Raw genomic sequence first — 72,089 nt, forward strand, 5'->3', positions numbered from 1 at the left:
TAACCATTTCCTAACATGGTCTTTGAATATTGTCTTCAAAAGGAAGCTCAAATTTGTGTTCAGCAAATGGATGATGATAGGTTAGGGCTCCTTTTTAGGGGTGGTGAAGGTCATTGTGCCCCTTAAGCCAACAGAAGTTCCATACCCTAAATCTAGAATATTGATAGCACTATCTTTTCTTTATTAGTTTTGGAAAAGAACCACAATTTTTCCCATCCTTTCTGACAGGTTAGAAAAATTACGGACACATGTAGTAAAAAACCATTATCCTTGTTGTTGTTGTTGTTGTTGTTGTTATTGTTGTTGTTGTTGTTGTTGTTGTTGTTGTTGTTATTATTATTATTATTATTATTATTATTATTATTATTATTATTATTATTATTATTATTATTATTATTATTATTATTATTTTGGTTTGATAAATGGGAACTGACTCTCAATCACCCAAAATGCAATTACATGACTTCATGGGAGAGTTAGAGGAAGTTAGAAATCTCTAACTTCAAGAGTAGGCTATAAGTTGCTTTTTTGAAAAGTCCATTGTAACGTTGATTGGTTCTTAAACAACCGGTCATAAGTGGAGGGTTTCCTGTACAGACTTATGCATTTATTTTATTTTATTTTATTTTATTAAATTTCTATACCGCCCTTCTCCCGAAGGACTCAGGGTGGTGAACAGCCACGAGATAAATCACATAAATACAAAAAATTTAAAATGAATTAAAAATGAATTAAATAATTTGGCTGAATTTAAAATACCCCATAATTTAAAACAAATTAAAATTTACATTTAAAAAGGGGAGAAGATTTAGACCAGGCCAGCTTGATTGAATAGGAAAGTCTTAAGCGTGCGACGGAAGGTGCGCAGATCCGGGATCCTCCGTATCACCGGGGGGAGCTCGTTCCAGATCGTAGGTGCCCCCACAGAGAAGGCTCTCCCCCTAGGGGCCACCAGTTGACATTGTTTGGCCGACGGCACCCAGAGGAGCCTCTCTCTATGGGAGCGTACTGGCTGGTGGGAGGCTATTGGTGGTAGCAGGTGGTCCCGTAGATAACCAGGTCCTAAGCCAAATTAGAAATAAACAGATTAAAAATAGAGCAATAATTCATTAGCCAAAGTGTTTATGAGCTTATACTTTTGAAACCCTAAATTGCATCATTGCATCTGCCTGACTTTATTTCACCTTAACGATGGGAGCCAAGAGAAAGAGAAGGAAACAATTCTTTTGTTGTAATAACTTAAAAACTATCCTAAGACTCAAGCATATTAAAAGTAAACTGTATCAATTAGTGCTTACACACCCTAATCCATAATGTCAGACATTTATATGCACTGTAGTAAAGATGCTGATAATTGTTGATGACTATATAGGCACATAATCAGTTAAGTCTGATCAATAAACGTATCAGACTGCTTAGGAATGCTTAAAACGGAGATTAGCATGAAGTGTCTAATCAATAATTTAGCCTTTACTAATACGAAAACCAGACACAACACTTCATGTAGTGTTATTCAGTAAAAGTCATCTCTAAAGAATTATTTTCATTTTCTTTCTATTCTCCTTGAATGGAATTGTTACCCAAATTAACGAGCTGGCTTCTTATTAGCTTACCAAAGAGATATTCTTCAATGTCATCTGTTTCCTTAAAGAAACACTTCTTCGTTGTAAAGAGACCTACAGAAACTCATTGTGTAAGAAGGGAAACCCTCATTTGAAGGCTGATGCACAAAGCAGAACAATTTGGTTAAAAATAAACTTGAAAACGAGTCAGGTGATGTTTAATAAATTCACCAAAGAAAGATGTATGTGTGTGTATAGTGTTTTTCTATCGAAGCACCTGGTCTACCCCAAAATGGGAAAGAGCATACTGCTTCCCTTTCGCCTTTGAGCCACAAGTTCTCCTCCCTTCATCAGCTTGAGCCAGAGGAGAGAGTAAGTGTTTTTCTATCGAGACACCTGATCTGCCCCAGGATGTGGGAGGGAGCGTACTGTATCCCTTTCGCCTTTCAGCTCCAATCCAGGAGCCCTCAAGCAGTCGCATTCACAACAAACCATTTTATACCAAATTTATATTTCGCTGATAGAGAAATAAAGGGAGACTTGTATAGATCTATTTCAAGCTATTTAGCTCTCATCAGCTAGCCATACCCTTACTTGGATTTGAACTTGGGCTGCCTGTATGTTAGGCAGTTGTATTAACCTCTGAGCCACAAGTTCTTCTCCCTTTATCATCTTGAGCCAGGGGAGAGATTAAGGTTAAGTTAAACACTTCATCTCTCCCCTGGCTCAAGCTGATAAAGGGAGGAGAACTTGTGGCTCAGAGGTTAATACAACTGCCTAATATGCAGGCATCCCAAGCTCGAATCCAAGTAAGGGTATGGATAGTTAGGTAATAAAACATCTGAAAGCAAACAACCAAACTCAAGAGAGCACCAAGACACTCCACAGCTTAATCCTGAGCTACAGATATTTTCTGTAGAGAATAACAAGTCCTTTCACGTGGTGGCACAGTGGTTAGAATGCAGTATTGCAGGCTAACTCTGCCCACTGCCCACAGTTCGATTCCTTCCATCCTGACCGGCTCAAAGTTGACTCAGCCTTCCATCCTTCCGAGATCGGTAAAATGAGGAGCCAGATTGTTTTGGGGGCAAGATGCTGACTCTGTAAACCGCTTAGAGAGGGCTTTAAAAGCACTGTGAAGTGGTATATAAGTCTAAGCGCTAATGCTGTTTATGTGAATATGGAAATGTCCTCCGAATTGTTGATTCTCCCGCATAATTGTTTCAAATGGCGCATTGTCTTTCCTTCACTGACTTGACTTTAGATACTTTTAGAGTCTAATAATACTTCCGGAATATTTTGGAGAGGCCTACATTCAGATGCATGGAAACTCATACCAAATTGAACAAGGAGATAGAAAAAGACTAATGGAGGTGATCAGAATAAAGGTTTGGAAATAGAAATAACAAGGGGAAAACATGAAAAGAAGGTCTATAGTTCACCCCCGACTAGACCAATGCCTCCTACAACATAATGGCTATAACTGTGGGTTTTTTTTCTTCTTTAACCTAAATAAAAAAATCTTTTCAACTAAAGAATCTCAGTGTCCAATGACCAGCAATAACAAATGAAACTCTATTCAAGATCTCTTATTAAAGGGAACCAAGAAAGCAAATATGATCTTCGTTTGAAATATGACATGTCATACTCACCGCCTCTCCCAAGCAAGCCGGCCGGTCCTTTGTTCCTCATTATATGTTTTATTATTTATAATGAAGTTTGTAATAAATTGGAGGCTGCCGCTGGTTGAAAGGTGAAATGAACTCCTAGAGATGTGCTTCTGTTAGGGGGGGGAAAACTATTGTCCTCTGCTCTTTTTTTTCTCCCTTTTCTTTTGTTATTAAATTTGAAATAAATGCAATGCTATTGAAAGGCTGGTCTGAGCACTCTGAAAAAGAAAAAAAAATCCTTCAAACTCTTTCTCTAATGGACCTTACAAATAGATCTTCAGCTTCAATTATCTACAGCATCTATCAAGCCTCTCTCCCCCGCTTCCTCTCATCTATCTATCTATCTATCTATCTATCTATCTATCTATCTATCATCTATCTATCTATCTATCTATCTATCTATCTATCTATCTATCTATCTATCATCTATCTATCTATCTATCTATCTATCTATCATCTATCTATCTATCTATCTATCATCTATCTATCTATCTATCTATCTATCTATCTATCTATCTATCTATCTAACATATGCCACCCATCTTGTAGTCCAACAACTCTAAATTTGCACACCTGTCAAGGAAGCTACATAAAAGATGGCGGAAGGAGCCCATTGAATATGGCTGAAGAGTCTGACCTTCCTTATACAACTTGGAGGCCCTAAATGTAAAAATATGCTCAGGTGGAGGCTATTAGTGAATAATAAGAGGCTGTGTGAATGTGGAGAGACACAGAGCCTGGCCCATCTGCTGGTATGTCGGCTACTACCAAAAACATGTACCAACAGTGTGTTATTTTTGGCCAAGAAGATAGCTTCATTCTGGTAGTTTACAGTTTGATCTAGATATAGGAGAAGGAGAAGGAGGAGGAGGAGGAGGAGGAGGAGGAGGAGGAGGAGGAGGAGGAGGAGGAGGAGGAGGAGGAGGAGGAGGAGGAGGAGGAGGAGGATGGGAAGGAGTCTACTTCCTTCTTGCTTATTTGTTTCTGGATCCAATTCAAGATGCCGTCTGTCACCTTTAAAGGCCTACGTGGCTTGCGATGAGGTTATTTAAAGGACCATCTTTTCCCAGTTACATTTACCCAACACACAAGTTCTGGGAAGTAGGGTATGGTACAGGTCCCTTCTATCGAGGAAGCCCACCTAGTGTGATCAAGAAGAAGGGGCTTCTCTATTGGCATCTCCCTTTCTGCAGAGATAAGATTTTCCCCCATCTTGATACTCGTTTGGAAAACTCTGAAGATGTGGTCTTGTCAGTTTGGAATTTGGAGTCCCCAGGTTGTTATGGATCCATCAAGCAGATTGTTTGATTGTTGTTGCCAGGGGAGTGAAGGTTTACTGGGTTTCGTATTTGTGGTTTTGCTTCTGTAAGTCACCCAGAGTCACCATGAATTGGGTAGCTATTTGGATTTTCTTAACAAATAACCAAAATAAACAAATAAGCAGCTAAGAACAAGAATAGTGACACTAACAAAACATCACATTGATGAAACCAAAAAGCCCCTATGAATGATTTATAAAATCGTACATACCTCCTGACATTTGTAAGGTGATTTTGTATTTTCACATCACAGGATACAAAGAAAGACAAAAAGCCTGAACAGATTTTATTGCAATAGAAAAAGAATGGAGATTTTCATCTCATATGCAGAAGCCCATCTGCAGTAGAATTTGGACCCATTTAATGAGAAATAGACTATCAGTCAGAGGCGGGCTAGTGCAGGTTTGGACCGGTTCACTCGTACCGGTTGTTCTGACCACCGGCTGGGCCTGCTATTAGTAGTCAATACGAAGCCACACTACACATTCATGTAGTCCTAAGAAGAAACCTGAAATGGAACACAAAGGAAATTTTGGTTTTGAGACTTTAAAAACTGACAGTACGTTGATCAGCAGAAGTTCAGAAAATCAAAGCACATGTTGCAACAAATAAGGAGTGGGAGGTGGCGGGGGAAGGCTTATATGAGTGATGGGCTGTCCTTTATTAGCTACAACATTTTGCTTTTATTAGCAACTTTTTGTCCTTTATTAGCTACATCAGAGGACATAATCTGCTCTTTTTTGCTACCCTCCCCATTAACTAAATCCCATCCATCACAGTTTAGTATCTGTAGGAGATAAGCAAGCTCATCCTGAGGGAAGGGTCAAATGCGTCATCAGTTTAGAATCTCTACATCTCTGTCAAAGATCTAAGGGCAGCCCTCTTGAAGTCTGTTGATCCTTACCTGGCACCAATTTGCTTTGGCCATTAGTAGTTCACATTCTTGTGCATAGGAAGCATGAAATTAATTCATCGTATTTTTGAATTCGACCCTGGCTCCTGACATCTCGCACCTCACATTAAGAGCCGCGGTGGTACAGTGGTTAGAATGCAGTCTACTTCTGCTGACTGCCGGCTGCCTGCAGTTTGGCAGTTCGAATCTCACCAGGCTCAAGGTTTACTCAGACTTCCATCCTTCCAAGGTCAATAAAATGAGGACCCAGCTTGTTGCGGGCAACAGGCTGACATTGTTGTGGTTCGCCAGCAGCCTGCGGAGCTGGCAGCGGAGTCGGACAGTGAGGAGGCTGAGGAAGAACATGGGCCAGTCCTGGAGGCTGGGGAAGGCCCAGATGAGGGCTCTGCATTGGAGCAGAGATGGGGCCAGGGCCATCTGGGAGTGATGTGCAGACTCCGGAGCCTCCAGAGGCTGACAGTAGAGAGGCAGAGGAAAAGGAGGAGCCTGTTCCTAGTGCATGCATGAGAAGAGCTTCCAGAAGGCAAGCTCTTCTGGCAGCCAGCTAAAGCAAAGAGGACGACTCGGGAGTAGGGCCAAGAGATGATTGGCCCCTCCCATAAGGCTTAAAAGACCAACAACAGCTCTTGGCCTCTTTGCTGGAAAACAACCGTTGAGAGATTTGCTTCATGTTTGGATGTATTTCTTTCTTGCCAGCATCTTCTGTTCCTGAACTGTTGCCAAGAAAGGCCTTTGGCAGTTTGCCTAATTATCCCAAGGTCAGAGATCAACTAAAGACTGGTGTTTTGAGGACTTTGCTTTCATTTAATTTAGAATACGCTGAGAATGAGTTAATTCTCAGCTGTTTTAATAAAATCTGTTTGTTTTTTGGAACTGTTTTGCATTTAATATTAACTACGTGGGCCTGGGTCACAACAGACTCTGTAGACCAATTAGAGAGGGCTGTAAAGCAATGTGAAGTGATATATAAGTCTAAGTGCTATTGTTGTTGTGGCCCGCCAGTAGCCTGCGCGGATCGTGGCTGATCCCAATGAGGAGGAGGCTGGTGTGAGTTGCGCCAGCAGCCGGCGCTCGCGTTGCACAGCAAGGAGGCTGAAGAGGATGTGGTGCCAGAGGCAGAGACTCAGTCAGGGCCTTCAGAACCTCCAGAGGCTCCTTCAAGTGGAGAGAGCGAAGTGGAGGAGCCTCTCCTCAATGCTCAAGCACGCAGGGCTGCCAAAAGGCAGGAGTGGCTACTCAGGAGGAGGAGGTCTACTCGAGAGTAGGGCTAGAGGATAATTGGCCACTCCCTTAGCCTATTTAAGTCACACACAGCTGGTGCGTTCTTGCTGGAAACAACTTGTATTATTATCAGAGTATTTTGGTTTATCATATCTTGTTTTCTGGGCTGGTTGCCAACCTTTGCCGATCTTGTTTATTCTTGCTACTTAATAAATTTGATAAGGACCGTTGGTGTATGTCAATATCCTCGGAAATCCTGAGCTGGGGCAGAACAATTGCTATTGCTATTATCCTTAACTGGAATCCTGCATTCCCAGTGAATGGTTAACTTAAACTTAACTTCTCCTTAAAATACTAGATACTTAATGCTAGGCTAAGCTGCATCCCACATACATTTCCTTCTAGCCCTTCCAAAGCAAATAGGCAGATAGTTTGTCAGACTGATAGACACATTGATAGATTGGATGTATAGATGCTACTGAGAAGGTAAAGCAGATTAAGAGAGAATAGCATACTGTTCTGTCAGCTATCCGGTGTATAATTTTTCCATAACAAACGGTGCCATCACTCATTTAATCATTATAGAGAAATGTAAATTTCAATTTAAAAAGGTCAAACTAAATTATTTCCTCCCGGTGCATATTTGTAGGGTTGGCACTAACATCTTAGCTCAGCCAAAGGCGATTACTTTTCATTTGCTTTCTTACTTGCTTTATGGAAAGGTAATTTTCTGTAAACCTGTCTGATATGAAACCCTCGTCTGTTGTAGAAAGTTTTTGTAAAGTTCTCTGTGCACCAGCAAAAACTGTTTATACAGCCCTCAACCAGGGGTGAAATGTAAAATTTGTTACTACCTGTGGGCGTGGCTTGGTGGTTCTGTGGGCGTGGCTTGGTGGTGGTGGTGGGTAATGTGACTGGGTGGGCATGGCCAACTTTTTTTTTTTTTTTTTTTTTACTTTTCAAAGCATTTTTTCTAATGCTTTGAAAAGCCTCTGCCAATCAGGCAACTCAGCTGGGATCGTCAGACACTTTTCAAAGCATTTTTTTTTACCACCTCTTCGGCCAAGAGGTTGCAGACAAAAATGCTTTGAAAAGCCTCTGACGATCCCAGCTGAGCCACGGAATCATCAGAGGCTTTTTTTTTTTTTTTTACTTTTAAAAGCAGTTTTTCGTCGGAAGAGGTTGTAGAAAAAATGCTTTTAAAAGTAAAAAAAAAAAAAAGCCTCTGATGATCGTGCGGCTCAGCTGGGCATGGGGGGAGGGCAGGGATTTTTGCTACCGGTTCTCCGAACCACCCGCCTCCATCGCTACTGGATCACGCGATCTGGTCTGAACCGGGAGCATTTCACGCCTGCCCTCAACTTACAATTGTTCTTTTAAAGATAGTCCAGATTATCATATATCATTAATTCCTAAAGGGACATATCAAGACTGTCTCTTTAGGAATTGGTGATATATGATAATTCTCACTTGTTTCTCTTTGCATCATTTACAAATGTGGTAGTTAAAATAGTCTGTAGAGATTCTCAGTCATCCAGGTCATGATTGTCCCAAAGGTGCTTTTTCAGGAGGCAACTGGACTTCCTTGTTTTTTTTTCTTTTGAAGATGTTTTGATTGTCATCCAAGAAGCTTCTTCAGCTCTAGTGCAGAATGGAAGGATTTATATTCCTTGCAGACAGCTGGTCGTTTGCATCCTTTTAGAGGGTCACTGAAGCACTTGGAGGTTTATCTGTCACCTGATTAGTACTCCTGGTTCCTGAAGTCTGCAATTTTTCCTCTGGAAATCCATTCCTACTCCCACACCATTCCAAGGGGGTTCATCCCAAATTATATAGCTAAACGTTTGTAGAGATTCTCTGTCATCCACATCATGGTTGTCCCAAAAGTTTTCAAGAGGCAACTGGACTTTCTTGATTTCTTTCTTTTGAAGACCTTTCGCTTCTCGTCCAAGAAGCTTCTTCAGCTCAGTAGTTAAAATATGCAGAATTTGAAGTATGTCAGCTCAGTAGTTAAAATATACAGAATTTTGAAGTTTGCCCAACCTTGTTTTCCCCGTGGAAGTTCTGTGAAGGAAAATATTATTTATTAGCCACTTAGCCAATTATTAGCCAATAATATTAGCCAATTATTATTTAGCTGGTGCTTTCCTGTATTCCTTAGGTGTTAATTACGGTGCTCCACTATTGGAGTTTTCAAGAAGAAACTAGACAACCATTTGTCGGGAATGATATAGTGTTTCCTGCTTGAGCAGGGGGTTGGACTAGAAAACCTCCAAGGTCCCCTCCAACCCTTTTATTCTATGTTCTAGGCTTCTCCTCGGCCCGTAAAACACTTCTGGTTATTGCAAAACCTGGCGCGCACACTTTTCTGTGGTCACAATCTGGATGCTTGGCAACTTGTTGGCACTTATGATGTTATGTGCCATCACATGGTCATCATTTGCAATTATCTTTGCTGGCTTGCCCAGAAAGTCAATGGGGAAGCCGACAGAGAAGGTGGCAAGCTCTGCCACCTGCTGAGAGGACTCCCTCATATCTCTGGGGCTGGCTGAAAGAGATGCCTGCCAAGGGTATCTGGACTCCTTTGATGGGGTGCAGAAATGCAGCTTAAAGATTTCAGCTTTGTTCCTGAACCCCGTGCACATAAGGGAGATGAGTCCTTTGCCAAGAGGAAGAGAAGAGAAGAGAAGAGAGGAGAGGAGAGGAGAGGAGAGGAGAGGAGAGGAGAGGAGAGGAGAGGAGAGGAGAGGAGAGAAGAGAAGAGAAGAGAAGAGAAGAGAAGAGAAGAGAAGAGAAGAGAAGAGAAGAGAAGAGAAGAGAAGAGAAGAGAAGAGAAGAGAGATGAGGTCACACTATTAGTATAATGCCTAAGGCAGAACTACAACTCATTATTTCCTAGTTTCTACTCTGGTGTCTTAACCACTACACCGGGGGTCAGAAACCCGTGGCTCTGGAGCCACATGTGGCTCTTTCATCCCTCTGCTGTGCCTCCTTGTCACTGGTCAGCTCCACAATTGATAGAGCTTTCAGTTAGGACAGGTAGAGGAAAAAAGATGCCATGCTAGGAGGAGACTCTATGGTGGGGGAACCAGACTTCCGGTCAGCAGAAGAAAAAGGACGCCATGTTAGGAGGACACTCTAAGGTGGGAGAACCAGACTTCTGGTTGGCAGAGAAAAAAGGAAGCTGCACTAGGAGGAGACTCTATGGTGGGGGAACCAGACTTCCGGTCAGCTCCAGAATTGAACGGAAGGCTTCCAGTTAGGACCTTTGGCTCTTTGTGTGTTTAAGGTGAAATTGTCAACTCAAAATCATCAATTGGGACCGAGATCTTTTCCCAAACTTTGTAGAGTATCACGACCACCGAAGGTCTTCTCTCGTGTTGTTGTTTTCAATCATGCATTTTGGCCTTTAAAAAAAGATAGCTTTTGGCATTAGAATGTCTTGCTTAATCTTTCCCTACCAGTCCCTCCATAAGGAAAATATTACAAACTTTTCCAATAAGCGAGGTGGAAGGTTGGTTCTCATATTCTCACTACGAAATCTATTACTGCCATAAATTACATCTTTCTATTCCCCGACTAATAGCTCAAGTTGGCTAATACTTCCAAGAATTGAAACCAAATCAAAATGTGCCAGTTAAGATTGCATCCTCCCTGATTCATATGAATATTAAGAGCTTCACTTTTTTTTTTTAGTATAGCAAGAAATTTAAACCAAGGCATTCTCTCTTCCTTCCTATTATAAATATTCCTGACAAATTTCTTTGACAATAATGAAATATACGAGTACATCAAAACTGCAGATATATGGGGCAGCAGGAGAAAGTGTACATATCAAATTATGGTGAGAAGCATGCTGTTCTTTGACTTAGACTAATAAACCTGCCAAAAATATATAGTTTTATCTTCAGTACTACCCCAGAAATATTTCACTCATGGCAGACTCTACTCTGCTTTCCAAGGTTGTCTTTTTAGAATAATAATAATAAAAAAAAGGAGGACATTCACGGCAACATCTTACGCATCAATAAACTAAAAAAGATTCATTGCTACAAATAAAGAAGTGTAAGTGGCTATTCGTTTATTTTTCTGAACTCTTAAGACAACTGCAGAAATGCAGATCTTCACTTTGAGTGTAAGACAGGGACCATCAAAAATGTCACGTTAGGAAAGAATGCCATTATTTTGGAATAGCAAAAGTACTTAAGACTTCTTTACCGCACTCTCTGAGTAGTTTACAAATGTCAACGTATTGCTCCCAACAATCTGGGTCCTCATTTTACTAACCTCGGAAGGATGGAAGGCTGAGTCAACTTTGAACCCTCAGGATTGAACTCCTGACTGTGAGCAAAGTTAGACTGCAATACTGCATTCTAACCACTGTGCCAACAGGTTCTTGATGGTTTTATCTATCAAGCATTTTATGCAGCATGGTGAAAAAAAGTAAGGTTCTACATCAGTGGTGGGTTTCAAAATTTTTTACTATGGGTTCTGTGGGTGTGGCTTGGTGGATGTGGCATGGCTTGGTGGGTGTGGCTTGATGGATGTGGCAGGGGAAGGATACTGTAAAATCTCCCTCCCCAATCCAGGGGAAGGTTACTGCAAAATCCCCATTTCCTCCTGATCAGCTATGACTCGGGAGGCACAGAATAGATGGGGACGGGGCCAGTCAAAATTTTTACTATCAGTTCTCCGAACTACTCAAAATTTCCACTACCGGTTCTCCAGAACTGATCAGAACCTGCTGAAACCTTCCTCTGTTCTACATTTAGGCAAGAAAAATCAAATGCAAAATATAGAATGGGCGGTACCTGGCTCAATATTAGTAACTGTGAGATGGATCTTGTAGTCCTAGTGGAGTATCACTTGAATATGAGCCAGCAGTGTTGTGCAGCTGCCAAAAAAGCCAACACAGACTTAGGCTGCATTAATAGAGGGATAGAATCATGATTGCATGAAGTGTTAGTACCACTTTGTAGTGGTTTATAATGCCTTGGTAGTTGCTGCTGTTGTTGTCACCATTATTTTATCCTCCTCTCTCCTCACTGGCAATTCTGTGATTGATACTTTCTTTGGTCCAAAGGAGAACAGAATGGAATGGAATGGAACGGAACAGAACAGAATAGAACAGAACAGAACAGAACAGAGTTGGAAGGGACCTTGGAAGTCTTCTAGTCCAATCCCCTGCTTAGGTAGGAGACCCTATACCATTTCAGACCAATGGTTATCCAATCTCTTCTTAAAAACCTCCAGTGATGGAGCCTCCACAACTTCTGAAGGCAAGCTATTCCATTGGTTGATTGTTCTCACTGTGAGGAAGTTTCTCCTTAATTCCAGGTTGCTTCTCTCCTTGATTAGTTTCCACCCATTGCTCCTTGTCCTGCCCTCAGGTGCTTTGGAGAATAGCTTGACTCCTTCTTCTTTGTGGCAACCCCTGAGATATTGGAACACTGCTATCATGTCACCCCAAGTCCTTCTTTTCATTAAACTAGACATACCCAAGGAGAAAAGCACTTGTTTTGTTTGTTTTATTAGATTTATATACCGCCTTACTCCTGAAGGATTCAGGGCGGTGAACAGGCACAGAATAAAATACATAGATACAAAAGTTAAAAGACATAATTAAAACCAGATTAAATAATTTAGCCAGAGACAATTAAAAAATCCCAATAATTTAAAACAGATTAAAATTTCGATAAAACTTCTATGAGGGCTAATAGCCATTTCTTTCTAAATGGCTTTACGAGGAGAAGATGGTTGATAGAATGAAGAATAGAATGAAGAATGAAGAAACAAAGCTTATTATGGATTGTTTTCTCCTCAAATTTTCAGATTCCTTACCCTGCTCACCAACATTCTGAAATTTCAGTGAGAAAAATTTTCCCAAATTTTTCCTCCCACAGATTAGTAGTTCTATTCTGAAGCACATTAAGAGGAACAGCTCACCTAACATGGAGCAAGATGTTCTTAAGAACCTGCCATCAATCAAGAGAGACACTATTAGGTGAGGCAGTCTTAACAGTTGCATAAATTGAGAAATATATCAATATAAGGAAAATGTATCGATATGTGAAGATAACCTCCTCTAACCCAAGGATGCCTAATTGGTTGGTGACTATTTACCCACAGACTCCATCATGGGCAAAGTCAAGAAGACAATTGAACCTGTTCCATTTCTTCTGTCACCTTGTAAGGCAAACATTGGTAAAGCTGTTATGGCAAGCTAACTGCACTTCCTGACTGTAAACATCTGTTCAGGCTAGTTAAACTCATCAAAAGAAGTTTGATGCAATTAATATATGCGGGTTTTAATGAAAGATACAAAACAGTAATTGAGCCTATAATTATCGTATAATTAAGTTCCAATCATACAATTATAGTGGGCTGCATAAAACTCTGGCTTTGAAACAATCCAGTGTTCCCTCTACTTTGGCATTAATAGCCTTTATCTCTTTTGATATTATCATTTCGTTTATTGAGACATGTGTAAAACCCATTGTTCCCTGTCAGATAATGATAGCTTTTATGAGGTTCACATGTTAAGACGCATCGATAGAACATGTTTATATAGTTTATTGTATAACAAGATTCACGGATCGTTGCAATTATTCTATCAATGCTAACATGCTGCTAGGCTGTATTTCAATACAGACTTGAGTTGGGTCAAAATCTTTCAAGCAATCCTAAATGACATCCATTTGTTATTTCCAAAGAAAATGTCCATAATGCTTTCTTCAACTTCCTAGGCTAACCTACATTTCTGAGGATTCTAGGACCTTAGCTATTGAAGTACTAACCAGGTCTGAATCAGTGCAGCCAAGATGACCTTGGTGCTGCCAGTTTACAGATTAACAGAGTTGGAAGGGACCTTGTAGGTCATCTAGTCCAAGCTCCCACCCCAGCAGGAGAACCCTACACCATTTCTGACAAGTGGCAGTCCAATCTCTTCTTGAAAGCCTCCACAATGTGATGAAGCTCCCACAATGTCCTAAGGCAAGCTGTTCCATTAGTTGATTGTTCTCACTATCAGAAAAGTTCTCCTTATTTCTAGGTTGAGTCTCTCCTTGATCAGTTTCCATCCATTATTCCTTGTCTGGCCTTCAGGTGCTTTGGAAAATAGCTTGACCCCCTTCTCTCTGTTGTAGCCTGTCAAATATTGGAAGACGGCTATCCTGTCTCTCCTGGTCCTTCTCTTCACTAGACTAGCCATGTCCAGTTCCTACAACTGTTCTTCATATGTTTTAGCCTCCAGTCCCCTAATCCTCTTGGTTGCTCTTCTCTGCACTCTTTCTAGAGTCTCAAAATCTTTTTTTTATAGTATGGTGACCAAAACTGGATGCAGTACTCTAGGTGTGGTCTTTAGTTTCTACATTTAGTTGATCGTTTCTATATTTTTTTACATAGAAAATAAAACTCTAAATTGTTGTCATGTTATTGTTAATATTATTCCCCATAGCACCAATTTCCCAAAATAGTAACACTCCAGATATCCCTTTATTATGAGAGACAATAAAAGCTGCAATAAAATAGGAAACAACAATATGCTGTACTTAAATGTGTAGTTTTATCTAGTCTCATTAAGTGTCTGATTAGATTTTCATTGCACATAATTTCTATCCAAATCAATTTCCTTTAAACTCAAAGAAAATTAATAAACAGAATGAGTATCAGGTTTGATGCTATTGTTTTGAAAATTTTGTAATGTTTGGCCACATGAGGCATAGAATTCATTTTCAGCAGTAACAGAATGATATTCATTATTACATTAAAGAATTGCTACTCACAAAGTAAATATAAATGAGAATGATCTAAAATAAGGGTTTATCATTTATGTTTCATCTTGATGTATATGAAAGGTAGCTTTGGGAATAACATTGAATCTAGGAAATATTAGGCTATGGCTGTTATAGTTAGTTCAGAGAATTATTATGACCTCAAGAAATCTTCAGATAATATACTTAAATTGGTCATTTTGAGTGTTGCAGCAAAGAAAAATGGCTCATCTTGTGCACAAAGAAACATCTCATACAAAGCATATTCATCTCCAACCTATGTTACCAGTGTCAAACATGGATGTTTACAACAAAACACAAGCAAAAGTTAATCACTACAAAAATGAGATGTTTGAGGAAAGCTGCTGGAGTAACCAGAAGAGATAAAATCAGAAATGAAAGAATTGGCATAGAATTAACCTTAAACCACTTACAAAACCAGCAAATAAAGTAGTTTGCTCACCTGCAGAGGATGTTGTGGGATTCCATACCATAAAAGGCATACACAAAAAGGGGAGAACATCAAAGAATTCAGGAGGAGGAGGAGGAGGAGGAAAAGGAGAAGAAGGAGGAGGAGGAGAAGGAGAAGGAGAAAGGAGAAGGAGAAGGAGAAGGAGAAGGAGAAGGAGGAGGACGAGGAGGAGGAGGAGGAGGAGAAGGAGAAGAAAGATTCAGCTTCCAAATTTACACTTGGCTGAATCACAAAGTGTCATGCCAATAGTTTTGCTGCCATTGACAACGTTAAACAAGAATTTGTGTATTCATGTTCAGCCTAGCCTTATTTGAAACATTTGAAATCAAGGTATTTATGCCTACTAGGCAACCATTGGCAATCAATTGTCAAAAAATGGAATCTATTTCATGTAATTCCAATGTAACAATGCTTTTATCAATATGTTTGTATCCATCTGGATTTGTCAGCATGATTGCATCAACATAAGCAGAGAAGCATCTCTATGTACACAAAACAGGCATAGCTAAGAATTCACAAAAAGTGTACAAGGCACATACTGCTACTTTATCTCAGTTTCACATGCACTAAGAAGTTAAGAGTTCCCACATTAGAGTGATTAGTAACAAAGTGGAAAGGAAGGAAGGAAGGAAGAAGAAAGAGAGAGAAAGAAGGAAAGAAAGAAAGAAGAAGGAAGGAAGGTAACAAAGAAAGGGAAAGGAAGGATAGAAAGAGGAAAGAAAGAATAAAGAAAGAAAGAGAAAGAAAGAAAGGAAGTAAGGATAGATAGAAAGAAAGGGAGGGAGGGAGGAGTCAAAGAGAAAGAAAGACAGAAAGAAAGAGAAAGGAAGGAAGAAAGGAAAGAGGAAGGAAGGATAGAAAGAAAGAGAGAGAAAGAGAGAGGAAGGAAGGAAGGAAGGAAGGAAGGAAGGAAGGAAGGAAGGAAGGAAGGAAGGAAGGAAGGAAAAAGAAATAAGTTATTTTTACATGCAGCTCTCATTACAATAATAATTTTGTATGAATTTTTCTCCTAACATAATTATATTGGTACGTGTCTTTCTCTAGCAGATTAATGCCATTACAAAATTCAGGAAAAGATATGATATGAATAACAACCATTTTCTTATCTAGATTATATTGTTTCACTGAAAAATGTAGAGGAAACAAAATTCTCCCCTATTCTTAGTCCTGCCTGAGAATGCTAATAAATATAGAATGGATCGGAGAGGAGAAGAATCTGTCGATACGTATCATTATCAATCATACAGAATCCATCTGAACAGTACAGCATGTCGATACCCTGGTTTGTTTTTGAAACCCCACATTCTGTTGCTTACTTTTCTAAATAGGACAGAGAAAATATACTCCAACTTGTAAGTAACCAGATCTGCATTTTCTAGACTATTGAAAATTAGTTCCCCACTGATACTTGCATTTGAATCTTTTAACAAAAAGTTCTGGATTGAATACATTAAGAATCAAAGTACATTCAAAAATAAGAATCTGAAATAAAAATGTACATATTAGACACATGCATTGGAGGAATCTAGAATTTCACCTTCATCTGCAGTATGTTGTTAATTCTTTTGTGCATGCAGTTTGTTGTTCTTTTAAAAAGTCATCTCTGTACCTCGGTCAGAGGTCAATGTGACAAAATAATCCTCCTTCACCTTATAGAAATATTGAGGAAGTGATCTGCATCTGATTTATCAACCTGTTCTAAATTCTGAAAGAAAAGATTCAGAAGTTTGGGAGTTTTTTTAACAAAAAATATTTTAGCTATTTTGTAAAGGTGAACTTTGATTTTAGCTTGCATGTGATATGCAAAGATAACAAAAGGTAGTCTAGTCTACGTAAATTGATTTTATTTCAGGCATTATGCACATCCTGTTAAATGTGTCAGATAAGTAGGATGAGAAAAAAGCAGTTGTGAACTTCTGGGATATTCCTGACAGAACATAGAGACAGCATCAGTTTCCATCAGTGACTTCAATTCTTGCAGTGGAGTTATGACTGGCAGTTGTACAGCACACATCTCCACACATATATGCCAGCACAACTGCATGGTAGCATTTAGCAACATGAGCCATCTCTTAGGTATCACAACATCCACTTTAATTTCTGTGCCTGAGCAGCTGTATAAATGGCTTATTTATAGAACTCCTTATTTGCCAGTTGGGTAGAAAGATAAAGAGAGATCAAGTTAAGAGGAAAATAGAGAATGTTTTTATTCAACCTTGATATTTGATTTTTCATGATGATAGTGTTCGTCTGATCACTAGCGATAGATAGATAGATAGATAGATAGATAGATAGATAGATAGATAGATAGATAGATATAGATAGATGATAGATAGATAGATAGATAGATAGATAGATGATAGATAGATAGATAGATAGATAGATAGATAGATAGATAGATAGATAGATAGATGGGTGGATGGATGGATAATGGAGAGAGAGAGAAAAAATAAATACATGGATGGATGGATGGATGGATGGATGGATGGATGGATGGATGGATGGATGGTTGGGTGGATGGTTGGATGATGAATAGAGAGAAAGAGAATAAATTCATGGATGGATAGATAGTGATAGATAGATAGATAGATAGATAGATAGATAGATAGATAGATAGATAGATAGATAGATAGATAGATAGATGGATGGATGATTGGATGGATGGTTGATGATGGATAGAGAGAGAGAGAATAAATTCATGGATAGGTAGATAATGATAGATGATAGAGATAGATAGATAGATATAATAAATACATGCAGAGAAAGAGAGAGAGAATTATATTCAAACTATATCACATTCAAGAAGTATCAGTTTTTTCATAAAACTTTATTAAGTTTCAACAAAAGTTAAAATGTAAGAAAAGAAGAAAAAAGACAGAAGTTACTCTTTTTCTACTTTTCTTTTCCATTCCTAATTTTTCTCTTTTTCTGCTCCCCCCTTTTTTTTAAGAAGCATCAAATAATGAGTAAATCCCTAATATTAATAAGCTATCAATATTAAGTTTCTTAATTGCAAGGGAGAATCTTACACCATAAGAAGATTCTTTAACCTCTTCAAGTCAGAGAAGATTTTTATGTAACCATTTCACACAGGCTTCATCTGCAAGACTGCCTTATTTCATTTGTAATTTAATTAGCACTAAAAATAAATAAAAGGGAAAACGCTACCCACGGGTATATGAACTTAAGTAGAATGGATGTGCTCAATACCAGAATAAAGGCCACCTCTGAATTTCAAGCTGATTAGATATTTTGGAAAATCCCAGGTGAGATCATAGCAAAATATCTCGATAATCTTGTCAACTTCGTAGTCACCAACAATTGACTTTGATCCATGAAAAACTTTACTTTTATCTTTATATACATCCTCCTTCTCATTTTCTGCACTTCTTTCTCACTCATTCTGTACATTTTGAAGTTGATAGACAATTGTCTGAGTTGCAAATTTTTTTTAATAATGAACATCTAGTCAATTTTAGAATTGTCAAAAAATCATTTCTTTGAGGCTTGTCACTTCAAATAAATCAAGTACTGAGACATTACATTTGTACATGCAAGTTCTTATGAGACCCTATGAGGTTTAAGAACGGTTTCTGGAATTGGGTCTGTCAAGTTTGTTGAAAAGAAGGACTAGGGGTGACATAATAGCACTGTTCTGATATCTCAGAGGTTGCCACAAAGAAGAGGGAGTCAAGCTACTCTCCAAAGCACCTGAGGGCAGGACAAGAAGCAATGGATGGAAATTAATCAAAGAGAGAAGCAACTTAGAACTACGGAGAAATTTTCTGACAGTTAGAACAATTAATCAGTGGAACAACTTACCTTCAGAAATTGTGAATTCCAACATTTGGAAGTTTTTAAGAAGAGATTAGATAACGGTTTGTCTGAAATTTCCTGTCTAAGCAGGGGTTTGGACTAGAAGATCTCCAAGGTCCCTTCCAACTTCTATTCTATTCTATTCTATTCTATTCTATTCTATTCTATTCTATTCTATTCTATTCTATTCTATTCTATTCCATTCCATTCCATTCCATTCCATCCTATTCTTCTATTCTTCTGACTCATCAGATAATTTAAGAATAGAAGGTGGTTGTTTTTATTTTTTTATTTTTAGGAGATTCCCATGATGCTTGATGATAATTCATGGGCTACACACATCGCGTACATATAAAACAGAAGCACACACTTATGCCCATGTGTACATGCAAATACACAAAGCTCCTCCCACCGCATTAAATTCAAACCACCCTATATCTCTTGAAGTCTTTTCCTACTTCAAGTTGATGAATTGATTTCTCAGCATACTAAACTCCCTAGTTTCTCTTGTGAGTGGGCTCTATAATTATCATTACATTATTAATCAAGATCCAGAGTTCCGGGAAAAATCTTGTTCTTTGTAAAAGGGGCAATTGGGTTATTGTATGGGAAGGCTATGATAGTAACCAGAAGCAAAGTTATTCAGGAAATAAATAGTGGCAGCAGGACCACCTACTATGGGAAGTGGTGATAAAAGATGTTTCTGTGTCTTCACATGCATGATAGCCATTGGTGGTATTCAGCCAGTTCAGACTGGTTCGGGCGAACTGGTAGCGGCGACTGTGGGTGCACCCACAGCCCCGGTGTAATACCATCATATTTAGCCACATTTTCGAGGCCAGGTGCATGCTTGAAAGGCATGCGCACATGAAGTGATGATAGCACATCATGTAAGTATGTATGGAGTATTACTGGAAATCTCTTCTCATTGATGTCAGTGGAGATTCTCAGTCAACCAGCTCATAGTTGTCTCATAGGTGCTTTTCTCAAAACTGGACTATGTTTTTTCCTTGAGGAAGAAGATGTTTCTCATCCATCCCTTCCCCCACCATCTAATCAGAACCAATGAAACTTCTGGGATGAGAAGCGAAACATCTTCTTCCTCTCAGTGACCGTTCCCTGCGACCGAGGAAAATATATGCACAAAGACAATTTATTTATCTGAAAAGTCCTCCAACATTAGTGCTTTTCAATGCAAATTTGTAACTAACACAGCTGTTGCCACCAGATGCAAAAATGGCTATTAGATTACCTGGCTTTGAAGAGAACTAGCTGGTTGGAAATTTGCCAGTTGTACTTGAACAGTCCGGAAGAAATTTAAATTTAAAGTGATTTATATGGTAGCTCGTCTTACAAATATGACTCTAGGGAACTGAGAAGGATTGAAGAATACAATATCTATCATCTCTCTCTCTCCCTCCCTCCGTCCCTCTCTCCCATTCTCTCTCTCTCTCTCCCTCTCTCTCATTTATCTATCATCTATCTATCTATAGATCGATTGATAGAGATAGAGATAGAGATAGAGATAGATAGAGATAGAGATAGAGATAGATAGAGATAGAGATAGAGATAGAGAGATGGATGGATGGATGGATCTATCCATCCATCTATCCATCTATCCATCTATCTCTATCTCTATCTCTATCTATCTCTATTCTATCTCTAATCTATCCCTATCAATGGATCGATAGATCGATAGATAGATTGATAGATATAGATAGATAGATAGATAGATAGATAGATAGATAGATAGATAGATAGAGATGTGTGTGTGTGTGTGTGTGTGTGTGTGTGTTTGTATGAATTTCAGTTTATTTGTAGAAGGAGCACATCATTATTTAAGGATTTCAGTGTTTGTAAATTTTCCCACCCTGATCTCTTTTGGAGTAAAATGCTATTTGCAATATAACAAATTGTCATATTTCCGATATGCCAATGCAATTCTCAACAATTCAGACATTAAAATATGCACTTAAACATTCATTTCTGATGGAGAAATGTGTGTGTAATTTGAGAGAAAATATGCATTTTAATACATTTTGAAGGTGAAATCTACAGTTAACTTCAGAGTTTACCCTCAACAGATATAGTTTAATGCAGAAAGAGATTGCAGGAAAACTACTGTATGTTTGCTCTTTCATGGGGATGGCAAGAGTGATAAGCAACAGAAAAATGCAACATTTTTATCTCTAATGAAAAGAATGCGAGCATAGGAGCTGAGCAAATGCAGTTCAAGTTTAGGTAAGAAAAATAAAGAAAACAATTTTATTATGTAGTAGCTCTTGAATTGAAAAAAAAAATGAGATAGATCCATTTCTCAGTTTTTCAGCGGTCATAAATGGGGGATTTGCTTTGTTTTTTTCAGGGCATTCTTTTATTTGCTCTTCCAAGTCAACTAAAGTTCTGAAAAACAATATTCAGGAGAAATCTTGTTCCTGATGCAGGGGACTTTATAGAAAGGAGAACTCTGTGTAAAACCTCTCAGATGAAATCTCCCTTTTCAAAACCATAAAGAGAAATTGTATTTCTCACCTCTGCTTCACCCCACAGTGTTTTCCAGAAGACCTGGGCCATCATGGACAACAAAGTTGTAGCATTCACACTTCGCTTTGTCACGCTCATGTTCTATTTCTCTGTTTTTCCCCCCATTAGGGACTTTATTTCACAGAAGGTCTTTCTTTGCTATCTCCCTGCTGTTTTTTTTTCTTTTTTCTTTATTGGATTCAAACTTGGGCTGCCTGCATATTAGGCAGTTGTATTAACCTCTGAGCCACAATTTCTCCTCCCTTTATCAGCTGAGCCAGGGGCTCAGGAGCCACATATGGCTCTTTCATTTATCTATTGCAGCTCCTTGTCACCAGTTGGCTCCACAATTGATAGGGCTTTCAGTTAGGACAGGTAGAGGAAAAAGGATGCCGCCCTAGGAGGAGACTCTATGGTGGGGGAACTGGGCTTCCAGTCAGCGTAGGAAAAAGGATGCCGCCCTAGGAGGAGACTCTATGGTGGGGGAACCAGACTTCCGGTCGACTCCAGAATTGAATGGGGGGCTTCTGGTTAGGACCTTTGTGGCTCTTTGAGTGTTTAAGGTTGCCGACCCCTGCCTTAGTGTATAATCTGGCTTTTCTCACCTGCTATTTATTAAATACTCTTCCAAAGAGATGTTTTTTTCTCCTTAGAGCTAAAATGTCACCTACCTCTCTTATGTAATTCTTTTTTGCATTAATCCTTCCTTCTCTTCCTCCTCCTCTTCTATTGAAGAATCTGAACAGCACGGAGATGGATCATATTTTGTATTTTCATTTTTTCCACAGGATTTAGAAGTATTTTCAGAATTGCCTTGAAACTCTGTAGAAAATCGATGCATTTTAAAAAGCAGGAGAAAAAAAAAAGAAGAGCTTAGGTCACCACTTGTAAGGCTAAATCCAAGAACAATGTGGAACACTTCATCCAGAGTTCAGTTCTTTATTTGCTTACACATAGCAGACAGAATCTTGCCAGACTAAACCCTTACTTCTCCCAGACTACAGGTAGATCCTGGGAAATTGTAGGGAGCTCACCAGGCTCAAGGTTACCAGGCTCAAGTTTGACTCAGCCTTCCATCCTTCCGAGGTAGGTAAAATGAGGACCCGGATTGTGGGGGCAATAAACTGACTTTGTATAAAAAAAGAACACCGCTGGGGGGGGGGGGCAAAAGCCCTACTAAGCAGGTATATACAAAAGTATGAAGGCTATTGCTTAACGCATTGTAAGCCACCCTGAGTCTCCAGAGAAGGGCGGCATATAAATCGAACCAATAAACCAATAAACAATAATAATAAAGCTGTTACCAAATTCAGGCAACAATGATGTGGAACTATTCATCCAGATTTCAGTTCTTTATATGTTAAGACATAGCAGACAGAATCTTCCCTGAGTTAACCTTTATTTTTCCCTGCCTATAGATAGATGTTGGGAAATTGTGGGGCGTTGCTGTCCAAATTCTCTTTCTTGGCCTCCAATTCAGCTCTGGGTTGGATTGCTTCTTGACTCTCCCCTCCATCCCAATTTCTGGAATGTTTTCCTTCCTTCCTTGGAAACTGCTGCTCTACATGGCCATGTCAAGTTGGCCATGGAGAGTTGTCCTAAATCTGTTCTGTGTCTCCATTCTTAATGCTTCTATGTCAGAGTATATTCATGAACTGGAATAGGGCATAGCAACAGGTCAGCCAATGAGGGCTGTTTGGTAACTGAAACATATGGTTTGTTGTATGGGAGCATAAGAGACAGTTTGGAGCCTGGGCGTGGCTTAACTGTTCCGTATATAAGCTTGAGGGCACTAGCTTCTCTCTCTCCTCCATTTTGCCTTCTCCATTTTGTGCTTCCATTTTGTGCTGTGTTTGTACTTGCTATTTCTCTTCTCTACAACGTGGAAAAACCTACAAGGGTATTGTATGCTTTATGTGTTGATATTGTATATAAAGAACTTTCTTATATAATTTGAATCCTGCTTCATAGTCTGCTTGTGTGTGCTGCAACAAATTCTGACATTCTAGTGGTCAATAGGATAACAAAAAATGGGGGGGGGGAGGGAAAGTGCTTTTGTTGGTATTTTCCTGTTATTATGCTTTTCAATATCTACTCCATTGCAAGGAATATAAGGTAGGAAATGTTCAACAGAGACCACCATTAAATTCAGAATCTGAATTCAGTGAACAGGTGAAGAAACCCTCACTCATGAAACAAATAGGAGCCTTGATAGTACAGTGGTTTAATGCACCCTGTTATTAACACAGCTGCCTGCAATTTCTGCTGGTTCGAATCTCTCCAAGGCTCAAGGTTGACTCAGCCTTCCATTCTTTCTAAAGTAGGTTAAATGAGGACCCAGTTTGTGGGGGAAATAAGCTGACTTTGTATAAATATACAAAAGAATGAAGGCTATTGCTTAACGCATTGTAAGCTGCCCTGAGTCTCCGGAGAAGGGCGGCATATAAATCAAATTTAAAAAAAAAAAAAAAAACTTTACAGGAAACAAAAGAGACATCAAAAATTATTCTTCTTAATCCCTGCAGAGAACAACCAAGTAACGTCAAAATTGACTCTCGCACCAAAAATGGCAGTCGCATCATCTATTTGTCCTGCCGGCTGCTAGGAGAGATCTACATGAGCTTTTGCAAGCCTCATGCCACCTCTTGAGTCACCTACCTGAAAGCCACCAAATTAGTAGAGCCTGCTTTTTCTGTCTGTTCCTGATTCCCCATTAATCTTCTCCACATGATGGACTTCAGTTCGCACTTGTGGCTGAAATAATAAGAAAGCAATCGCTGTTCCAAAGAATGCTTCTATTTAAAGCTCAAATATTTCGAAGCCCAGATTCCAACTTGCAGCAAACAGTGCCATTAAAAACTATTGTACAAACACACAACAAAGAACCCATGGTGCTATTCAATTCCAGTCAGTCCATCTACCTCTACTTTTGTTTTCCTTTCTGTCTTGAGGTTATTTCTGCTGTTCAGAAAAAAAAGCTTCAAGCAATGCAGTCTTTTCTTCTAAACATCGTTGTTGTGGTGCATAGCAATGATGCGACTTTGTTCTAGAATGCTTATAAGCACATCCTTAGGGATTTACCACTGAAGACAATTTTACTAGATGTTGTTTGGATGAAAAAATAAAATAGTCTACAAACTGTCTCTCTTCTCACCCATCCCAAGGCACTCAAAAAGTAAATTTGCGAACTTTTTGTACAAATGCATAGTTTTATGCAAGGTTAGGGCAAGAGGGAAGAAATATATTTGCAGTGGAATGGCTAATTTGCATGATGCTATTTTTTTTAAAAAAAAAATCCCAACGATGTGGTGTTGATACTGGAAGTCCAATTGAAGAGGATACATGAAAAAAGTAAGAGTTTTATACTGTGTTTTCCCCCAAATAAGACATCCCCTGATAATAAGCCCAATCGGGCTTTTGAGAGCATGCACTAAATAACCCCCCCTGAAAATAAGCCCTCCCCAAAAATAACTAAACACATGCCCAGCTGGTCCCCGCCTTTTCCTCTGGTTAGGGTTAGGGAGACAGAGCTGGAAATCAGGTCAGACGTCAAGAGGATCCCTGTCTTGCTCCACACGCCCCAAAATAATAAGACCTCCCTGAAAATAAGGCCAAGCGCTTATTTTGGGGTTCAAAAAAATATAAGACAGGGTCTTATTTTCAGGAAAACATGTTAGAATATCTGGATTTAAGATTAATAAAACAAAATGCAATTTTGTCCCATATTTTTATGGGACAAAACAACTGACTAGAATTGATAAATAAAAGAGTTTTTTTTCTTTCCCTAGAGAAAAGGGTGAAATATTCAGGGGTTACCTTAGCAAATACAAACAGTATGCTTTCCCAAAATAATTATATTAAAAAGTGCAATTCGTTTTTTTTTAAAAAAGGCATTTCAAGATAGATTTAAAAAGAACCAACTGTAGTTTGAATCTGAAACTCAATAGACAAGACTACTGCCTGATTAAGAAAGAGTAGTAGAAACTATTTTCCCCTTATAAAATCTATAGGAAGGAAATATCATTTTTTGCACCTTCATTTAAAAACAAATTCATAGATTGAAAAGACCAAAAGACTGAGAATCGTTCCTTTAATCGAAATGTAAAGATGACAGTTTTTATTCAGCTCTGTCAAGCTTGATGATAATGATTTAGTAATTTTTGATTGTACGGAAGTGATGGATTTCCCACTTATTCCCATGTGAAGGTAATGGCAGGATGTTTTGATAAAGGTTGGCTAGACTCCTGAATCTATGATCCAAGCATTATAAATACATCTCTGAACTGTGTTTCCTTCATTAGATGCTTGTTATACCTTTACAGCATCCAATAACAAGGGTGGTGAACAAATAGGATTACCATTATGAAGGGAACCAGTGAGTCTATTTAGCTGAATTCTTAATTGACCCAATAAATCTTAACAATTATTGTTTCAGGCTGGTGCACATAACGAAGTGCCCACAAACCCCCTGGCTAAGTTTTCCAAATCAGTGTCAGTACCTTGAAGCTAACTTTGCTCTGGCTTCCTTATCAAATGTTTATTTTGTCCGTCTGTAGTAAATTCTGAATTATTGACTTGCAGGCCTGCTGAAATCCACCCGAAAGAAAAACAAAACAATAAAAAGGGCTGCAATTGTAAATTTTCAGTTTTTAATCTTCCTTCTTAAAAAAAAAATCTTTAATAAAAAAAAGGGAACTGTAAACGTTCCTATTATGTAATTGTACACTGTTTTAATAAGCAAGTTTATCAAGCAAATATACAATAGGTAGAATTCAGAAATGAGTTCCACACTAGTTGCATGCAACAGCAAATGTTGGCTTCTTTACACACACAGAGAGAGAGACAGAAGCAAGTGCTTTGGACCTCACATGAACCTAACACCTTACTACCCTGTTTCCCCCAAAATAAGACATCCCCTGATAATAAGCCCAATTGGGCTTTTGAGCGCATGCCAATAAGGCCAAGTTCTTATTTCAGGGTTCAAAAAAATATAAGACAGGGTCTTCTTTTTGGGAAAACACGGTATTTATTAGGATTCGTTGTACAGTCAGTCAGATATTTTGTACACCTATCGAGTCCTTCCCAAGTACCTGGGATAGACTGATGGTGATGCTTGATAGTGTTAAAAGTATTGTGGCAGGATGTAAGCTGTTCCAGGTAAAGCTGCCTTTTGCAATTGACTGATAGTGAATTTGTCAATGCCGATGATGTCCCAGTGTTTTGGGATTGCACCCAAGTCACCTATTACTACTACTACTACCTTTGTTGTCTTCTTCTTATTATTTTTGCAGACTTATGCAGAAGCTTGGTTTAATGAGTAACAGAGAACTGCTGCATTTATGTTTACATGAAATCTAAGATATTTGCTCCAAACCATTTTTAAGCTGGCAGAAATTTAATAAATAATAGCAATAGCACTTAGATATAGATATACCACTTCACAGTGGTTTACATCCCTCTCTAAGCAGTTTTGCAGAGTCAGCCTGTTGTCCCCAACAACGTGGGTCCGAATTTTACCAACCTCGGAAGGATGGAAGGCTGAGTCAACCTTGAGCCAGTCAGGATCGAACTGCTGGAAATTGGCAGAATTAGCCTGCAACACTGCATTCTAACTACTGGGAAGGAAGGAAGGAAGGAAGGAAGGAAGGAAGGAAGGAAGGAAGGAAGGAAGGAAGGAAGGAAGGAAGGAAGGAAGGTAGCAATAGCAGTTAGACTTATATATTGCTTCACAATGCTTTACAGACCTCTCTAAGCAGTTTACAGAGTCAGCCTATTGCCCCCAACAATCTGGGTCCTCATTTTACCCACCTTGGAAGGATGGATGGCTGAGTCAACCTTGAGCCAGTCAGGATCACACTGCTGTCAGCTGGCTGTCAGCAGAAATAGTCTTCAGTACTACATTCTAACCACTGCGCCACCACATTCTTATAATATGCCCAACTAGTTTTTTTTCTTAAACAATTTATTTTAGTAGATGCCTTGTGATATATTCTTGATCCTGTCTGGTTAATGTTGCTTCTTACCTGTGTAGTAGTAGTAGTAGTAGTAGTAGTAGTAGTAGTAGTAGTAGTAGTGTTTTAATCCTTTTCCTCCATGAAATATTCCAAGATGTAAAACTGTAAGCAAATATTGGGCAGAACCCACCCAAATTAAGTCTTTAATCTTCTGCATTACACAACCGACAATTATTTTCTTAATATTTGCTTGCTTGCTTAATTTTGTTTCTAGAGTTTGAATTGTTTTTTTAAGCTACTCCATCAAAATGAAATGCACAGTCAAGTGGAAAGACAAGGAAAAAGTCAGCTAATTCAGAAAAAAAAAATCCACTCAAAAATCTATTGAAAGTAATGTCAGTTAATTGAAGCAAGAGCTATGACGGGATTATGATGCCACAAATATTTATTGAAATATGTAAAATTAACTACTTGCTTTTCCTAAATTACCTAGCTACCCAGTAGAAGAAGGGAAAAAAAAATCACAGTTATTATTGAAAGAGGTGGAACTTTGATTGCAAAACACAATTTCATGATGTCTATGCAGTTTCTGATGGCTCTCCTTTAGCTGTTTCTCTTTAGCCATGGTTTAAATCAAATCTATGTTGATTCATTCATTGGACTCATTAGAAAGATGTTGGGAAAGATTGAAGGCGAAAAGGAGAAGAAGATGGCAGAGGATGAGATGGTTAGATCGAACATCGACACAATGAAGATGAATTTGAGCAAACTCCACGAGATAGTAGAGTAGAGGGGGGGCTTGACATGCTGAGGTTCATGGGCGTCACCAAGAGTCAGACAAGACTAAGCGACTGAACAACAACAAAGTGTGTATTTATATTTCCACTCCAAAGTTTGCAGCTGGCCTGTTGGAATTGTTGGAAGAAATGTCCTTCTGGGTTCAGTTCAGGGGTGAAATCCAGCAGGTTCTGACAGGTTCTGGAGAACCGGTAGCGGAAATTTTGAGCAGTTCGGAGAACCGGTAACAGAAATTTTGAGCAGTTCGGAGAACCGGCAAATACCACTACAAATCCTAATACAATGCTATATATGCATACTTAGAGTCTCACAATATATTAGAATAGAATAGAGCTGGAAGGGATCTTGGAGATCTTCTAGTCCAGCCCCTTGCTCAAGCAGGAGAACCCAGGGGTGCTATTCAGCAGGTTCTGACAGGTTCTGGAGAAAAGGCAAATGCCACCTCTGACTGGCCCCAGAGTGGGGTGGGAATGGAGATTTTGCAATATCCTTCCCCCAGGAGTGGGGAGGGAATGGGGATTTTGCAGTATCCTTCCCCTGGAGTGGGCTGGGAATGGAGATTTTGCAGTATCCTTCCCCTGCCATGCCCACCAAGCCACGCCCACAGAACCGGTAGTAAAAAAAATTGGATTTCACCACTGGTTCAGTTCCAAGTGGGGAGAAAGACACTGGAAACATGGCGGCTGCTTGGAAAGATGGTTTTAATGGTGGACAGGATCACATGCCTTGAAGATCTTGGGTGAAGAGAAAAAAAAGGGCAGAGATGCTGAGAGCGCCTGAGTTTTATGCCCTCTCTGGGCTTTTGGATTTGAGCTTGTGTTCTGATTGGTTGTCAGACTCCCATGGGGTAGCTTTGTAGGTTGTGTTTTTGAATCCCAAGCTTGGTTGAGCCTTGCTGGGTGATGATGTAATGAAAGGGCTTTGGGCAATTCCTACTATGGCTCTGTCTGCAGGAGGTAGATCTTTGTTATGTAGAACGGACTGGGCCAAGCCTTAATGGCCCATTGACAAAGGTGGGGAGGGGGATGGCTGAGTTTCTGCCTCCCTTTTAGGGGAAATATTCTCCCCTTTTAATATTTCCTAAAATATCTCATTTTCCTAGGAGAGGGTTGGGTGCTCACTTCCTACAGATTAAATCCAGTAGTTAACCTCAGAATGCATAGCTGCTGGTTGTCAGAACAACAAATCTTTTACTCAGAGGCCAGCACTTAGCAACTTATCATGATCACATTTGTTTTTCGGCTACTGCTTCACACTTGCTTTAATACATCTACTAGAAAGTGAAAGCTGCCTTTTTCCACATCCCTGATGAGAGTTTGGGCATGGACACCTTAACTGAAACAAGCATGACAGTAAATGTCTTATTTATTCCAATCTTTTTTTAGAATAGAATAGAATAGAATTCTTTATTGGCCAAGTGTGATTGGACACACAAGGAATTTGTCTTGGTGCATACGCTCTCAGTGTACATAAAAAGAAAATATACATTCGTCAAGAATCATAAGGTACAACACTTAATGATAGTCATAGGACAAATAAGCAATCAGGAAACAATATCAATATAAATTGTAAGGATACCAGCGACAAGGTTACAGTCATACAGTCATAAGCGGGAGAAGATGGGTGATAGGATCAATGAGAAGATTAATAGTAGTGCAGACTTAGTAACTATTTTGACAGTGTTAAGGGAATTATTTGTTAAGCAGAGTGATGGCATTCGGGAAAAAACTGTTCTTGTGTCTAGTTGTTCTGGTGTGCAGTGCTCTATAGCGTCGTTTTGAGGGTAGGAGTTGAAACAATTTATGTCCAGGATGTGAGGGATCTTCTTAGATGTTGCTTTGATATTATTCTTAATAATTATTTCATCACTTCATTTGTGGAGAAAAAAAAATCTAGCTAGCTGATTGCTCCAAAAATTCTTTTGTATTTAAAATACATCTTTAATATTTTTTTTGTTTGTTTGTTCCATTCACAGCCTGCTTATTGCAATCTAGAGATACCATTTTTAGACTGCATCCATTTGGGTGACAAGTAGACGGAAACAAAGAGATAGAGTTTTTATTATTTTTTTTTCCTGCCCTCTACATTTATGCAGATTTTGTAGCACGGGTATGGTAATTTTAATATAACGGGATACTCTATATTTATATCCTATTTTGAATAGAGTTGTCGGAAACACGTGTCAAATCCACCATAGCTATTTTATACAACAAATGTGGCAAACCTTTTGCACTGCTTATTCCTTTCCCTTTTAGTATTAAACTGACAATGGGCCACACCATTTATAGGTTGTGATTTTAGTATAGTTAGACCATGGATAGATAGATAGATAGATAGATAGATAGATAGATAGATAGATAGATAGATAGATAGATAGATAGATAGATAGATAGACAGAGAATTCTTTATTGGCCAAGTGTGATTGGACACACAAAGAAATTTTTGTTTGGTGCATACGCTCTCAGTGTACATAAAAAGAAAATATACATTTGTTAAGAATCATAAGGTACAACACTTAATGATAGACATAGGGTACAAATAAGCAATCAAAATCATACTAGGAAACAAACAATATAATCGTAAGGATACAACAAGAAGTTACAGTCATACAGTCATAAGTGGGAGGAGATGGGTGATAGGAATGATGAGAAGATTAATAGTAATAGTAATGCAGACTTAGTGAATAATTTGACAGTGTTGAGGGAATTACTTGTTTAGCAGTGATGGCGTTCGGGAAAAAGCTGTTCTTGTGTCTAGTTGTTCTGGTATGCAGTGCTCTATAGCGTCATTTTGAGAGTAGGAATTGACACAGTTTATGTCCAGTCTGTGAGGGGTCTGTAAATATTTTTACAGCCCTCTTTTTGACTCATGCAGTATACAGGTCCTCCATGGAAGGCAGGTTGGTAGTAATTGTTTTTTTTTTTTCTGCAGTTCTATATTGCAGACTGGATTTTATCATAGATTTTATTTTTTTGCATAATTTTTTTTATTTTTATTTCTCATAAACATATTTAAGTGTACAGTTATCCATCATTAATCACTGTTCATTTATCTTACCCTTTAATTTTCATTTTTATCATAGATTTTATCTGTAATTTATTATTTTATTCTAGAATTTTTAGTTGTATATTTATTGAGTGTTTTTATTTGTTCTGGTCTCTGGTCCATGACTGTAATAAAAAAAAATCTATTTTTTCTAAAAAAAGAAAATAGAATTGCCAATGAATTGCATTTAAATCCAGGAAACAGTTGCATCTGATCTGAAACTTGCTTACTTGGAAATAAGCGTCATGTGCTCAAGGGATTCTCTTCCTAGATAAATGTTTATACAATCACTGGATTACACTTACATAAGACTATTTCTTCAATCATATTCCTCTTGGCTTGTCAAGGAAATGTTTTATCGTGTATGCAACTTAGTTACAAACACATATAGAGTAACAGTGTTGATAAGCTGCCTAGAACTTCAAAACCCATTATGTATAGCCTGACGAGGTGGCTCAGTGGCTAAGACACTGCGTTTGTCGATCAGAAAGGTTGGTGGTTCGAATCCCTAGTACAGTCTCCTGCGTGAGCAGGGGGTTGGACTAGATAACCTCCAAGGTCCCTTCCAACTCTGTTATTGTTATGTAACGTGACCATGATGAAGCAGACATGCACAAATGTCTCCAGAGGTATAATTGTAATAAACAAACATAGCCAACGCAATAGAATAACATCAAAACCTAATCAGATTTCCCCTTTAAAAAATGTCCTGTTTTGGCCAAAATTCACTGGTTGGATAATGGAACTCTTGTGAATCCCCAGAAGAAAACATTGAACGAGTTAAAAAAAAAAAAAAGCCAGAGTCCCTCTACGCTTTCAACATAGAGGGAAAGATCAAAGAGTTTTCACAACAAGCCATCATGACAGCTAAAGAAAGACAGAAGATGAATGCCTTGGGCAACGAAAGGACGTGTGGCAACTGAATGTAGACTTCCGACATCAAACAAGCAAGGACAAGAAAAGATACCTCAATCAAAAATGTCAGCAAACAAAAGGAAACAAGACGGGAAGAAAAATGAGAGCTGTTTCTAAGAAGTTCAGAGAAATGGTGAGAAATGTATAGCTAAAGCAGAATATTTAAAGGTAAACTTGGAAGAGATCTGGTAGAAGCCAATGGGATTGCGGGACAACCGAAAAACTATTGAAATCCTCTGCAAATAGGACAATAAAATTAGGTATACATTTTCACTTACGGAATACGTTCATAACTCTTTAGAAAATGAGGTGTGACTAAGCACATTAAATTCTTTAAAGGTGCAGAAGAATAGGAAGTTAAAATGTTGACAGCTTGATATAAATCAGGATAGAATGAAACTGGGGCAAATTATTATTATTATTATCATTATTATTATTATTATTATTATTACGATTAAAAAGTTTTTTATTAATAATACAAAATTTAAAAAACATTGGACGTAGATATGACATCACTGGTTCCAAACATCTTCCATCACTTTACAATAATATTAGTACTCATATAAACATATAGTTCTTAAGCTTTGTTCATTATTTAAACATAATATGATATTAATACTTTTTCCCTTATTTCTGTATATGTATTCATCTCTTAAATATACATTTATCTATAATAACGTCTATACTTTTGTTCTAACACTATACATTCCTCTTGTTATCTATCCAATCATAAAATTGTTCCCAGATTTTGTAGTACTTAGTTTCGCTTTTATCCTTGAGTTCCAAAGTGAGTCTGTCCATTTCTGCGCAGTTAAAGATTTTCAATAATATTTCCTCCTCCGGCTGGAAGGGCCTATTACACGTGCAAGGGCCAAATTGATTAATGGCATATAAAGGCAGAGATCTCTGTAATGGTAGTTTAATACTCCGACGATGTCAGCAAATGGCTAACGAAAACTTAGTTAAATTAAATTTTAATTATTTTAAAATTTTAAAATTTTAAGTTCCGGAGCTCGCAGGATGTCTGCTTCTTTCTTTACATGTGTGTGTTTGTGTGTGTGTGTGTGTGTGTGTGTGTGTGTGTGTGTGTGTGTATACATGTATATACACCACACATGTGGTGGCTCAGTGGCTAAGACGCTGAGCTTGTCGATCAGAAGGTTGGCAGTTCAGCAGTACGAATCCCTAATGCCGCATAACGGAGTGAGCTCCCGTTACTTGTCCCAGCTTCTGCCAACCTAGCAGTTCGAAAGCACGTAAAAAATGCAAGTAGAAAAATACTTTGGTGGGAAGGTAACAGTGTTCCATGCACCTTTGGCATTTAGTCATGCTGGCCACATGGCCACGGAGACGTCTTCGGACAGCGCTGGCTCTTCGGCTTTGAAACAGAGATGAGCACCGCCCCCTTGAGTCAGGAATGACTAGCACATATGTGGGGGGAATCTTTACCTTACCTTTACCTTTATATTTCCAAGCTTCTTGCACTGACCCTTGAGAATTAGCATGTTGAGTTCACCACATACTGTTTGTCTGTATCGTATGATCACCTGCCACCAAATGCAATTACACAGCCACATTGATCATCCCACTGTAATTATGCAGACTCATTGATCATACTTTGTGAAATGAAGCCGATATAATTTATAGCTTCCCTAATATTGCTGAATATTGAAACTTATTGACTTATTCAATGTGGTCTTTGCTTGCCAACCTTCTGTTTAGGAACAAGCCAATCCGTCTGGCATACTTGACAGCAGAATCATCCTGATAAATATTGAAAAGTTACAGCTTTGGAAATTTTCTTTAGATTCCAAGAAAGATTCCAATGGAGGGGATGATAATTGCTCAAATCTGCTTACAAAGAATTGGCTGATGGATGGCATTCGCTGGCCAGAACCTGGTCTGATTCCACAGGATAAGCAGCCCAAAAGAATAGCAAGTGACTAATAATGGGTGACAAACCATGATAGCTAAAAGGTTCTGATGTCTGGAATATGATTATTGAGATAGATTAATTACTTGACTGATGCTCTTTTTTATTTATCACGGGGATGACTGATTGTAGATGACATGTCTGGGTAGCAATACTGCAGAGGAAAAAAAGTAACAGGTATGGTCTGAAAATAATGGTTTTAAGGAAAAGTACAGAATTATAGAATCACAAAGCTGGAAGGGACTTCAGAGGTCTTCTAGTCCAGCCTCCTGCTCAAGCATGAGATCTTATACCATCCCAGTCATATGGTTGTCCAATCTATATTTGAAAACCTCCAGTGATGGAGCACTCCAACTTCTGAAGGCAAAGCATTCTACTGATTAATTGCTCTCACAGTCAGAAAATTTCTCCTTCCTTCCTTCTAGGTTGGATCTCTCTTTCACAGGCTTCCATCCATTTATTTCTTTTCCTGCCCTCTGGTGCCCTAGAGAATGATATCTCTTCTCTGTGACAGCCCCTCAAGTACTGGAAGACAGCTATCATGTCCATCCTAATTCTTCTCTTTAAATATAGTTGAGGTCAGATTTCCCCCCCCCCACCAGCAATTTATGGGGGACATCCCAAATATTAAAAAAATAATAATAATCAGAAAATGCAGTCTGTTAAAAAATCTTCCTTCCTTCAAGATAAAGAAGATACAGAATATTATTTGATTTGCAATAATTTTTATGAATGTATAGAGCAAGAGGTAGAAATTAGAGAAAGTAAGATTATGAATGTTAGTATTGAAAATAGAAATATATATCACTATAATCATAACAATCGACAAAAATGTAAGAAGAAGAAAGAAGAAACTTAGTTAAAGATTTTTGGTTATATTATTATTACTACTATATTATTATTATTATTGTTGTTGTTGTTGTTATTATTATTATTATTATTATTATTATTATTATTATTATTATTATTATCTTTATTCATTAAATATGAAACTCAGTCAACTGAACATTCAAAAATGCATCACAAATACCATTGTAGGGGGAGGGCCTTCTCTGTGGGAGCCCCTGCCCTTTGGAATGAACTGCCCCCAGAAATTTGTAAGATCTCCGATCTCCATGTATTTCGCTGTGCCCTCAAAACCTTGTTGTTCTGCCAGGCCGGGCTATCAATGTAAAGATTTTAATTGGTTTTAAATATGGAATTTTAAATTTGGGGTTTTTATAATTGAGTCAATTATTTAATAATTTTAATTATTTTTAAATTTTGTCTGTCTTTGTGCTTTTAATCAGGCTGTACACCGTCCTGAGTCCTTCGGGAGAAGAGTGGTATAGAAATTAAATAAATAAATAAATAAATAAATAAATAAATAAATAAATAAATAAATAAATAAATAAATAAATAAATAAAAAAAAATAAATAAATAAATAAATAAATAAATAAATAAATTGACTGGTACTAATGGTTGATACGGGTTGCTGCCAGCGTCCTAGGTATCAACCAAGTACCTTCTTAAGATGTACGATGTTCCAAGTAGCGCAGTTTTTTGCAGTTCTGTTGGTGTTATTGCAGGAAGCTGCAATTTCTTAATGTATCTTATAAAATTCTTGGACATGGTACCAAGTGCCCCAATGACAATGGGTATCACTGTTACAAGTTTTATCCATAGCCGTGTAGTTTTGATGGCCAGGCCGCGATATTTCATGATTTTTTCCAGTTCTTTTTCTTCGACTCTGGCATCTCCTGGTACCGCAATGTCAATAAAATTATATTATTATTATTATTATTATTATTATTATTATTATTATTATTATTATTATTATTATTATTATTATTATTATTATTATTATTATTATTATTATTAGTTTGTGTGCTAATATTTACTATCACCCATTCTTTGGTCTTTTTAATTTGTAAATGGTATACTCTGACAATGTACTGTATTCAAATATGTTTATGAATAAAATAAAAAAATAAAATAAAAAGTCTTCCTTTCTTTTGTGCTCCATTTGAACGAGAGAGATTTGGGTGTTTTAATTGGAGCAGAGGAATATATATATCTAAAGCAAATTGTCATTGTTCCGAGTAATGCATCCATTGAAAGCAGGTAGATTCCTCCAAGAACATGTTTATTGGATACACCATATCGGCACAGCCAACTCTAAACGTTCCTGCAGTTTTCACTTAATTAAAAGAATAAAAGTTTTTTTCCCCCTCCCAGATATCACTGGTTACATTGTCCAATGAAAGTGCTTGCATGCTGCTTGATCGCTCCTCTCCTCCTTTCACAGCCACCTGTTAAGATGACCTTGGTTCCCACAGGAAAACTTTTTGTTTTGACCGATCAGCTGGTCTATCTACTTCCTCCCTTCCTTCCCACTCTCAGGGCTTGTGGCCACTATGAGGCAGCAAAAGATGGCTTCAGCCAGGTTCGCTTCAGAATTGACCCAAATATTAAGCATCCAGTTTATGTACTACCAGCAGGTTATTCCAAAGCTGTAACTTTCAATATTTATCTGCTGTGTATGGTGAGGGGCAAACTGGAATGGTTGGGAATGTGTCGTTAGTATTAATATAATAGCTCAGTGTCAGCTTCTTCCTGCCTAATAGTTTATGTTTAATGCCTAGCCCAGAATAAGATGGTTATCAACATGACTTTGGTCATAGACCAAATGACCATCTGGACGCATCACGTAAGAGGGTAGCCATGCTGGATTGAGCCGAAGCTTATCTTAATCTTCTCTTTGACTCTGACAATGTCCTCTACAGCCAATATTTGGAGGCTGCTGCCTCAGTCCAATAGTCAAACTGAACCTTTGATACTAATTGCCTTTGTAACCCAATCCTTTTAAAAGCCAACTAAAATAGCACCTGTTATTAAATCTCACGGTAATGAATTCCACAGGTAAATTATATTTTAGTGGGTAGATACTGGTTCTTTTGCTCTTAAGGGAAAAATAGAATATTCGTTTTTTTTGTTGGAAAAAACAATGTAGCTGGACCAAAATCATTCCAACAACTGTGCCTGGCATATGAGGATGCTTTCAATGGGTCCATAGACTTCCTGAACAGGCTCAGCCAGCTTCTAAAACACGTTATATCCTTAGAGCATTTTTTCTCCCAAAACTTGCAAGACCAAAGAGAAGTAAGTTCAACCTCCTGAAGTACAGATTCAGCGAGTTCAAAATGGATCAAGAGAAAATAATCCATCCTCAAAGGAATTTGTAAAAGCCCGAGTAGCTATTCTCTGCATATGTATATCCAGACATGGTGCTTTATTACTGTGTTTGATCAGGGATGAATGGCTGAAAAAAAATGAAGGTAGTAATAATTCAGAATGCTATTCTTTATCGATGGTGTACATCTGAATTTGTGGTGAATTATATCAGAGCTTTTCCATGTCATCTGTTCCTGGATATGTGTGGGAAGGACTCTTGGGAACTGCACAACTACTACAGTGTTGTGACCTAGGCCCAAGTAGTTATTACCAGATACAATCAGTCCTAAACAAACATATTTTATTAAAACAGCTGAGAATTACTTCATTCTCAGCTTAGTCCAAATTAAATCCAAAACAAATTTTTCATAAACAGTCCTTTGGCTTTATCACCAACCTTTGTCTACTTATGCACCCTACCAAAGGCTTTTCTTGGCAAAAGTTCAGAAGGAAGAGATGCCAACAAGAAGCAAATGTAGCAACGTTGCTTTCCTACAAAGATCCCAAGAGACGTTGCTGCTTTTTTAAGCCTTATGGGAGGGGCCGATCATCTCCTGGCCTTACTCCTGAGTCGTCCTTTTTGCTTTAGCTGCTCTTAACCTCTGACCTTCAGACAAAAGCCGTCACCCAGTCTCTTGAACCTGAGGGCTCTGTTTGAAACCTTTTTGTTTTCAATGGTAATGCTCAGCTTGAATCAGCATATTGCTATCGACTGGCCCTTTACAAATTGAAGGGGAGATTGGAACTTGATTTACAACTTGACGAGCAATTACAGTCATGAGTGCCTTTGAGATTTATAACCAGTGTGTTTATATTCTGTTGGCACCAAGTTACACTGTGAAATTGTGTCTGCTTCTTTCCACAGAGAGCTGATGTGGGCTTGTCTTCATCTTTGTTTCCTATCTAACTTGAATTTGATGGTCTTCCATGATGGTTAACTCTATCCCCAAATTGTGAGAAAATCCTTGGAAACCAACCAACCTTCCTTCCTTCCTTCCTTCCTTCCTTCCTTCCTTCCTTCCTTCCTTCCTTCCTTCCTTCTTCCTTCCCTCCCTCCCTCCTTCCATCCCTTCCTTCCTTTCTTTCTTTCTTTCTTTCTTTCTTTTCTTTCTTTCTTTCTTTCTTTCTTTCCTTCCTTCCTTCCTTCCTTCCTCCCCCTCCCTCCCCCTCCTTCCCTCCCTTCCCCCTCTTTCTTTCTTTATTCTTCCTTCCTTCCTTCCTTTCCCTGTTTCTTTCTTTCCTTCTTTCCCCCTCCTTCCCTCCTTCCTCCCTCCCTCCCTTCCTCCCTCTTCCTTCCTTCCTTCCTTCCTTTCTCCCTTGTTTCTGGATTGTTTCTGTTAACTGGGTTTTATTGCTGGGTCGCTTCTGACTAACCAGTTTCTTTAGTCGGCTCCATAGATTATCAATTGGGTTAAGGTCTAGGCTATTCCCAGGCCATCTCAGCAGTGGAATAGGATTATCTTAAAACTCAAAAAAAAAAAAAAAAGTGGTTTTATTAGACATCAAACCTCAAAAGTACACTTTCCCCAAAAGGTTTTAACGATTCCGGCCACTACTGTATTGAACAAGGTATAATTGAGTCTGTGCAACCAGTGGTAGGATTCATTTTTTTTTACTGCTGGTTCTGTGGGTGTGGCTTGGTGGGCGTGGCAGGGGAAGGATACTGTAAAATCTCCATTCCCACCCCATTCCAGGGGAAGCTTACTGCAAAATCCCCATTTCCTCCCGATCAGCTGGGACTCGGGAGGCAGAGAATAGATGGGGGGCAGGGCCAGTCAGAATATTTACTACCGGTTCTCCGAACTACTCAAAATTTCCTCTACCGGTTCTCCAAAACTAGTCAGACCCTGCTGAAACCCACTTCTGCGTGCAACATATTATTCCATAATGTCCTTTACACAGGTCTGCCCCAAATATACATTGATTTTAAGTGGTCTTCTAAATTCTATATTCAATAGTATGGCCAGATTTTTGCAAGAAATGCCATCTGTTGCTGAGTTGCTTTAGATGGCTTTTGGCTGCCTTGTTGATATATACATTTACTGAACTCAACATATATATTTATGTATACAACTGATAAACATTTCTCTTTTTCTAAGGTTTTTTTTTTTTTTTAAGGCTCCTATACACAGAACAGGCACGATCCTTATTTCAGATTTCTATTCTGTTCATTACCAAATCAAACCGAGGGCGAACAAGATGGTGAACTGAGAATTTTCAACAATGGGGAAGTGAGAGGTTATTGGAGTGGCTCACATTACTTAAAGAACTGTAGGTTCTTCAAAAGTCAAGCAACACAAACGGATGGAAGTTAAAATTCATCCTTCTTCTAGGATGCTTTACTGAAGCACTACATTGTGGTACTTGGTCAAAGATATAGCCGTCAGCTGTCAAACTCTTCCCCCTGCAGCAATGAACTCTCCCAATAATTCTTTGAGTGATGGACAAAATTAATAAGATGTTCCAAAACAATTGTTCTGCAACATTATTGCGTGTTTCCTCAATGCAGGAAGCTGAGCTGTTTTACCCAATGCATGATGTTCTCCAATCCACTCCTCTACTCACAATAGAATCCCTTATGCCACCAGGCTTGAAATTCTGGACTCGGACAATCTGGAACTGTATCGTCTGCGGTCTGATCTAAGCATAGAACACAAAATTGTCTGCTACAGGGTCTTACCTGTCAACGACTTCTTCAGCTTCAACCGCAATAATACACGGGCAAACAATCGATACAAACTCACGGTAAACCGCTCCAAACTCGATTGCAGAAAATACGACTTCAGCAACAGAGTGGTCAATGCCTGGAATGCACTACCTGACTCTGTGGTTTCAATCCCAAAACCCTCACAGCTTCAACCTTAATGTCAGCTTTGCTTGCTTCAGAGTTTTTACTTGGAGTTGGGTTTTTTTCTGGATCGCTGACACTTAAACCGTCTATCGTGGACCTCACCCCATTGCTAAGAAGTCTGTAAAGGGGGCGTGCATAAGCGCACCAGCGTGCCTACCATCCCTTCCCTACTGTCCCCATTTACAGTATTTGTATTCATTTCCTTCGTTCATGTTCATATTCATATCTGCTTTCTTGTACATGCATGACAAACTAATAAATAAATAAATAAATAAATAAATAAATAAATAGATAGATAGATAAATAGATAGTCAGGTGTGCCTCCTTTCAGTACTCAAGAAAGGAAAACCCTGACTCCATTTTCATAGAGAAAGGTACTTTTACTGAGTATGAACTGAATGCAACCAAAGAAAAGCAAGCTCTGAGGCAATCGGCACAAAAATTACATATAGAAAGCATCCCTAAAACCCTTCCCCCAACCGTCCAGTCAGGATTATCCAATCCACATTCTCCCCAAGGGTCATGTGGGGTGCAGCATCCGATGGTGCCATCCTCCTGGTATGCCACGACCTTGAGTAGTTATCAGCTTCAAAGAAAACGCTGAAGAAAACTTTCTCTTCTCTTCTCCACCAGCTCACTTCCCCACTCCCAGACATTCAAACAGCTTCCCCCTCCCCCGTTACAATGGCAGCCAAGTAAGCAAGCAATGAAAATAAATAAATAAATAAATAAATAAATAAATAAATAAATAAATAAATAAATAAATAAATAGTTCTATCCTTTTGAGCAGGGGTGGCAAACTCAATTTCATTGAGGGCCACATCAGGATTGTGTTGGACCTTGGGGGGGGGAGTGATGTGTGTGTGTGTGGGGGCTATGGCCAGCTTGACGTCACTTGTGTTGGGGGTGCCTGTGGTGGCTGGAGCACTCTGCCAGCAAAAACGGGGCTCCCAAGTTCCGTTTTTGGCGGGGACAGCCTCCTGCAACCCTCTGCCAGGTAAAATGGAGCTCAGGAGGGCCATGTGTGGCCCTTCTGAGCTCCGTTTTCACTGGCAGAGGCACTGTGGGCTGGTCCTTCGCTGTTTCCAGGGTGGCCCCACAGGCCAGATCTAAGCACCCCGCAGGCCGGATCCATCCTGCAGGCCTTGAGTTTGACACCACTGCTTTAGAGATATGTCTACAATCTCTCCAGAGGACTTGGTTCCCTGATGAGAAGGGGACATCAATTAGTCCCATAGCCTTTTTTTAAAACTGCAAAGTCTTTTCATCAAGTTTACAGAAGTGGGACTTCTATTTTCTGAAGCCAGAGTCAACTTTCTATCTTCCCAAAATGGAGAATAGAAATATTTTAGTAGCTACAATATGTCTGTAGAGATTCTCAGTCATCCAGGTCATGGTTGTCCCCAACATGCTTTTTCAGGAGGCAACTGGACTTTCTGGTTTTTTCTTTTGAAGACGTTTCACTTCTCATCCAAGAAGCTTCTTCACCTCTGACCGGATGGTGGGGAGTGGAAGGATGTATATTCCTTGCAGACAGATGGCCCTTTGCTTCCTTTTAGAGGGTCATTGAAGCACTTCAATGGTTTTTCTGTGTCTTCAGGAGGTTTGTCTGTGTCTTCAGGGTCAACTGAGTAGTGCAAATGGTTCCTGTAGTCCACAGTTTTTCTTCTGGAAATCCATTTCTACTCCCACACCATTCAAGGGGTGTTCATCCCAAATTGTATAACTAAAAGTCTGTGGAGTTTCTCAGTCATCCAGTCATGGTTTCCCAAAGCTGAAAGAGCTTCTTGGATGAGAAGCTAAACATCTTCAAAGAAAAACCAGAAACTCCAGTTGCCTCTTGAAAAAAAAAAAAGCAATATAAGGACATTTTAGTAGAATAATACACATTCTTTAGATGGATTTCTACACCCCTCTGATACACAAATTTAATTTGCTCTTGGCATTTTAAATGAATTTTATTTGTCTTTGTTCTTTTTATATCAATGGCTTAGAAACCAGCAGAGTAACGAGCAAATACTGTGAACAGATATGATAAACCAAGCACATCTAATCTCATGGTTGAGGTAATAATGTCTGATCTTATTTTGTGAAGCCATGTTTATATTTTTTTTAAAAAAAAGAAGTGGGCATGCCGGTTATTGTTCATTTGGGGGAATACAGGAAGAATTAATGACTGACCAAGAAAATGTCAAGGATCTTTAAATGAGTATATTTGAAAGAGAAGCCAATCTTGCAACATAATTTATTCATCAGAATTAGTTAACTTCTTCCTTTATTAATTACAGGCCATCAATGGAATGAGTGAACACACCAAACTCATCTATGATATAATTACTGCACATGACTATAAATACCATTAATGTGAAGTGTTTCCAAGTGTTAATTGGCTGTTCTAGCAAGAGCATATTAGAGTAATAAATACATGTGAAGTCTGTGAAGTGCTAATTTTAACATGCAAAGCCATTATGAAAATCAGCTGAAAAACTTTTCAAAAAGGATCTGAGGACCTTATCTGTTTAGTGTGCAAAATTAATTGCTATATTAAATTAGCAAAGACACATTACTTTTTTTTTTTAAAAACAGTGAAGGTATGAAATTGTGGAGACGGATTGTTTTTGGTCTTGGTTGTAAAAAGGTGGGATTCTCCTTGGTAAGATGTTCAAAATTTTAGGAAACTGGGACTAAAGGAGGAGAAGAAACATAGGTAGTTAACGTGGGAATTGGCATTTAATGAAAGGCTACTGTATTTTTGATGAGCCAAGAGCTCCAGTGGGGGGGAATAGCTAAAATTAATTTGAAAAGCAGTATATGGACATGGAAAGTTTTGGAGGAACCATTTAAAGATGAAAAAGCCACAGGAAAAGCAAATTTGAGGAGGTCTATTTTATTTGTAACCATGCATGAAGGGGATGTCATGACGATTCTTTTTGAAGGTCCAATTTCCCTGTTAGACAACAGTATGATTAATCATTAAAACTGTGTTACCGTCTGTTTCTCCTCTTTGAATCCCATCACAAATATAATTATATTGATGCTACCCAAGTCATTACTCAGATCTCAGATTGTCATTGATCTTGATGTTAAGCTACCAATGAAAACTGTCCAAAAATTGCAACTGATCCAAAATATGTTGGCCAGCTAAGTAGAGGGATCCTATGACAGGTGTACTGGAAATTCTCCAAGTGGTTTGGCCCAGTGGTTAAAGCATCAGGCAAGAAACCAAGATACCACGAGTTCAAGTTCAAGTTACCCATCAAAGCTAGCTGGGAAACTTTGGACTAGTCTCCCTCCCTCCCTCCTTCTCCCTCCCCCCCTCTCTCTCCCTCCCTCACACTCTCTCTCTCCCTCCCCCTCTCTCTCCCTCTCTCCTCCTCTCTCCCTGTTCCTCCCCCTCTTTAACCTCCCTCCCTCTCCCTCTCTCCCTCTCCCTCCCTCCCTCTCCCTCCTTCTTGCCCCCTCCTTGTATTCACAGGCTTGTTATTGCATGGAAAATAGGAGGAAGAAGATTTGTTAGACATATTTGTGAGTTATTTGTAAAAATAATAACAGTGGGATAAAAAGAAAGAATGAATGAATGCCAATAACCCAATGCATTGATCTCAACTGTGTACATCTCTCACATTCAAAGCAAGTAATTCAACTGAGAATTCTCTACCTTCTAACATCTGGCAATCACATGGCTTTAATAATCTGGAATGTAAATGACACAGTCATGTTTTTCCCACTGCAATCTCTCTTATGAATCTGTTGAATCTTCCAGGAGTTTCTCTTCTGTTTTCGAAATCCATGGGTACTGTTGTTTAAATGTATTTGGGAGGGCTTCTCATAGGGCATGAAATAAAACAATTAGCAGCTGGGATTAAGAAAACACACAGAAGGAAGAGAGCCCAAATGCAAGGCCCGGGAGAAAAGAATACACTTCCTTCTCCTCCCCCTCCCCCTTGGCTCAAAGGTAAAGGTAAAGATTCCTCTCGCACATATGTGCTAGTCATTCCAGACTCTAGTGGACGGTACTCATCTCTGTTTCAAAGCCAAAGAGCCAGCGTTGTCCAAAGACGTCTCCGTGGTCATGTGGCCGGCATCACTAAATGCCAAAGGTGCACAGAACACTGTTCCCTTCCCACTAAAGGTGGTCCCTATTTGTCTACTTGCATTTTTTACGTGCTTTCGAACTGCTAGGTTGGCAGAAGCTGGGATATGTAACAGGAACTCACCCCTTTACGCAGCACTAGGGATTCGAACCGCTGGACTGCCGATCTTTCGATCAACAAGCTCAGCATCTTAGCCACTGAGCCACTGTGTCCTTAGAGTAGCTAGTGATCTACAAACTTCCCTTGAGCCTTTTCCCCACCCTTCCATGTCCTCAAAGTTATCTTTAAAAAGCAAGGACATAAAGACTCTTTCATATAAATCAAATGACGAGCAATACCTTATTTGGCCTGTGAACAGAATGACAGGGACCATTATTTGAAGGAGTAGGCAGAACAAAAGCTTATATTCAATTGAGTACAATTAGTGTTTTAAATGGGAGGCGTAATTAATTCGATGTGATTTTTAATATGGTTATTCCCCATGCCTTTAATGCTTTTAATCCTCTCCCAGTGAACTGAACAATGCAGTTTGCTGACAATTCTCAGATGGGCTTTGACGACTGCACTCAAAGATCATGGATACTGTACCTTAGGGCTTTGCATCCCTCAATTATTTTATTCATCCACTTCTTTCTGTGTCATTTGGACATCCAATAAATCATTTTAATTCTCAGGCCTTTCCATTCTCCCAGTCTTCCTCGTATCTCCTGTACAACTTTCTGAAACTGTATGTGTATCCAAACAGACATTCCACAATTGTTCCCTTTCTGTAATGCCCAGGTTAAATTTTGGTACTTGCAAATCTGTCCCTTCAGATGACTCCTAAATCTCTCAATTTACCAGTCTGATTAATTAATATACACAGTTTTCACGGTGGAAAAGTGTAGTTGGCATATTTTTGTTTATTTGGAATCAAGGTTACATTAAAATGTTAGAAAAATTAATCAGTGGAACAACTTGCCTCTAGAAGTTGTGAATGCTCCAACACTGGAAGCTTTTAAGATGATGTTGGATAACCATTTGTCTGAAGTGGTGTAGGGTTTCCTGCCTAAGCAGGGGGTTGGACTAGAAGACCTCCAAGGTCCCTTCCAACTCTGTTATTCTATTATTCTAAATATCATTAATATTTGGCACCAGAGCTGTAAGGGCTGTAAGTTCGACTTACAAGTGCTTTGTCCTCAAACAAATTAGAACTTTGATGTTGGGGCCGTCCAAAAGTATGTCAACATATTTTTTAATGATTCAAGAACAGATGAGTGAATATTCACCTGAAGAGCCCTTCAGATTATCTAGGCTAAGTGTCATCAGTGACAAAAATGCAAGACAATGAAACCTGATATGTTTCTGGCACACATACTATATGCATATGCAAAAGTTGGACCCATAATCATTTGAAGATGATTATGAAGAGTTTCAGAAGGCCTAATGAGTTCTCCTGAATTAAACAAAGGTTCTCTTTACTTACGGCTCAGCAAGCAGAAATCCAAAGAGCTGCAATGTAACTCCAAGAGCCTTGGTGTACCAAAATAAAAATAATAATAATAATAATAATAATAAAAACATCAGTCCCCATAGATGAATTGTGCAATTTCATTAGTATCCAAGGAGAAAAGAGAAGGGAAGGGAAGGGAAGGGAAGGAAAGAGGAGGGGAGGGGAGGGAAGGGAAGGGAAGGGAAGGAAAGGAAAGGAAAGGAAAGGAAAGGAAAGGAAAGGAAAGGAAAGGAAAGGAAAGGAAAGGAAAGGAAAGGAAAGGAAAGGAAAGGAAAGGAAAAACTGTGGTTCTATTTTTTTTATTTTTTTTATTTGATTTATATGCCGCCCTTCTCCGAAGACTCAGGGCGGCTTACAATGCGTTAAGCAATAGCCTTCATACTTTTGTATATTTATACAAAGTCAGCTTATTGCCCCCACAAACTGGGTCCTCATTTTACCTACCTTAGAAAGGATGGAAGTCAACCTTGAGTCAACCTTGTATTGTATCAACCTATTGTATTGTAAGCTGCCCAATTTAATTTTGCAAAGTAGCATCCCATTTTAAAAATGAAAGGTGATACAGAAAAGTTCCAACTGAAAAGAAAGCAACTAATATTAAAAGCCTAATTTTTTTGTTGATATGACTAAAGTCTTAACTGGAAAGGAAACCTCCAGGGGTTTTTCAGCTAAGCATTTGGCCTTTGGGGAAGAATTATTCAACGACTTAATTATTTTATTCTCCCCAAACCTGGCCATTGTTGCAGACAGGAGGAAGTGATCTGCTCTGGTGAGCCCTGTTAATTAAAACGAATAGGACAAGCTGGAGTGGGTGAAGATAGTTTAGCATATGCAAATTGTTCCTGGAGAAAACAGGGAGAACATACATGTAGGATGGATAAGTTTTAAATATTTCTCCTAGAGTAGGTAGGTTTTTTTTTTTTTTTTTTTTTGAGAAGGTGCATTTCAGAAACTATTTACTGAGTAAGTGGCACAGAAATGAAATTATTGGCATGAAAACCTTAATGGCCAATTAAGTACAAAGCCAAAAAAAGTAAAATAAATTATATCCACTGGTACCCAATTTAAAACTGTGGTTATAATCCAGGTAATGGAGCTCAGTTGGAAAGTGTTCTGAGCACTCCCTAGCTTAAAAAGTCATTACTGGCTGTCCTGCTGTTTTGTATAATTGCTGTGATAAGACATTGCAAATATAATTGGCTTTAGTCTGAAAATATTTCTTCATAAAGCAGTAACAACAATAGCAGGAAAGTTCTTTGATTTGTATATTTATAGCAACTTAAGGGATCTCATTAACACCTACAATAGCATCTCTGGGCACCTTTATTAAGCCAGAATGTGAAATGAAATGTGACAGTTGCGTTTCAAAACACTTTTCACTTGGGTCTCTTTCTTGAACGTGTAGATGATTAAATGACTCAGAGATGCATAAGGTCTTTGAAAATCAGACCTTATCTGTTCTTAAACTCCCCCCCCCTCTCTTGTATTTCTACTTTCTTTCTCGTTTGCATTTTCCCCGAAACTCCCAAGCTGAACTCAACTTCTGTTTGGGTTCTGCTATAATTTCATTTAATCGTACATATGGAGGAGGAGGACAGGCAGAGCCTGGTGGCAGAGTCCAAAATGTAAGATGTAAAAAAGGAGTGGAGACTCTAGAAAGAGTGCAGAGAAGAGCAACGAAGATGATTAGGGGACTGGAGGCTAAAACATATAAGAACAGTTGCTGGAATTGGGTATGTCTAGTTTAATGAAAAGAAGGACTAGGGGAGACATGATAGCAGTCTTCCAATATCTCAGAGGCTGTCACAAAGAAGAGGGAGTCAAGCTATTCTCCAAAGCTCCTGAGGGCAGGAGAAGGAGCAATGGGTGGAAACTAATCAAGGAGAGAAGCAACCTAGAACTAAGGAGAAATTTCCTGACAGTTAGAACAATTAATCCGTGGAACAACTTGCCTCCAGAAGTTGTGAATGCTCCAACACTGGAAGTTTTTAAGAAGATGTTGGATAACCATTTGTCTGAAGTGGTATAGGGTTTCCTGCCTAAGCAGGGGGTTGGACTAGAAGACCTCCAAGGTCCCTTCCAACTCTTCTATTCTATTGTATTCAAGATAGGAATCAATCTGGAGTCATTACATTCCCACGAACAGTCTAAATTCAACCCCTCTTGAATTTTATCTGGTGCCAATTCAGCGCTGAACTAAAACAAAACAGGAACTCTTCACATAAAGAAGAAATACCTATTCTCCCATTCTGACTATTTATCCTGAGATCAGTTGATTTTCCTACCTCCAAATTATTCAGTCTTCATACCAACCTCTATAACCCTGCAATCAATTCAGAATAGTGGTGGGATTCAATTTTTTTTTTTACTACCGGTTCTGTGGGTGTGGCTTGGTGGGTGTGGCAGGGGAAGGATACTGTAAAATCTTCATTCCCACCCCACTCCAGGGGAAGGATACTGTAAAATCCCCATTTCCTCCCAATCAGCTGGGACTCGGGAGGCAGAGAATAGATGGGGGCGGGGCCAGTCAGAGGTGGTATTTGCCGGTTCTCCGAACTACTCAAAATTTCCGCTACCGGTTTTCTAGAACTGGTCAGAACCTCCTGAATACCACCTCTGATTCAGAAGTACTGATAGTTTTAAGTGTTTGTTTGTTTGTTTATCAGGGCAACCTTTGTCTACCCAAATATGGAAAGGAACATACTGCTTCTGCTTTTGCCTTTCAGCCCCAATCCAGTAGCCTTCGCAGGCAGTCGCTTTCACGACAAACTATTTTTGTGTTAAAATTATATTGACTGACAAAGAAATAAAGGGAGACTAGTATAGATAATAAAGCTTTTGCTTTTATTATAGAAATAGAAAAATGTTTCTAGATAGAAAAAAAAAACACTTAAAACTATCGGTACTTCTGAATTGATTGCAAGGTTATAGAGGTTGATATGAAGACTGAATATTTCGGGGATAGGAAAATCAATTGATCTCTCCCCTGGTACAGGAAACAAAGCAAGGAGAACCTGTGGCTTAGAGGTTAATACATCTACCTAATATGCAAGCAACCCTGGTTCAAATCCCAGAAGGAATGGCTAACTGATGAGAGCTAAATAGCTTGAAATAGATCTATACTAGTCTCCCTTTATTTCTTCGTCGGTAAATATAAATGTAATACTGTCTATAGCTTTATAGTTTAAAGGGATGTGGTGGCTCAGGGGCTAAGATGCGGAGCTTGTTAATCGAAAGGTCAGCAGTTCAGTGGTTCGAATCCCTAGTGCTGCATAATGGGGTCAGCTCCTGTTACTCGTCACAAAGCCAAAGAGCCAGCGCTGTCCGAAGAAGACTCCATGGTCATGTGGCCAGCATGACTAAACACCAAAGGCGCACGGAACGCTGTTCCCTTCCCATCAAAGGTGGTCCCTATTTTTCTACTTGCATTTTTTACCTGCTTTCGAACTGCTAGATTGGCAGAAGCTGGGACAAGTAACAGGAGTTCACCCCGTTACGCGGCACTAAGGATTCGAACCACTGAACTGCCGACCTTTCAATCAACAAACTGAGCATCTTAGCCACTGAGCCACCACGTCTCCATAGACAACCCATAATATAGTTTTTCTATAATTTGCTTTAAAATTTTAGTTTCATTTGTAATCTTTTGGATGTGCTATTTAGATTTACAAATGGGATTAAAATTTCCACTTGGGAAGAACTGAGGGATAATGTAGCACTCTGTAGATTTTGCTGATGTAGCTGGAATTTTTTTTCTTTGAACTTTCTGCTACTCCTCCGACTTACAATCATGTTCACATATACACATCGCAGGCTCGCAGCTGAATTATGCTCCATAGCTGTATCTCCACGTCAGATTTACTCAAAGTTTTACTCTAGGTGAAATGTAAACAGCAAATGATGCTCTCTCTCTCTCTCTCTCTCTCTCTCTCTCTTTTTTTTTTTTTGAGATTTCCAGCTTTCTGAGTCTGTACAATGGATATATATCATTGTCTGCACTGCATTGGGAGTTACTTTCCTTTGCACTTATAATTGAAAGTATTAATCATACGTTCAAACCAAATGCTCTTTTTCAATATTAAAAAAAATGGATAATGAGTATTATCATATGCTACTTTTCATAAATTCCTGCTCTGGGATCCCTTTTTAGATTAGTTCAAAGGAAATTAAGAACTCGGTAATGGGCAGTATGCATTCCTCATTATGGTACAACATACTGGCAATTTACCCAATTTGTCCACAGGTCAAAAGCAAGCTGTTGTACAACATTAGCCAGATCAGAGGCAATTTTCACAGGACAAATATAGGCATACTCTCAATAACATTCACTTTCAGGCAGCTTTTGTGAGAGAATTGCTGCTCAAAAACACTTCAGACAAAAGAATCTGCATCCTTAAATAATGGGGAAATCTAAAATTAAAACTCCTACACGTACATACACACATACCAGTGGTGAAATCCAAATTTCTTTTACCACCGGTTCTGTGGGCGTGGCTTGGTGGGCATGGTGTGGCTTGGTGAGATGTCTTGGTAGGCATGGCAGTGGAAGGATACTTCAAAATCTCCATTCCCACCCCCCTCCAGGGGAAGGATACTGCAAAATGTCCATTCCCACCCCACTCCAGGGGAAGGATACTGCAAAATCCCCATTCCCTCCCCACTCCAGGGGAAGGATACTGCAAAATCCCCATTCCTTCCCCACTCCAAGGGAAGGATATTGCAAAATGTCCATTCCCACCCCACTCCAGGGGAAGGATACTGCAAAATGTCCATTCCCACCCCACTCCAGGGGAAGGATACTGCAAAATCCCCATTCCCACCCCACTCCAGGGGAAGGATACTGCAAAATCCCCATTCCCTCCCCACTCCAGGGGAAGGATACTGCAAAATCCCCATTCCTTCCCCGCTCCAAGGGAAGGATATTGCAAAATCTCCATTCCCACCCCACTCTGGGGCCAGCCAGAGGTGGTATTTGCTGGTTCTCCGAACTACTCAAAATTTCCGCTACCGGTTCTCCAGAACCTGCTGGATTTCACCCCTGATACATTAGTCTGTCTTATCCATATTTTTTTTTAAAGTACAGATATGGAATTTTCTCCGAAATAGAAGAAACAAAAGGATTTGAAATTCGAATCTGAAGTCTTAACTTTAAACAGGTGAAAACTGTAGACCAAAAAGTAGAGTGTTTTTTCTTTTTTCCCCTCAAGAAAATCAGTGCCATGAAGCAAGACAAGATCTCTGACACTCCGGGGAATAGTTTCTCTCCACTTGATGTTACCTGTTAATACAGACAATCAAATTATCAATTGCAAAGGTGAGAGAGCTTTACCTCTTAATAGACTTCAAACTTTCCAGTACATCTGAAGGCCTGGCAAAGCGAGTTGGAAAGAAATACATGCCAGGTTTTCATTAAAGCTATCAACCAGGTAAAACTGTGGTAGAAAAACTTGTTACTCACTCACTCACTAGCTCAACATTCGAAAGGGCCCTAATTGTTTTTTTTTAATAAAAAGTTGTTTTTATTTTATAGACAAACAAACATACAATACATAATCAATCATTCAGTGTATCATCTGAGTACATCTTTTGTGTCTTCTTCTTACTCCTCCAATCTTTATCGTATCTTGATATTATCATTTCATTTATTGTAACATTTCTCCCCATTTAATACATATCTATCTATATCTATATCTATATCTATATCTATATCTATATCTATATCTATATCAATATCTATATCAATATCTACATCTACATCTATCTATCTATCTATCTATCTATCTATCTATCTATCTATCTATCTATCTATCTATCTATCTATCTCTTCTCTAATCAATGGTAAAATTGCCCTCATATCTTAAAATATTCTGATTCCTCTCTTTTTTTAATTGGTAATCTATTCAATCTATTCATTTCCGCACAATCCAATATTTTTATTGATATTAATTCTCTGAATAAATTGCAGTATTGAACGTAGTAAACCTATTCATTTTTCCTTCTTAACATATCCTCTAATAAGAATATAATAATGATATTAAGCATAATAATCCTAATAGTCATAATAATAACAATCATCATATTGTTTACATCTCTGTCTTAACATATTTTCTACTCTTCTCTAATCTCCTTCTTTTATTTCCAACTTCCACTTTTATTCTCTAACCATCGATTGAATAATTCCCATATCATATAATATCCATAATACTCACATAATACTCATCCCTACTGATGAGAATGTGATCAGGGAAATATTAGAATGTGCAGAAATGAACAGATTAACGCTTGCAATTAAGGAGAAAGAAAAAACCTGCCACTGTGAATGCCATAGTACGGGGTGTCAAACTCGATTTCATTGAAGGCCATATCACGATTGTGTTTGACCTTGGGGGGGGGGTAAAATGGGTGTGGCTAGCTCAACATCACTTGTGTCAGGGGTACCTATGGTGGCCCAATCGCTCTGCCAGTGAAAACAGGCCCCCGAGCTCTGTTTTCAGCTACAATGGCTTTCTGCAACCCTCTACCAGTGAAAACGGAGCTCAAGAGGGCCATCCACGCCATTCCGAGCTCTGTTTTTGCTGGCAGAAGCACTGTGAGCCGATCCTTTCCAGGGTTGGCACCATAGGCCAGGTCTAAGCACCCTGTGAGCTGGATCCGGACTCCGGGCCTTGAGTTTGAAACCCCTGACATAGTATATGACAGGGATAATATATAGCCATAGTATAAACCGATCCAAACTAGACTGCAGAAAATACGACTTCAGCAACAGAGTGGTCAATGCCTGGAATGCACTACCTGACTCTGTGGTTTCTTCCCCAAACCCCCAAAACTTTAACCTTAGACTGTCTACTGTTGACCTCACTCCATTCCTAAGAGGTCTGTAAGGGGCGTGCATAAGCGCACCAGAGTGCCTACCGTCCCTGTCCTAATGTTTCCTTTTATTCGTATCCTTTTCGTGTATTTATAATTATGTTTACACTTGCATCTGTCATAAAATACATGCTTGACAAAATAAATAAATAAATAAAATATATCATAATGAATTGTGGAAGAAAACTAATAGTATACAGTACTTCTAAAATAAACCTGAAATACCCATAGGGAAAGGTAGAGAGGAACATAATGCTGAGTTCACCTTGAGAATGAGTCAGCAGACGTTCATATTATTATTAGTTTTCTGGAGGCAGAGTTTCAGTGGAATGGCATATGAAATGAGAGGTCAGATCATGCAAAAACCTGCTGAAGGCAAACCGAAAGTAATGGACCTGACAGCAAAAGAAATTCAGTGAGACAAGGTAAAAGAAGGAGCTTTGTTTGTATGTTTGGGCAGACATATAAACAAAATGGAACACGAATAACTAGTTTTCACCCGTCTGCAACTAAGCTGTCAGCAAATTTCATCAGATTCCTTTCTAGCCTCTGTTTTTATTGATATCCACTATAGGTAGATTAGAAGGCCTAGTATTTTGCCTCTGTCTCCCTCTGTCTTTCTGTCTCTGTCTCTCTCTGTGTGTCTCTGTCTCTGTCTGTCTCTTTCTCTCTCTCTCTCTCTCTCTCTTTCACTCTCGTCTCTCTCTCGGTGTCTGTCTCTCTCTCTCTGTCTCTCTGTGTCTCTTTCTCTTTCTCCTCTCTCTCTCTTTCTCTCTGTCTCTGTCTCTCTCTCTCTCTCTGTGTGTGTCTCTCTCTCTGTGTCTCTGTGTCTCTGTCTCTCTCTCGTCTCTCTGTCTCTCTCTTCTTTCTGTCTCTCTGTCTCTGTCTCTCATCTCTTTGTCTCTCTCTGTCTTTCTGTCTCTCTCTGTCTCTCCGTCTCTGTCTCTGTCTGTCTCTCTCTCTGTCTGTCTGTCTGTCTCTGTCTCTCTGTCTCTCTGTCTCTCTCTCTTTTTCTCTCTTGCATCAGATACCCACACACAAATATACAGAAAATAGCATTAAGATAACACAATTAATGTTGCTCGTTTCTGGGCAAGATCTGTTTAGTTTGTACATATTTTACTCTTTATTTTTAATTTTATGTCATGTAGCATGCCTTCTTTTAACCGTGATGCTTCTGACATGAATAAACAAACAAACAAGCATTAGGATCGGAGAATTAAAACTGCAAACAAGCCACTTAAACCATGTTTGGAGATATGTGTTCTTTGGTGAGAGTCAGTTTGCAAATTATCTGTATTCTAATTCAACGCTAAAATTGTGTTTCTTAAACCTCGCTGTGCTTTATAAGTTGAACGTGAGCCACTAGTAACATCACTGAATTAATGGGATTTACATTAAACATATATCTTTCTTTAAAACTTTCATTGTTGGGAAAATAACATTGATGATGGACCTGTAAGGTATCTTAAATGGTTTAAAATGCACCATGAAACCACGGCTTTTACCTATGTCACAAGAAAGCTGGCTTGAGACGGGGGAAAAAAAGGAACCGGGAAAGGCCATTTGAGTTCCGTTCCTGGAGTTATTTCATCAGCTGAAGAAGTGAACAACTTCACAATAAAGTCTTCTCATAACTTAAGTATGATACTGATTGTTCTCACCACATCAACAATAGCCATTAGCTTTTGCCCCTACTGTGTTTAGTAAGATCTATGTAATGCAGAAAGCCAACCTTGAATGCAACAGGGGTTTATTTTTGCACGAAAAATGGAAAGAAGGAAGGAAGGAAGAAAGGAAGGAAGGAAGGAAGGAAGAAAGGAAGGAAAGGAAAGGAAAGGAAAGGAAAGGAAAGGAAAGGAAAGGAAAGGAAAGGAAAGGAAAGGAAAGGAAAGGAAAGGAAAGGAAAGGAAAGGGACTCAATGGCTCAGCGGCTAAGACGCTGAGCTTGTCGATTGAAAGGTCGGCAGTTCAGCGGTTTGAATCCCTAGTGCCGCGTAATGGGGTGAACTCCCGTTACTTGTCCCAGCTTCTGCCAACCTAGCAGTTCGAAAGCAGGTAAAAAATGCAAGTAGAAAAAATAGGGACCACCTTTGGTGGGAAGGTAACAGCGTTCTGTGCGCCTTTGGCATTGAGTCATGGCTGCCACATGACCATGGAGATGACTTCGGATAGCGCTGGCTCTTCGGCTTTGAAATGGAGATGAGCACCGCCCCCTAGAGTCGGGAATGACTAGCACATATGTGCGAGGGGAACCTTTACCTTTTAATGTAGAAAGTCAACCATGAATGCAACAGGGTTGTTTTTACAGGAAAGAAGGAAGGAAGGAAGGAAGGAAGGAAGGAAGGAAGGAAGGAAGGAAGGAAGGAAGGAAGGAAGACTGCATGTCAACTATTTCTTACTGTACATCTCATCTTTGGCATGCATTGTTGTATAATCAAATACTGGAATCAGGCCAGAACACAATATCTGCAAGAATTAAGGGGGACACAATGCCAATAACTATATGCTTGGTCAGTATCTATACGATATATTTTCTGCTTTTCATTCTCGTTAAAATTTTATAAATCTCTCTGCAAGTTTTGAAGTTGTGCTGGTGAGTGAAAGTCAGCCCTGTCTCCCAACTCAAACATGATCCATAATTTGATCAAATGCTCCTGGGCACTATTAAATAGTAATAATGAACTTCACCTAAAGCCCTTAATAATTTTGTTCCCCATTTCCTTCCCTAATTATCCATGACTCCCTATTTATTATTGCTTCGTTCCCTGCCTTGAGGCCTGCTAAAAATACTAGGAATGATAAATTAAACAATACATTTTGGCACACAGTTAACCAGTGGGAAGGGTTATAATTTAACGGCTTGTCTTCTGAATTAATTATTTCTGAATTATTTAATTGCAGCTGCTAACTTTAAAAAAAAAAAAAAAACACAGAGCCTTTCATTGGTAGCTCAAATTCACTGACATAAGCTCCCTGGCATCCAGAGGAAGCCATTAAAAGCATATATGTTTAAATTAAATTTGAAAAGGTCCCTCCATGCATATGTTTTCCCGTCTTCCATTTATAACTGTATTTATATATTTTTCTTGCTAACGAACATTGTCTACTGTAAAAAAAAAAAAAAAACCACCAGAATGCTATTTTCTGGAGTACTCTCCGAAGTCTAATCAGTAAGCAATTGTTACAATATCGCTAATGTCTTTCTTCCACCCTGTTTTGGTAAGTAACAACTATCATTGACTAGATATTAGTATGTTCTTATGGGTTTTACTCGCAACCCGGTTCTTTTAAATTAAGCCTTGAGTTATTGGAATATTAGAATACAGTGTTTACGAGTCGGTCTCTCCCTTCTGCTTAATTAAGCCATGGAATAATTGGTCTTTTTGGCTGAGATGACACTCGGGAGGGTAATTCGACTCTTTTATTTGCAAATGTGTGAAGATTGTGTCATGTTGCAGGATGTTGATTAGAAGGAGAAAGGAAATATGAATAGGTCTCTCTGCTCTTTGGGATCCACAGGTCCTGAAGTCACTTTGCCTCCATAATCAGACCCTCCTTCTAAAATAGTCATCTGTGAGTCCTTAGCTTCCCTTAAAGATTTTAAAGGCAGGAGGGAAACAGAAAATGGAGGAAATTTTCATTTTTAGCTCCTGTTAGATTCACCACAGGAGAAATCATCACTGCCACAGGTGTTGATATTCAAATGAATACCATTTTCAGCATGTTTTAAAAGTTTGTTCTCTCTCTCTCTCTCTCTCTCTCTCTCTCTCTGTTATCTATTTATTTAACCATCTATCATCTCTCTGTGTGTCTCTTTCTGTGTCCCTCTGTGTCTTTCTTTCTTTTTCTTTTTCTTTTTCCTTTTCCTTTTCTTTTCTTTTCCTTTTCTTTCCCTTTTTCTTTTTCTTTTTCTTTTTCTTTTTCTTTCCTTTCCTTTCGATCTATCTATCTATCTATCTATCTATCTATCTATCTATCTATCATCTATCTATCATCTGCCTATCATATCTGTCTGTCTCTGTCTTTCTCTGTCTTTTTACGTATCTGTCTGTCTCTCTCTCTCTCCTTCTGTCTATCTGTCTCTCTCTATCATCTATCTATCTATCTATCTATCTATCTATCTATCTATCTATCTATCTATCTATCATACATCACTCTGTATCTCTCTGTCTTTGTCTGTCTGTCTGTCTGTCTATCATCTATCTATCTATCTATCTCTATCTATCTATCTATCTATCTATCTATCTATCATCTATCTATCATTTATCATCTCTCTCTCTCTTTCTGTCTGTCTCTCTCTGTGTCATCTATCTATCTATCTATCTATCTATCTATCTATCTATCTATCTATCTATCTATCTATCCATCCATCCATCTATCTATCATCTCTCTCTCTCTCTCTTTTCTTTTTTTCTCTTTTCTCTCTCCTCTCTCCTCTCTTCTCTCTCTATCTCCTTGTTAAGCCCAGTGTCAAATTGTAGAATCGGGAACATTATTCAATGTCAAATCATTTCTATACCGTTGCCAGGAAAACCAAATAGGTATTGACGTGGACACGAAATATGAAATCATCAGGAGCTGAACTTCACTTGCAAGACACATGTCTTCAGTTAAATAATATTGAGATCTTTGCATATATTTCATGAAGATAGATTGCAAGTTTAAAACCCAGCTAATGTAGACCTAAAGCTTAATTAACATTGAGCAGCCAAGATATTACTGATTTAGAAATGGAGAATTAAAACTTAGAATAAACCCTCCTTTGCTCTTTTAATTTTCATCTGGCTTTTTTTTTTTTTTTTTTAATGCAAGCTGCAACAACCTAAGGAAGGAAGATTAGACAAAACGATTACAAAGATTACAATAAAGGAGAATATTTGCAGCTTTATCATCATGACGAAGTCACCTAATTTAGGTAATGAGACGTCGGCAAGAAAACAAACAAGCTCAGAGTGCACCAAGAACCCTTCAAAATTATTACAGCTAGCCCAGTGGTGGGTTTCACTTACCTTTGCTAGCAGTTCGGTCGTGCACTCGCCACTTCTGTGCATGTGCAGAGAATATTTAATGATGTCTGGGTGGGTGGGCAGAGCCTCCAGCCACTGCTGCTACCAGTTCGCACAAACCGGGGCGAACTGGTAGCAACCCACCACTAAGCTATACCTAGCGTTAGAATACATGTAACTCTTTGTGTGCTTAATCTCCTAAGGAAGTTCTGGAGCTGTTCATACAACAATTTGTTTCCCCAAATCCTACACTCTTACACTCCTACACTCCCTGCCTTGCTGTTGCTTTCCACCATGCTGAATTTTTTTTCCGCCTTTATTTTCAGCGCAAGATTCATGAGACATGCTCTATTTCTGCATTTTTCATTATCCCGGCTGTCATGCCACTGACATCTTCTTGCTAATATACCGAATGACCTGCTCCTTTCACCGTCATTCGAAGATAAGTGCAGCAGTTATTTAAAGGGAAGTGAAAAATATGAAGTGCTCTTTGTGGTAGACTCGAAGCTTTTTTTTTTCTTTTTCCCCTTTCTCTTTTTCAATCTGAACTTCCTTGTGTGTTTATACTGTATGCATTTAATTCTGCTTTTCCTTTTTTTTCCCCCTCTTTGCCCAAATTCAAATTCTACAGCTCGGATGTCTTTGATCTTTCCAGAAACTCATGCCAGATTATCGCCTTATATCCTGCCTTTAGCGTGAAAAGGAATCCGGTAGTATCTTTTCCGACTGACAAATTTGATTCAAAGCTTTCATAAACATCTACTTATGCCTTTCTAGAAAAAAGTATTAATCTGAAGAAAAAATGAAGCCCAAGAAATAGTGTACTCATCAGCTTTACCAGGTAAACCAGACAAGAAAAACAGCCAGATTCAGCAAACTAATTCTGTTTTATTGTAAGGCGACACGAACAGAATCCAGACGGAGCTGAAGAAGCTTCTTGGATGAGAAGCGAAACATCTTCCAAAAAAAGCCCAGAAAGTCTAGTTGCCTCTGACTGGATGGTAGAGAATGGAAGGATTTACTGTATATCCTTTTCTGTTAGCTGGTAATTTGCATTATTTTAGTGAGTCATTGAGGCCACCTGGAGGCTTATCTGTATCACTAGTTGTCTGCAAGGAGCATAAATCCTTCCATTCCCCACCATCCAGTCAGAACCGAAGAAGCTTCTTGGATGAGAAGCGAAACGTCTTTGAAGAAAAACAAGAAAGTCCAGTTGCCTCTTGAAAAAAGTACCTTTGAGATTTAACCTTAACCAAGGAGCCTTGGTAGTAGAGTGGTTTAAAGCACCCTGTTATTAAGACCAGTTGCCTGCAATTACTGCAGGTTCAAATCTCGCCAGGCTCAAGGTTGACTCAGCCTTCCATTCTTTCTAAGGTAGGTAAATTGAGGACCCAGTTTGTGGGGGCAATAAGCTGACTTTGTATAAATATACAAAAGTATGAAGGCTATTGCTTAGCACATTGTAAGCCGCCCTGAGTCTCTGGAGAAGGGCGGCATATACATCAAATTAAAAAAAAACAAAAAAAACAGGGGTGGTATCCACTTACTTTCCCTACCGGTTCGCAAATGTGAGCGTATGCGCAAATGCGCCTGATCCATGCATGCGCCTGCCCTTGCATGCATGTGCTTTGCTGGTACATGCGCCTGTGCACATGCACCCAGCCTCAAAAACATGCCTAAATAGGATGGCATAAAGCCGAGGCAGGCCCATCCACGATTTCCACTACCGGTTCGAGCGAACCTGTTCGAACCAGCTCTGAATACCACCTCTGGATTTAACTCTTGAGTTACACAGATATAGTTCGAAGGATTAACATTTCTGTCCTTATTCAAGATCCTGAAGGAAGAGATTAAAAAATATGAGATGACAATTTTTGTTTTATTTCAAGCAAAGAGACCTGATATGTTTGTCTAAAGGAATACCGATTCAAAACAGAAGGCTGTGGACTGGTTTTATAAATGGACTATTGATCGGTGGCCTGCAAAAACAAATATTTTATTGTGTAGGCAGAAGTCGAAAATAGGCAAAGTGTTAGAAAGGTCAGCAGGCAGTTGTTTAGTGATTAATTATAAGCCCAATTAATGTTTATTAAAACTAATAGTGAATAATAAAAGAGCAGTTTTGGAGAGATCCGTGGGAAACTGTGACAGATAACGAAGCAATTAATTAATCCATATGGTTGATAAGGCTGATATAATTTATTCTTGAACAAAAGGGACAACCTTCTGATCTCAGCAATGGAGACAAAAGCAGGCTGCAAAAACCAGGGGAAAAAAATGGAATTTATCTATTGGACAAATAGAAATTTCTTAAAAGTTTGTAGGGAAATTTTAACATTTTCAATAGACTCAAATACTCATACATTCATCAACTGTAACATCGTTGAGATATTGTTCATCTTTTTTTCCTTATTAATACATATTTCTAATAATCAGTCCATTGACATGAAAGATAAGTAGTGAAGGAGCAAGTAAAATAAAGTAATGTAAACAAAATAATAATACAAATAAAATAAATAATAAAAGGACTAAAATTTGAAATGCCCGGTTCCAGACTTGAAATGCCCTTCTTTCCAAAGGGCAGTTTCAACATGACACGTGCAAATTCCACTTCTTTTGAAAACTTTTCTTGAGTTCGAAACACCCAACTGTGTTTCAAAGGTCAAAACACTTCCCACAACACATGGTGGAAGCCATCTGTTTCACACTTAGCACTGCCATGTGGGTTGAGGGCAGGGCATTTTGAACTCAGGAAGATGTTCTCTTCTTAAAAGCCTCCAGTGATGAAGCACCCACAACTTCTGAAGGCAACTTCTGTTCCATTGGTTGATTGTCCTCACTGTTAGGAAGTTTCTCCTTAATTCCAGGTTGCTTCTCTCCTTGATTAATTCAATCAACCAGAATTAAGTTGGAAGGGACCTTGGAGGTCTTTTAGTCCAACCCCGAGCTCAAGCAAGAGACTAGACCATTTCAGATAGGTGGTTGTCTGTTTTTTTCTTAAAAACCGCCAGTCTTGAAGCACCTACAACTTCTGGATGAAAGCTGTTCCATTGCTTACTTGTCCTCACTGTTAGTGTTGTGGCCCGTACACAGCCTGTGCAGCTAGTAGCTGATTCAGACAGCGAGGGGGCTGGTGTGGTGCTGTGCCAGCAGCCTGTGCAGCTGGCACTCGAGTCAGACAATGTGGTGCCAGAGGCAGGGATTCAGCCAGGGCCTTCAGAACCTCCATAAGTGAAGAGGATGAAGAGGAGGAGCCTCTTCTCGATGCACGGGCACACAGAGCTGCCAAAAGGCAGGAGTGGCTCCTCAAGAGGAGGTCTCCTCAAGAGTAAGGCTTGGGGCTAATTGGCCATTCCCTTAGCCTATTTAAGGAGGAACACCGTCTGAAGCAATTTGCAGGGAACAACTTGGTTCACATACCTTCGTGTCTTGTCTTGCTTATCTTATCAGCTTCCTGCAAATTGCTTCTGGGCATTCTGCCAACCATAGTAAGTTTTCAGTTATTATTCTTTGAATTCTTGACAGCTGTTAATGCAATTAATTAACAGCCATTGTTGTAAAAGACTGGTTTATTCAGTAAATTAAGGTTTGAAGGGACTTTGTGTGTGCTGCATTCTTTGGGTCCGTAGCTGGGGCAGAACAGTTAGGAAGTTTCTCCTTAATTCCAGGTTGCTTCTCTTCTTGATTGGCTTCCATCCATTGCTTCTTCTCCTGCCTTCTGGTGCTTTTTTCTATCATATTTAAATATTTTTTAAATTAAACATGGTCTATAATGTGCTTCCTCCTAAAAGAACACACACACACACAAACACAAATAGACAAAGGGAGGGGAATATCTTAAATAAATAAAGCCAAGTAAAGCTTTTAAACAATTAATCAAATCGAAACCAGAGCATGAATTCAATTAAACATTAGAGACATTGGTGGGTAGAGCGATGGTCGAGATCTTCTTTTTTTTTCCTCCTCTGCAGGGGGTGTGGAAGGAAAGTAGAAGATGCAAACTGGGAACAGGATGGTGATGATGAACTTGTGGCATCCAGAAAGCAAAATCCATTGCGTGCGCGTAGAAAGAAACAGATGGGCTCCAATGTATTTTTATGATTGAGTTGGAAAGCAACATGATCCAAAGTCCTAGATTCACCAGCCGTGCCTGTTACTGACACATTTCTAACTGTGACTGAAGACGCTGAAAGCATCTTTCTGTTGCATCCCTGCAGGATTAGCATGAAGAGAAGAATGACGATGAGCAAGGGGGACCGTGTGCGGCCGACGTTAAGCACGTAGTGGGATCGCTGGCTGGTGTCTGCTGCGAGGAAGACCATAGAAGTATCATCTTGCTCGCTGGATGCAGAGTACCGGTTGAATGAGGGAGGGTTGCCTTGAGGCTGAGGGAACCGGACAGGATGCATGAGGAGGAAGGAAAAACGAAGGGTTCCTTCCCATGGATGGTCTTATCATGCATTGAGAAAAATGAAATAAAATACAATCTCCATGATTGCGGTAGAGCTTCATTTACTTGGGGGAAAAAGAAGGGTAGGCAGAAAGTAGTAATTTACGTGACCTGACCGACTTTATTACTGCGCTTTTGATTTCAATGGTTATTGTTCAGTCAGATCATCTTTCCCTCTGTCTAGATGAGGGTGGTGTCATAAATGAAGTATTAGATTGCGAAAATTGGAGTTTCAATTTTTCTTCAAGAATCCTCTCCCCTCCTGTCTCTCATTCCATCTCTTCCCTCCCATTCCATTCTCTTCCCTTCTACTTCTACTTCCCTCCCTTTTCTTTTCCTTCCTTCCTTTCCCTTCCCTTCTCCTTCCTTCTTCCCTTCCCTTCTCTTTCCCATCTCCTTCTCTTCTTCCCTTCCCTTCTCCTTCCTGTTTCCTTCCTTCTTCCCTTCCCTTCTCCTTCTCTTCCTTCTTCCCTTCCTTTCTCTTTCCCATCTCCTTTCCTTCCTTCTTCCTTCCCCTTCCCCCTCTCCATCCCTTCTCCTTTCCTTCCTTCTTCCTTCCCCTTCCCCCTCTCCATCCCTTCCCCCTTCCTTTCTTCTTCCCTTCTTCCCTTCTTCCTCTCCTTCCCTTCCCTTCTCCTTCTCTTCCTTCTTCCCTTCCTTTCTCTTTCCCATCTCCTATCCTTCCTTCTTCCTTCCCCTTCCCCCTCTCCATCCCTTCTCCTTTCCTTCCTTCTTCCCTTCTTCCTCTCTTTCTCCTTCCCTTCCCTTCTCCTTCTCTTCCTTCTTCCCTTCCTTTCTCTTTCCCATCTCCTTTCCTTCCTTCTTCCTTCCCCTTCCCCCTCTCCATCCCTTCTCCTTTCCTTCCTTCTTTTCTTCTTCCTTTCCTTCTCCTTCCCTTCCTTCTTCCCTTCCCTCCCTCCTTTTCTTCTCCTTCCCTTCCTTCTTCTCTTCCCTTCCCTTCTCTTCCTTCTTTCCTTCCTTTCTCTTTCCCAACTCTTTTCCTTCCTTCTTCCCTTTCCCTTCCCCCTCTCTGTCCCTTCTCCTTTCCTTCCTTCTTCCCTTCTTCCCTTCTTCCTCTCCTTCTCCTTCCTCTCCTTCTTCCCTCCTTCTTCCCTTCCTTCTTTCCTTCTCCTTCCCTTCCTTTCCCTTTTCAGCAATCAGGAAGTGGCTGCTGATGAGTAGGGAAGGAATGAGAGATTGTGCGATTGGCTGGGAGATTGTCATGGAACACTGAAAATGCAAATCCTGTGACCCCACCAGCATCCCAGCTGTGCAGCAGCAGCCAGGAGCACAAAAGCAATCACAACTTCCCCAAATTTCATTCCCTCAAGAGTCATGAGTCCTGGATTTTGGATGCATTCTGTAAGTTAGTCTATTTGAAGCACCAGGGTTGAAAAACCGTTGCCCTATAATGCACCATTTATCCAGTTAAAGGTCACGAGAACAAGAGTTTCAGTGATGTATAGATTAAGGCCTTTGCAGCGGGAAATATTTGGAGGAATGGTTTGCAAAAAGACTGGAAGCCCTGGCTGTGTTGATGCTTAGAGCAGTGGATTCCAAAAGCTTCTTTGGTTACTTCATCTTCTTTCTTTCTTTCTTTCTTTCTTTCTTTCTTTCTTTCTTTCTTTCTTTCTTTCTTTCTTTCTTTCTTTCTTTCTTTCTTTCTTTCTTTCTTTCCTTCCTTCCTTCCTTCCTTCCTTCCTTCCTTCCTTCCTTCCTTCCTTCCTTGAATTATTTTGCTGTCCATCTCACAAACAACTGACTGTGGTGCGGGGGTACATCAGTGTTTAGAATCATGTTATTAAATCTCACTGGGTTTTTCCAGTGTCTCTTTTCACAAAAGCTTCTCTGAACTTTTAAATCAGAAAAGGACTGTGTAACTTTGCCATGCTGAATGAATTGAAGCACGAAGCAACAGAAAAGTTTAATGGACAGAAAATGGAATGGAATGGAATGACAGAGTTGGGAAGGACTTTAGAGGTCTTCTAGTCCAACCCCCTGCTCAGGCAGGAAACCCTATACCATTTCAGACAAATGGTTGTCCAATCTCGTCTTAAAATCCTTCAGTGTTGGAGCATTCACAACTTCTGAAGGCAAGTTCTTCCATTGATTAATTGTTCTAACTGTTAGGAAATTTCTCCTTAGTTCTTTGTTGCTTCTCTCCTTGATTAGTTTCCATTCATTGCTTCTTGTCCTGCCTTCAGGTGCTTTGGAGAATAGGTTGACTCCCTCTTCTTTGTGGCAACCCTTGAGATTTTGGAAGACTGCTATCATGTCACCCCAGTCCTTCTTTTTATTAAACTAGACATACCCAATTTCAGCAACCATTGTTTATATGTTTTTTTAGCCTCCAATCCCCTAATCATCTTGTGTTAAATATATATTATTATTTCTATAACATATAGATATTATTTCAGAAGAAGTTCTGGAAATTTTACAATGTTGGTTATAGATGAAGTCATATAGATCTTATATCCTATATAATAATTTCTGGAATCAAATCTTTACCTGCCTTCCCATTAAAACAACACACGCACCCAACAATAAAACAAACACGTTAACACAAAACATTCCAATACATACATACAAGCCTACTTCAATAGAAAAATACATAACCATTAAGCAAATACTGTACATACAAATCCTTGTACTCAGGGATGGGCTTCAAAAATTTTAGCAAGGAGTTCTCTGCCTGGTTACTGAGTGGGCGTGGCCATGGTGGGTGTGGCCTAGTCGGCCTCCTGCACCATGGTGGTATGTGTGTGTGTTTGCCCTCCCCAGGCTCTGGAGGCTTTCCTTGAGTTTCTGGGAGGATGAAAACAGCCTCCCCAGGCTCCGGAGGTCCTCTGAAGCCTGGAAAGGGGCCTGTTTCTGGACTTCCTGAACTTCCGGTAGGCCCATTTTTCACTGTCCTGAGCATCCGTGCATGCCCTGCCCTTAGCTGCATCCAAAACGGGCCGCCTGGGGACTCCTGGGAGGGGAGGGGCCAGTCAGTAGTGGGATTTGGGAGTTCTCCGAACTGCACAGAAGCTTAACTACAGGTTCCCCCAAACCCCTGTGAACTTGTACTGTATTTGTTATACAAAGTCCAGTTCTTATTATATCTGAGTGACAAGCAGCCTTTGAAGTGGAAATAGATCACAACAGAAGTACATTTAGCAGCCTTATTAGTATTTTGCAGAGTTCATTTTTTTTCCAAGAGGCTATGCAAGGCTTTGATTATTAAAAAAAAAAGATTATCCATGTGTTACGTTGAAAGCGGGACAGCCCATGCAGAGTAGATTTTAACAGATGTAACAGGAACATATTGAAATTGACAAAGGAAAATTATATAATGGTTGAAGCTGGAATCTGCGATCTGAATAGCTGAAGAGGATTTGCAATGTACTTAATTATCTCTTGACAAATGCTTATATGGCAGCAATCAAGTATCTTCGCTTAATTGATCTCTCGCCAGCATTACAGGCTTTGCATTTTTGTTCCTCCAAAAAAGAAAGAGGAGGAGGAGGAGGAGGAGGAGGAGGAGGAGGAGGAGGAGGAGGAGGAGGAGCAGAAGCAGCAGCAGAAGAAGATGTTGAAACAGAAGCAGAAGCAGAAGCAGAAGAAGCAGAAGCAGAAGCAGAAGCAGAAGCAGAAGCAGAAGAAGAAGAAGAAGAAGAAGAAGAAGAAGAAGAAGAAGAAGAAGAAGAAGAAGAAGAAGAAGAAGAAGAAGAAGAAGAAGAAGAAGAAGAAGATGTTGTCGTTTATGGAACTGTTGATCCAAACTTGAAAAACAAAAGCACAACTTTGTAGGCAAAAAAAGGAAAAAAAGATGAGAATTTCACAGATAAAGGCTAGTGCAAGGACTCAGGTTAATCAAATGTGACACAAAAGGACCAGGGGAACAATTAATTCTTCTGAACTCAACAAAAGCACCATTGTTATTTAGTTGAGTCTGTGGTGTGTTCTGCTATTTGCAAATGACAGTTTATTGTAGGAATATTAATTGAATTCTCCCAGAACATTTTAACAGAAAACTTTTCCTTATTAGTAAAAGAAATGTCCAACAGGATGATCTGCTCAAGGCTAAAGCAAGCCAAGAGTTGGGTTAGGAACGTCTAGTTGGGGAAAGGGCTGACTCATAAAGGAAACATATATTTTTAATATATATTTTGTTAAATAAAAAAAAGTTAAATTGAGTCACATCTCAGCTGCTGGATTCTGTGGGTGCCATTCCATGGAATTCCATCAGCAAAGAGAGTCAGGCTAGAGAGGATGAAGGTAAGCAAAGAGTTAATCTATTGATCTATTGTTCCCCTTTATTCTTTGGCCACAAAAACATCAGTGTTGTCTTCTTCCTCTTCCTCTTCCTCTTCATCCTCCACCTCCTCCTCTTCCTCTTCTCCTCCTCCTCCTCCTCTTCCTCTTCCTCCTCCTCCTCCTCCTCCACTTCCTCCTCCTCCTCCTCCTCCTCCTCCTCCTCCTCCTCCTCCTCCTCCTCCTCCTCCTCCTCCTCCTCCTCCTCCTCTTCTTCTTCTTCTTCTTCTTCTTCTTCTTCTTCTTCTTCTTCTTCTTCTTCTTCCTCCTCCTCCTCCTCCTCCTCCTTCTCCTTTTACTTCTACTTCTATTCCTCCCTCTTCCCTCCTAGCACAATGGCTTTAAAATTGGCTCACTGTCAACCACTGAGTGGAATCTTCAGAAGCTGCTTTTACAGTCATCTCTGTACAACTATCTTTCCACTTGGCTCTTTTTTTATCAATTATTCAGTGTGCTATAAGGAGCAACAAGCAACGTTTCCACTAATGTCATAATTACTGTAGCCTAGATGATTTACTTTCCAAAGTGACGGAGAAGTAGAAAACGCTAATATTCATCCTGTAAGAGCTTTGCAGTAGAGTATGCCTGAACTCAGCTCTGAAAATTCCGTTTTATCTCTTTTTATTAGAAAATGAGACACTAACATGATTAACAGGATGCTAAGAAGTGATAAGCTGCTTACATTTATTTAATGGTAATCCTAGTAATAAATAAGTCTGCAACCATGAAGTGTGTTATCTTTACATAAATAACTGTGATCTCATGGTGTACTTGCAGTGAACTTTTGTTTCTTGTTTTGTTTTGGGGGTTTGTAAGATATTCACTGATGAAGCGCTTTAGCCTGTAACTAGATCTTCTTGATCCTAGAACAAATTAAGTTTATTTATTTATTTCATTATGTGCCTGTTTACTCTTGACCGTTCTTATACTTGCTGTGACCAAGACATCCCAGGTATTCCATGGACAAGTAAAAAGTTGGGTTTTTAATAGCTGGAATTCACAACAGCCAAGAGTAGTTATAGTCACTATCCCAAGTGATAACTTAAACTCATCAATTATTTACTCTTCCATATAAGAGAGTAAATAGCTCTTCTGAAGAGACTGTTTGTGGGGTTTAAGAAAATATCTTACCGTGGTCGAAACTGGCTTTTGAGAAAGAGAGCAGCCCTTCTTCCATTTTTTTTTTTAAATTGCAAGAAAGAACCAAAATCATTTTGGAGGTGGGAATGGTATTCCTTTTCCTCTTTCATTTGATCACCAAATCTAAGACCTGTTATGCTCATCTATTGTGAAGGTCTAGAAGTTTGCCTGTTTCTTTACCTGCTTGATTACTTGGGCTTTTATTGTGTGCTCCAAGGTGGGCAGCTAAGAATAATGAAAAGAAAGAAAGAAAGAAAGAAAGAAAGAAAGAAAGAAAGAAAGAAAGAAAGAAAGAAAAGGAAGGAAGGAAGGAAGGAAGGAAAGAAGGCTGGAGAGAAAGAAAGAAAGAAAGAAGGAAGGAAGGAAGGAAGGAAGGAAGGAAGGAAGGAAGGAAGGAAGGAAGGAAGGAAGGAAGGAAATGATAGAATTATGACTTATATGACTACTATAAGAATAAAACTTCATAAAGGCTGTGGCCGACCCCGGAAGGGATGGAGGGAGGGAAGGAAGGAAGGAAAAGAAAGAAAGAAAGAAAGAAAGAAAGAAAGAAAGAAAGAAAGAAAGAAAGAAAGAAAGAAAGAAAGAAAGAAAGAAAGAAAGAAACAAACATCCGGGCCCTCCAAATCTTACTTCAGAACCAATGGAAATATTCCTACATTAGAACAACTTAAAAACCAACTGCAGTCCTCTACCGTTATAATTCCACCTGCTCATTTTGCAACAAACTGATAAATCTCCATTTATAGTAAATATGTCTATTTACTTTATTTTTTATTTTGTATGTGTGTGCCTTCAAGTCAGTTTTTGACCACAGGTGACTATCTGGACAAGTCCCTGCAGTTTTTCTAGTATGATTTCTGAAGCGGTTTGCCATTGTCTCCTTCCTTGGGCTGAAAGAGAGTGACTGGCCCAAGGTCACCTAGTTAGTTTCATGTCTAAGGCAATATTGGAACATGTCATCTCCGTTTTTGTAACCATTACGCCAAAGTGACTCTCCTTTGTTTATCTAATCATCATCTTCTTTTAATGACCCCGACATAATCCCTTGCAGGGTGGAGCCTGGGCAACTGAATGGAGCTAGATGTCAGCACTTCAACCTGCATTTACTCTAGTGCTGACATAAGGAGGAGAAGAGGGGCCAGCTGGCAAGAGGACGCTTGACATTTCACCTACTTATTTTCCTTGAAGATAATATCCCCTAGGAGATGGGAAGGAGGGGGACATTCCTGGGAGCTTAGGTAGTAGATATGGGGAGAGTGATTGGAAGAAGGCCAATGAGACGCAGAGATTTGGGGAACGGAAAGGGAGGGTTTGGAGTCAGGAAGTCAGAGTTGGCTACGCCACGATCGGGGGCAGATTGTTGTGCTTAATAAAATGAAAGATTTCTTCAAAGACTATCTGTTTGTTATTTTATTTGAGACAATATCGAAACCTGACACTAGCAGAGTGTTTTAATGGCCGGATGCCCTTCCTGTTGCCAATGCGGAGTTTTGTTCAGCAGATGTATTCTCATTGTGCCCAGAGAGAGAAATATCTGCCTTTACCTAGGATCGAACTCACAGCCTTCTGATTGTGAGGCGAGAACTCCAGCTCTAGGCCACCGCACCACTCCTCTCCTTCATTTATCTAATATCCTCTTAAATTTGCATTCCAAGTATTTAGTCCAGTTAATTTGCACCAACATAACATATCTGTCCAGCAACAATTACCGCCATCATGCTTAAAGCATGAAACAAAATATTGTGCATCTGTGTGTAGTATGTGTATGTACTATTAATCTTCTCATTGTTCCCTCCACCCATCTCCTTTCTCTTATGATTGTATGACTGTAATTTCGTTGCTTGTATCCTTACAATTTATATTGATATTGTTTCCTGATTGCTTATTTGTACCCTATGACTATCATTAAGTGTTGTACCTTATTATTCTTGATGAACGTATCTTTTCTTTTATGTACACTGAGAGCGTATGCACCAAAGACAAATTCCTTGTGTGTCCAATCACATTTGGCCAATAAAAAATTCTATTCTATTCTATTCTATTCTATTCTATTCTATTCTATTCTATTCTATTCTATTCTATTCTATTCTATTCTATTCTATTCTATTCTATTCTATTCTATTCTATTCTATATTGTTGTGTCTTTTCAGCCCTTAACTGTTAATAGATATGAAGTTGTCGATCCCTCTGGGATTATGAGCAGTGACTAAACAAAAGCTGAAAATATCTGTGACATGCCTAGTATCAGGTTTAATTTGACCTTCCTTTCAAGTCCTATAAACATCATTTTCTGATGCTCCTTTAGAAGACGTCAAATGGTGGATACCACTTAAAAGTGTAATATTTACCATTACACAAATTTTCCTCTCACTTTCCCCTTTTAAGTAGCTGACTCTCCTTTCTTAAGCAGATGAAAAAACAACAACAGGCTTGAAGAACTGTATGGAATGACCAAAAGTGATTTTTTTTTCAAAATGCAACAGAACTTTCTTTGTTTTCGCTTGAAGATGTTTTGCTTCTCATCCAAGAAGCTTTTTTAGTTCTGCTGAAGAAGAAGAACTGAAGAAGCTTCTTGGATGAGAAGTGAAATGTCTTCAAAGGAAAAAGCAAAGGAAGTCCAGTTGCCCTTTAAAAAGAAAAGCAACACTTTTGGGACAACCATGATCTGGATGACTGAGAATCTTCATAGACATGTATGGAATGACAACAGTTGACGGAAACAGTTAAGTAGTAAAAAAAAAAAATTCTAAAGGTCTGTAAATAATTTTTTAAAAACATGTTACATTCTTTCCGTTTACTAGACTAAGAGAACAATTTGAGTCTTCCTTTAAATATGGAAAAATACAAACAAGTAATACAAACATGTACCCTAGTTTGAAATCGTGTGCAAAGTTTACATCTGTTAAGACATTCTAGGCAATCTGAAGCATAATGAGAATAAATAACAAAGCATTTGTTAAAAAAGTTTGTTGACACCCATGTTATTCTAATTTGGGATTTACATATCATGGTAAGACACTGGAAAGGAAATGTAATCTTGTAAAAGTAATCTTTTTATTGTTTCCACTTGCTTTTGTCTTAATTTCTGCATGTGGCCAACTTGATGTCATGGAACATTGTTACCTTCCCGCCAAAATGGTACCTATTTATCTACTCGCATTTGCATACTTTTGAATTGCTAGGTTGGCAGGAGTTGAGGCAAGGACAGGAGCTCACCCTGTCATGTGGTGCTTGGGTCTCGAACCTGGGCTGCTGGCTTTCTAGCTGACAAACCTCCCAGTAAAATATATACCTAGACTTAAGCATTCTTACAGATGCATCCTTTGGTGTCCTCTATTTAAAGACGCATGCAAAGGATTAAAAGGTTAAGGTTCCCCTCGCACATATGTGCTAGTTGTTCCCGACTCTAGGGGGCAGTGCTCATCTCCGTTTCAAAGCTGAAGAGCCAGCGCTGTCTGAAGACATTTCTGTGGTCATGTGGCCGGCATGACTAAACACCAAAGGCACACGGAACGCTGTTACCTTCCCACCAAAGGTGGTCTCTATTTTTCTACTTGCATTTTTTACCTGCTTTCGAACTGCTAGGTTGGCAGAAGCTGGGACAAGTCACGGGAGCTCACCCCATTATGCAGCACTAGGGATTCGAACCGCTGAACTGCCAACCTTTCGATCAACAAGCTCAGCATCTTAGCCACTGAGCCACCGTGTCCCTTACAAAAAATTACAGAACATATAAATAATGATGCACAGCAATATACCTAATACATTTAATAAAATATTTCAAACTATGATTGTTCTATCTTCACCCGGTTTTAAAATGTAACTTGCAATTAACGTAAATTGCTGATACTAATTTGGTTTTCTGAGATGATGGTGGTAATCATATATTTTGATCCGCTCTCTTCTTAAAGCAGGTGATCCATATAATCAGGTCGTATCCAAAGAGACAAACTTACAGTGACTTTCTCCTCTATTTATTTATATATTTTTTTTGGTCTATCACAGATCAGCAGACAGAGGAGAAAAAACTGCTGAGTTTCACGCAAACTCGGGAAAGTGATATACAACTTCTATATTACTTTCACCTTAGTTAGATTCATCTTAGTTAAAAAATTGTCCTTCTTGATCTGGGAATATCACCAGGGGACTCCTACGGCAGAGTGAAAAATATGAAATCAACTCTCAAATAAAAGCGGAGCGCATCATGCTTACAACAAACCTATGCGCGTGGATGAACTCATGACTTCATTTTTTTAATGACTACCCTGTGAATTTAAATAACGTACTTTAATGTATACCATTCAAATATCTCGCCAGGCAAAACAGCCAGGGAACCACGCTTAGCCTTGCGTGTTATATATTTTTATTTTCTCAAGATGCTTATCGGAGGGATGTTCACATTCATGGCATCTGCGGGAAAAATTGATTTATTGTTTAAAAGGGGACACTATTTACTTCTGCATTTTCCAGTCTCTCTTTCTTCCTAGAAATCTGAACCTGGGGGATTCTTCTAGCGGTATTTAAGTGTCTTGGACTGTCCAGCATATGTTGACTACTTAAAAGAAGGAAAGCTACATGAATCCTGTAGGGATTCATTCGCGTGATACAAAAATTCAGGTCATGTCCATCTCGATCACGAAGCTTCTTCCTCTGATCTGCTTCTTCAGTCTAAATGATTTGAGAAAAAAACCGTGATCAACCCCCACACAAACTCACTGCATTTCTGCTTATTTGCTCCTTGGAATCTGTCTGATTGGGGGATA

At 39.2% G+C, this 72,089-nt stretch overlaps 2 long non-coding RNA genes across 2 annotated transcripts; both read right to left on the reverse strand.

The window, feature by feature from the left end:
* Positions 1-807: 807 nt before the first annotated feature.
* Positions 808-5,477, reverse strand: LOC148113567 (uncharacterized). The gene is made up of 3 exons (XR_015728330.1): positions 4,763-5,477; positions 3,215-3,450; positions 808-1,062 (listed from the first exon to the last, which is right to left on the reverse strand). It is a non-coding gene; the product is annotated as an uncharacterized LOC148113567 (long non-coding RNA).
* A 16,466-nt stretch (positions 5,478-21,943) lies between these two features.
* LOC132710391 (uncharacterized) lies at positions 21,944-57,748 on the reverse strand. Its single transcript, XR_009621082.2, has 3 exons — positions 57,444-57,748; positions 23,927-24,022; positions 21,944-22,090 (listed from the first exon to the last, which is right to left on the reverse strand). It is a non-coding gene; the product is annotated as an uncharacterized LOC132710391 (long non-coding RNA).
* Positions 57,749-72,089: the final 14,341 nt, after the last annotated feature.

Source organism: Pantherophis guttatus, chromosome 5 (genome assembly GCF_059756535.1).
Source record: "Pantherophis guttatus breed Tessera chromosome 5, ASM5975653v1, whole genome shotgun sequence".
NCBI lineage: Eukaryota > Metazoa > Chordata > Lepidosauria > Squamata > Colubridae > Pantherophis > Pantherophis guttatus.